Source organism: Budorcas taxicolor, chromosome 14 (assembly GCF_023091745.1).
Source record: "Budorcas taxicolor isolate Tak-1 chromosome 14, Takin1.1, whole genome shotgun sequence".
NCBI classification, from domain to species: Eukaryota; Metazoa; Chordata; class Mammalia; order Artiodactyla; family Bovidae; genus Budorcas; species Budorcas taxicolor.
This window is the reverse complement of record NC_068923.1, coordinates 69,251,106-69,323,194: the sequence shown is the minus strand read 5'-3', so window position 1 is coordinate 69,323,194 and position 72,089 is coordinate 69,251,106.

The following is a 72,089-nucleotide window of genomic DNA, read 5'->3' as shown; positions in this document are numbered from 1 at the left end:
AAATAGATGTTTTTCTGGAACTCTCTTGTTTTTTTGATGATCCAGCAGATGTTGGTAATTTGATCTCTGGTTCCTCTGACTTTTCTAAAACCAGCTTAAACATCTGGAAGTTCATGGTTCACGTATTACTGAAGCCTGGCTTGGAGAATTTTGAGCATTACTTTACTAGCGTGTGAGATGAGTGCTAAGGGCATTATGCTAAGTGAAATAAGTCAGAGAAAGACAATTGCTGTATAATCTCTGTTATGTGTGCATGTTCAGTTGCTTCAGTCATGTCTGACTCTCCTATGTCCATGGGATTCTCCAGGCAGGAATACTGGAGTGGCTTGCCATGCCCTCCTCCAGGGGATCTTCCTGACCCAGGGATCAAACCCATATCTCCTGAGTCTCCTTTAGTGATGAGCCACCAGGAAAGCTCTAGTCTCTTTAAATATGTGGAATCAAAAGGGAAAGAAGAAAAGAAAAGAGAGAAGGAATGAATGAAAAAGGAAGAGAGAGCAAGAGAGGGACAGAGAGAAAGGGAAAGGAAGGAAAGAAATGGCAATCAATCAACCCAAGCTCATAGATATAGAGAATGCATTGGTGGCTGTCAGAGGTGGGGGGTAGGGGGAAGGGGGAAGTGGGGAGGTGGGAGGAATGGGTGAACTGTTTTTGTTTAAATAAATTGAATTGTTCTTTGAAAAAAAAGTTCTTTGGAAATCTTCTTCAATAAACATGCAATACCTCTTAGAATGGCTAAATATGTATTCTAAACGAACATGCTAAGACAGTTAATACTTTGAAAGAAGAAAACAAATCAGGTGAAAAACCATTTTATTTTCTTTTACACAAGCCCCAAATGTTTCTTTCAACTATTTTAAAAATAAAGGACAGAAAACATTGCCTTACGACCAATAAATATAATAACTATGAAGGAGAGTCAGAGATTAGAGGAAATGAAAGGTGAATAAGGAAAAAAAGAAAATGAGAAAAAGATAAAGATATTCACAGATAAACAGGCAAAATCAAGAACAAAGAGACAAAATTAGAAAGACTTTCCCAGAAGTTCAGTGGAAAAGCAAAGAGACAGACACTCAACAGTGAAACATGAGTCATTCCAAGAGAGTGTTTTCATGGAGAAAGAGCTAAATCAATAGCATTTAATGAGACATATTTCATAAACATATTAGTATCAAGCAGGATGGGTATATGGGGAATGAAAACCTCTTGGTTTTTACTTCTGGGCCAACTGAAGGGAAATTGAGGACTAAATCAGAGATACTCCAATATTATTTCAATTGATGAAAATTAAATTCTTCAATAGGTATTCCCTACACTATTGTAAAATGATAGGAAATAACTACATACTGATATCTCCTCTAGAAAAAGAAAAGGAAACTTGTAGGACAAAGTAAAAAGTGATTTTTAAAATGTATTTTGTTTTCCATGGGTATAATAAATCACATACACTTTTATGGAAGTGATTTATTTACAAGCCTTTTACATAAAGTATAACAATTGTTAACATCGATCACTTTCCATATTAAGTTAAAATAGAATATTTTGATATTAATGACTTAACTGTTCATTTTAATTGTTATAGATAACAGCGTAATTGTTACATGTCAAAATCCTTATCAATTAAATATGTACTAGATGTATACGGGGCTTCCCTGGTAGTTCAGCTGGTAAAGAATCTGCCTGCAATGCAGGAGACTCCAGTTTGATTCCTGAGTCAGGAAGATCCCCTGGAGAAGGGCATAGCAACCCACTCCAGTATTCTTGCCTTGAGAATTCCATGGACAAAGAAGCCGGGCAGACTACAGTCAATGGGGTCACAAAGAGTTGGACATGACTGAGTGACTAAGCCCAACACAGCACAGATATATATGAATGAAAGGAAATAATTTAATATAATTTGTTCAAAGAAGAGTATGAGAGTTTATAGATAAAACACAAGTATTAACGATAGCAACCTGAGAGGTAGGTACATAAAAGTTCATTGCATTCTGCTGCTGCTGCTGCTGTCGCTTCAGTGGTGTCCGACTCTGTGCGACCCCAGAAACGGCAGCCCACCAGGCTTCCCCGTCCCTGGGATTCTCCAGGCAAGAATCCTGGAGTGGGTTGCCATTTCCTTCTCCAATGCACGAAAGTGAAAAGTGAAAGTGAAGCCGCTCAGTCATTTCAGACTCTTAGCGACCCCATGCACTGCAGCCTACCAGGCTCCTCCGTCCATGGGATTTTCCAGGCAAGAGTACTGGAGTGGGGTGCCATTGCCTTCTCCGAAGTACTAGCCTCAGGGCATTAGTACTGAGAAAAACGACTCAACCAGGTGGATTGTGTGGTGTGTTTTAAATTTCTAGTTGTGTGGAACATTTTAAATTTTCTATAATAGAAAAGTGAAAAATTTTTTTCTTTAATTGAGTCAATTATCTATAAGACATTCACTTGCTCAGAAGAAGTAGCTCAAATTAATGCACAATCTCAGTTTCAGAACATCGTGAAAGACTTTTAAGGAATTTCTGTTACAGAGATTTCTTTGGTTCCTATTTTTTTTTTTTTGTAATGACTTCTATTACTTTATTTTCATCATCATCTAAATTTTATTTCAGAACATCTGAACTGTGCTTTTATAAATTTCCACTTCAGAAACACAGGAAGTCTTCAGAAATGGATGAGAACCAGGTACTTACTATACAGTTTTCCACTGTGTCCCAAATTCTAAAAGCAGCAGTGGAAGTATCTTTATGCCTTGAGTAAAGACGTCTCAGTTGTTCCATGTGAAACCTGGAGAACGGGTTGTGTTTGGAAGCATTTTTTTGGCTATCGCCTAAGCCTGGTATCTTGGAAGTGTAGTGTACTCAGTCTCCTGGAGGAGAAAAATGCTTGCCTCTTTCACACACTGCTTTATTTGCAAGTGTAAGTCTCAGAGGAGACTGCTTGTCTACCCAGCTGCAGAATGTGTATGCAATGATTGCATTTGTTGCCATAGAAACTGAAATATAACCAATAAACTACACACATAATTACAAAATGTGTATAAAACATTACTATGCTTTTCTTTTAAAAATGTTAGCTTATTAAGTTTAATTTTCATAGAAATTATTCCTCCTAACAGAGTTTGCAGTGATACCAAGATTATTGCTGAATAGTCGCTAGTGGTAAAGAACCCTCCTGCCAATGCAGGAGACGTAAGAGACATGGGTTCAGTCCCTGGATTAAGATTCCCTGGAGGAGGAAATGGCAACACACTCTAGTACTTTTGCCTGGAGAATCCCATGCACAGAGGAGCCTGGCAGGCTACAATCCATAGGCTCACAGAGTCAGACAGGACTGAAGCGACTTAGCACACACAATCTTTAAGGTAGTTAAAAAAAAACAAAACATGACAGCAGGTGACTGAATGATTTAATTATGTTTACGCTAAGCATACATGCATGGGGTAATGATTTAGTTATGAAAAACCATTAGAGTCTTAGAAATTCAGGCCCAAACGTGTTTGAGCATGATAAGAATATAATTGATTTCTATTTTAACTTTAAAAAATGTGCATCCATTGTCATGTTGAACTTATAACAACTTAATAAGAGTCACAGGGGCTTCCCTGGTAGCTCAGCTGGTAAAGAATGTGCCTGCAATGCGGGAGACCTGGGTTCAATCCCTGGATTGGGAAGATTCCCCTGGAAGAGGACCAGGCAACCCACTCTAGTATTCTTGCCTAGAGAATCCCATGGACAGAGGAGCCTGGTGGGCTATACAGTCCATGGGGTCTCAAAGAATCGACATGACTGAATGACTAAGCACAAGCATAATAATAGCCACCACTTACTCAGCATTTATTCATAATGATAAAAATCATAGATGTGGAAAATAATCAGCACTCTTGTAGAGCATTGGTTGGTTGAAATAGATATAGTTTTTTTTTTTTTCCTTAAATGTGAATATCATACCTAGAAAGCTAAAATTAGTCATTTTGGGAAACAAAAATTTTGATAGGATAATTATTTAGGAGGCATACATTTAGCAAAACCTTATTTTGGGGGGGTCAAAGGTCAGAATTAAAGTAATTTGACAGCAACAATAATTTCAAAAAAATTCCTAGCAAAAATAATGATAGTGAATAGTAAGGGAGAGGAACAAAGACTGGGATTGCACTTAAACACTTTTGGATTTTCACCATTTAATTAATTTATTCTACATTAGAGATTTTAAAAAAACAACCTTCTCAGTTACACAAAGCAAGAGGACAACTTATGGAGGACATGTCCCACGGAAATTTTGGACAGTTTATTTTGCCATGTTTTACATCAAAGGAAGACTGAAAGGTCTGTTTTCCTATTTGCTGCTCTGATGATTTATAGGAAGGGGAAGGTTCTTTGGGAGATGGCTAAAACAAAGTTCCAGCAATCTAAATTCTGTCTTTGGAAATGACTCATAGCTTCTAAAGTAGGACCTTCTAATAGTCTGTGTGCAGATGTATGTAATGTTCAGTGGCTTAAGAATGGTAATAGCTGGATCTTACTCTAGTCTCTGTTCTGCCATTAGCTGGCTATGGATCTCAGACATTTCTGGCCCATGATTTTCTTGGCTGTCAGATCATGGTAGGGGGTGCCAAACAATCTGCAATAATCATTTCAAGTCTAATTAGAATAAAACCTCATGGTACAATGTTTCTGGCTGGCTCAACCCCAATGCATAATTCCTTTCTCCCTAACCATCTTTCAGTATTAGTCCAGGAGTAACCATGTGTCCAATTCTATCCAACAAACAGTTGCTGGATAACATTTCAGGAAAGCTTTAAAAAAGGATAGACTGGGGGCTTTGCCTGGTGATCCAGTGATTAAGCGTCAGCCTGCCATGCAGGGGAGACTGGTGCCTATGCAGGGGACACTGGTTCAGTCCCTGGTCTAGGAAGATTCCACAGGCTGTGGGGGCAACTAAGCCCCTGCACCACAATTACCGAGCCTGTGTGCCCTAGAGCCTGTGCTCTGCAATGATAAACCACCACAGTGAGAAACCCACACACCACACCTAGAGAGCAGCCCCGGCTCCCGCGACTAGAGAAAGCCTGAGTGCAGCGACAAAGACTCAACACAGCCGTAAACAAATAAATAAAAAGGATAGATTGCGTTGGAGTGTTCCTTTGGACATTTTGAGCCTGTCCCTTCTTGCTTAAAAAAAAAAAAAAAAAAAGGCAATGCCTAAAGGTGTAGCAGCCATCTTATGACCATGAGGTGACATGCTAAAGAGTAAGGACAAGAAAAGCAGAGAGATGGAAATAATGTGTCCCTAACTGCTTTCTTGGGAAACTGTTTCAACCTTGGACTGCCTATATCTCAATTTCTTGCTACATGAGAAAAATAAACCTATGGTTTAAGCCATCATAGTATGTTTTACCTTATTTGCAGTAGAATTTATGCCTAATTTATAAAGCCTAACACAACAAATAAAACTAACATGCTCTAATAGAAGAAGGTTCTGTGGGAGGAATACAAAAATGAATACTATGATCACTTCTCTCAAGGAGCTTCTTGTTAAGTAAAAGGCAAAAGACAAGCAGTAAAGTAGCCACAATATCAGACAGAATGTATTAAGAAGTACAGGGACTTCCCTGCTGGTCAAGTGGTTAAGAATCTGCTTTGCAATGCAGGGGCCATGGGTTTGATCCCTGGTCTGGGAAACTAAGATCCCACATGCCTTGGGGCAACTAAGCCTGCATGTTGCAACTACTGAGCCCAAAACTACCAAGCCTATGGGCACAGCTAGAGAGTCCAAGTGGTTCAATAAAAGACCCTCACAATGCAACAAAGATCCTGCATGCCTCAACTAAGACCTGACACAGCCAAATAAATAAATATTAAAAAGAGAAAGAAAGAAACACAGTACCAACAAAGGCTTTAGTGGAATGAAGTCATACTTGAGCTCAGGGAGCAGTGTGGAGAAACCAGGAATACAGCCTTTAAAAAGTATATTTTAATATTCTTAGTTTATGCTACCTCTTAATACTTACATTATTAATAACTAAATTATTAATACAGAACTAATAATTAGACATTAAGCTATAATCACTTGCTTAATTATGCTGATCTAGAGATTATGTTACATTGTTTTAGCTTGATTTTTAAACTAAAATTTCATCAGAATATTGTTTTAAAGATATCCTCTCAGAAGAATTCCATATTTTTGGAATGAAAATGACTACTGTTACCCATTTCCTCCTGGCTCAATCAGTTAATGGCTTATATAACTACTCCCAGTGCCCGCCCCAATAATTTGCTCTGTTTTTTAAAAAATATGAACTAAACTCAAAGCCTGTCCTTCATTTTTTTATACATTTTTCTTTACTGCTTCTGATGCTACCTTGACCCTAATCTTGGGTGTAAATCTTTTCCTAAACTGTACAATCTGTTAAATAATTCAACACAGATGAGCTAACAAATAAAAATGGCTTAATGTGCTACCAGCTCTTCCTCAGTATTTGTATTTATTTTCATAACATCTAATGCAGTGATAATTCATGACTACATTTTAGAATCATCAGGAAAGGTCTAAATAAAAAATAATGCCATCCCATCCAAGACAGTTTGAATTTAATTAGTCTGCAGTGAGATGCGGGCATTGGTAGGTTTAAAAGCATCTCAGGTGTTTCTAATGTACAGCCAACATTAAGAACCAGAAGCGTAACCCACATTCAACATATATTTACCAGGTGACTGACGAGAATCCCACGGACAGAGGAGCCTGGCACGCTACATTCCACATGGTGACAGAATTGGGCCTGACTGAAGAGACCAAGTGTCGGACACGACTGAGTGACTAAACTGAACTGAAGCGACTTAGCATGTGGGCTTCCCAGGTGGCGCTACTGGTAGAGAACCTGCCTGCCAATGCAGGAGACGTAAGAGATGTGGGTTCAGTCCCTGGGTCAGGAAGATCCCCTGGAGGAGGGCATGGCAACCTACTCCAGTATTCTTGCCTGGAGAAGCCCACGAACAGAGGAGCCTCTTGGGCTACAATTCAAAGGGTTGCAATGAGTTGGACACGACTGAAGCAACTTAGCATGCATAGGGTGAGACTGTAAGTTACTCTGAAAAGCTACTCTCAGCCTTGTGGGATCAGGTGGCTAATGCACAACTCATTTTACCCTTGAGTGAAAAAGGAATTTTTGGAAAGAATACTGGATTTTCTCAGGCATAGGCAATGGTATCTCAATTGGGACTATACCCAGTGTCTGGAAACCTGACAGCAACCAGGCAGTGACACTTTCATTTAGGGTTCATTTTCCTCTTTCTGAAACCCAACTCTTTCTACCTCCCCTACCATGAAGAAAAATACTATGGCCCCCCAAGGTCATCACATATATTTGTGCCCTGCATCTGAAGCTGCATCTACCTAGAGGGATGCTCTTTTCTTATGTGAAAAATGGTCCCCATTGGAGGGACACAGCCTTACAGGTGCACTGGTGATGCTTCACAGTTTAGTTTCCAGCTCCTCCATTTAGGAGACAGATCTAGGCTAAAAGGTCGTTTGTTTTATTTATCTGATAAAAGTACATGGTCTCCAAGGGGAGAACCTAGTTGGCCAAGCATGGTTAGGTCCCATCCCTAATTTACTCAGAAGCAGACTAATATGGCAGAAGCACAGATGTGGGGGACTCACCCTCACATAGGGAAGGGGGCACATTTTAAAAGGGAATTGTCTATGAGGTGGGCAGTTAACTGAAAAAGTTACCTGACCCTTCTCAAGGAGCTAGCTCTTTTTTATTTTTTTTTTGGCCAAACCCTGCAGTATGTGGATCTTAATTCCCTAGTGAAATGAAGTGAAGTGAAGTGAAGTCGCTCAGTTGTGTTTGACTCTTTGCGACCCCATAGGCTGTAGCCCACCAGGCTTCTCGGTCCATGGGATTTTCCAAGCATGACTCCTGGAGTGGGTTGCCATTTCCTTCTCCAGGGGATCTTCCCGATCCAGGGATCAAACCCAAGTCTCCCACATTGTAGGCAGATGCTTTACCATCTGAGCTACCAGGGAAGCCCCTTAACTCCCTAACCAGGGGTCAAACCCATACCTTCTGCAGTGGATGCATGAAATCTTAAACACTGGACCTCCAGGGAAGTTCCAGAGCTAACTTTTTAATACAGGTGAAAAGTCTGAAATGTGAATGTCTTTTATAAGCCTATTAGTGGATAAGCATTTAAGAAAAATAAGAGGTCATTTCTGACTGGTGTATTCTAGCATCATGGAGAGGATTAAATTTTCATAGACAATGCAGGGAAAGAAGCCAGCCCAGAGAGTCAGAGGAATTACAGTGAACAAAGGCATGGAAGTGAGAATGACAACTATTTCAGATTGATTGAACCATAGGATTTAAAGTGTAATAAGAAATAGTTGAGAACAGATTGTGGAGGATTTTGAAAGTCAAGCTAGGGAGAGAGGATTCCTTTTTAAAAAATTTAAGGTTTTTGAGCAGGGAAAATATATAATCAGATTAGTATTTTAGGAAAATTGATCTTTTCCAAGGTGTCTAGTAATAATTAAGGAGAAGATCTGAAAGTAGATGAGTAGATCAACTAAGAAGCAAGACAGGGTCTAGTCTGGGCTATTGGCAATAAGAATAAAAATTAAAGGCAGGACATTCTTGAGAACCATGGGGATTTCAGGCATCAGGCCAGGAGCAAGGAGAGCGATATTTGGATTAGGAAGCACACTTCCAGTGCTCTGGCCATGTACGATATGGTAAAGCCAGTCCTTTCTAAAAGGATATTTTTAAAAGCACCCTATTGTTAATTTATTTCACTTTGTTCATTCCATTGTTCACTCACTTGACAAACATTTATCGAACACCAGATGTGATCAGATACCACAGGAGAAGGTGGTTCAGATAAGATGAACAAGACCAATCTCTTCTACTGAGGACATGGACATGAAAACAATGAATAAGAAGACAGTGAGAAAAGTGCCACATGACCTCATAGGGCTGCTGGGAAGATTAAATGAGATCACGTCTGTAAAATGCTTAGTTAGGCACAGTGCCTGGTACCTAGTAAGCGCTCAATAAATAGTAACTATTCTTCCATGTAAAATCCCATGAGAGAAAAAAGGAGGAGTGATGAGCTGTCCCAAGATATTGAGGACAGCTTCAGGGAGAAAGTGAGATCATTAACCGGGCAAAGACTAAGATGGGCACTCTAGATTAAAAATTAAAGGACCCATACGACAAAAAGTGTGGTGTGTTCTCAGACGATGAAGTGGCCCATACAGACTGTGGGATGTGTACTTAGGAGTAGCAGGTATTGGGCCTAGATTTTGGGTAGCTTTGAATGGCCAGCAAAATTTAGACTCTATATTTTAGACAAGCAGAAGCAATGACTGGATTTCAAATAGGGAGTTGGTGAGCAAGCTTATTAGAAAGGTCACTCTGGGGACAGTTTGGAAGATGGACTTATGGGTAGGAGGTGAGAAACAGGTCAGAGCAAAGAAATCACTACAGATCTTCCTTGACGTTCCAATAAAGCCACTCTGAGTTAAAAATACTGTAAGCAGAAAATGCATTTAATACACCTAAACCTATTGAACATCATAGTTTATCCTAACTTAATTTATACATGCTCAGAATACTTACATTAGCCTACAGTTGGGCAAAATAATCTAACACAAAACCTGTTATGTATTAAAGTGTTGACCAGCTCATGTAATTTGCTGACTACTGTACTGAAAGTGAAAAACACAATGGCGGTATGGGTACTGATGGTTTTAAGTGTAGCTGTGGTTTATCCTGTGATTGTCCAGCTGACTGGGAGCGTGGCTCACTGCCACTGCCCAGCATCACCAAAGAGTATTTCACTGCATAGAACTAGCCCAGGAAAAGATCAAAATTCAAAGTATGGCTTCTACTGATTGTGTATCCCTTTCATACCCTTGTAAGGTTAAAAAAAAAAAAATCATTTAAAGTCTAACCATCATAAGTTGGGGACCATCTGTAGGCTACTTAAATTGTTCAGGCAAGTTAAGTAAGTATGAATCAGGTGATTCCAGCAGGATGAAAGGGCAGAAACAAATGATGATGTGTTGGGGAAATTCAGTTTTTTCCTTTCAGCATAGGGAATAATCCAGTTCTTCTCTAAGGTGTGTTTCTTTTCCATATCTCTTCTCATACTCAAAGAGAACACTTCACTTCTGGTCACCATATGGAGGCTTTCCTCCACTCCAAGCAATTCTCTATGACAAAAATGTAAGTATTGTAGTATCCTGATGAAGAGCATCCTTTCCTTATTGCATTACGTAAGAAACAGTCAGATGACCGAGACATAGGTAACGTGTGGAGGCACCAACAGCTATCAAGGTTGTCAAATTGCTAAGTCTCACCTTTCTGAACCCTGGAAAGGGTTACTGGGTTATTTCCAGAACTATCTGAGGTCTTGTTACTGCAATCTTATGTACAGTCCAGGCTTATTCATTGACAATTCACTTAACTAGAAACTTCAAATAATGAGTTATTTCTTATATGTGATAACTCATCTTTATAATAAAAGCCACCAAGAACTGTGAAATACTGTATTTAATTTAGTATTGTAAAGTAAAATAAAGTAAAAATAAAAATTAATAATAAAAAAGAAAACGAAAAAATAAATAAAAGCAAACCAGAAAAATTCGATTTCATTTGCTACTATTTTAGTGTATTTTTTAAAGTACAATTTTATTTGAGATAACTGTAGATTCAGATGCATGTGTAAGAATTAGTACAGAGAAATCTCTTGTACTCTTTCCCAGTTCCTCTCAGTGGTAACGTCTTGCAAAACCACAGTTAAATTTAACAACCAGGACACGGACACTGATGGAGTGTAGGTCTATTTCTGTGTTCTCTCTTCTGTTCCATTGACTCATCCATCTTTTCCTCCATCAGTATCATATAGTTTTGACCATGGTAGTTATATAGTGGGCCCCAGTATGGGGAAGAGTGATTCTTCACACTTTATTCTTCTATTTCAAGATTGTTTTAGGTATTCTAAGGCCTCTTTTTAATGTCCTTAATAATACTTTTACTTTGAAAAGTTAGAAATCTGGGCATACTATCTTTGGCATCCCTATTAACAAGAATATGAATTATTAACATCTCATTCATCAAAGTCCTGAATAAGAATTTACTTTTAATCCTTACTTTAAGGTAAATTACCATAAAGTAGATTATAGAAGCAAGTTATGGACATTTCTCTGTAGGTATTTAAAACCATCTATTCTTATCTATATGTCCTAAACACTTCAGGTCTAATAATTCTGAAGATATTCACTATTTAAAATGATTTTAAATGCCAGAAGTTTTACCATGTTAAACCAGTGAGGTGTTCTATATAAACTGTTCTATTTTATCAACATTTAGTCATATTTACCTACCTATATAACCTTTAAAAAAGCAATAAGTAACTGTAAGCACAGAACATGAATAAATCCTAGAACCAGCTTGTTAAAATGCAACTTTGTCTTTTAAGAATCTGCTGTGCTATTTACCTTTGGAGAAAGGCAAAAAAGACAAACAAAAGCTTCTGCAAATTGATGCTTAGAGAGTAAATGTACTTAAGTGTGTGGGTATATTTTTAGCCTTGAGAATGTATATTCTCACCAGCAGTGCTCTCTGGTAATTGCCTGTTTTAACAGATGGGTCAGAATACATGAGATAAATCCGTAGATTGCTGCATAAATTTGCCAATTGTTGAATTTTAAAACATACAGCATTATAAAAGTTTATGCAACCTTCTAATCTGTGGGACTCCTAATTTATTTTTGAGGGAGATGGAGTTTTTGTTTTCTCCCAGACAACTGATTAAAATATTTGTGCTGTCTTTAAGTGATAAAACAGGCTTTTAACAAGGTATTCTAAAAATGAAAAGTCTAGCCATATTAGAAATCACTGCAGCATATAATCAAAGTAAATACAAAATAAAAATGACACCACCATAGATAATGCTAACAAAATCTTTAAATAAAAGCTTTAAAATTTGTTTTCAACAACTTTGTTGAGATGTAGTTGACTTAAACTAAACTGCACATATTTGAATTGTACTAAAAAATACATAAATTTTGACACTTGCATACTCCTGTGAAGCCACCACCACAAGCAAGATAATAAACATACCTATCACCCTCAAAAGTATTTTTGTGCCTTTTTTATAACCCTTCCTACTTCTATTCCAGCTGAGATGACCACTCGAGATATTAGGTTGCATTTTCTAGAATTTTATATAAATGGAATTACACAGCATATATATTGGCTTCTTTCTCAGCATAATTATTCCCAGATTCATCCATGTTTCTGCATGTATAATCGTTCATTATTTTTTATTCTGGTAGTATGGATACAGTGGGGTTCCCAGGTGGCACTTGTGGTAAAAAACCCACCTGCCAATGCAGATAGATGTAAGAGACACAGGTTCGATCCCTGGGTCAGGAAGATTCCCTGGAGGAGGGCAGGGCAACCCACTCCAGTACTCTTGCCTGGAGAATCTCATGGACAGGAGCCTAGCGGGCTACAGTCCATGGGGTTGCAAAGAGTCAGACATAGATGAAGCAAGTTAGCACACATGGACACAGTAACCCAATTTGTTTATCCATTTACTGATTGAAGGGCATTTGGATTGTTTCCAGATTTTGGCTAGTAAAACTGCTATAAATATTTGTATGCAAATCTCTGTATGGACCTGTGTTTTCATTTCTCTTGGATAAACATGTAGAAGTGGAATGGCTGGATCACACAGTAGATGTGTGCTTAACTCTTTAAGAAGCTGTCCAACTTTGTTCCAGAGTGGTTGAACCACTTAAATTTCTACTAGCAATGAATGAGAATTTCAGTTGTTTCACATCTTCACCAATACTCGGTATGATCAGTTATTTTAATTTTAACCATTGTGTTAGGTGTGTAATGGTATCCCCTGGCAGCTTTAATTTGCACTTACCTAATGATGGAGAAGGCAATGGCATCCCACTCCAGTACTCTTGCTTGGAAAATCCCATGGACGGAGGAGCCTGGTAGGCTGCAGTCCATGGGGTCGGCTGAGAGTCGGACACGACTGAGCAACTTCACTTTCACTTTTAACTTTCATGCATTGGAGAAGGAAATGGCAATCCACTCCAGTGTTCTTGCCTGGAGAATCCTAGGGTCGGGGGAGCCTGGTGGGCTGCCGTCTATGGGGTCGCACAGAGTCGGACATGACTAAAGCGACGCAGCAGCAGCAGCAGCAGCATCAATGACTAATGATAATGAGAATCTTTTCATTTTCTTGTTTGTTATTCCTATAGCTCTTTGTTGAAGTGTGTTCAAACACTTTGGTCCTTTTATAAAAAGTGGTATTGTTTTCCCATTACTGAGTTTAAAGAGTTCATTGAATATTCTGGATATAAGCACCGCATTCTATATGTGATTTGCAAATATTTTCTCTTAGTCCTTGGATTACCTTTCTATTCTTAACAGTATCTTTTGAAGAACAGAACTTTAAAATTTTGATTTTTGTCCAATTTATTGTTTTTTTTTCTCTTATGGATTACCCTTTTGGTGTTGTATTTAAGAAATATTTGTCTAAACCCAAGGTCTCAAAGATTTCCTCCCATGTTGTTTGTTAAGAAGTTCTACAGTTTTAGATCTTTACATTATAGCTAAGATTCATTTTAAGTTAGTTTTTGTGAATTGTAAGGGGTATGGTTAGAAGTTCTTGTTTTTTGTATGTATTTTCAAATGCTTCAGGACCCTTTATTGAAAAGATTTTCTCCACTGAATTGCCTTATACACCTTTGTTAAAAAGCAGTTTCTATTCATGTTTGGCTGTATTTCTGGTCTCTTTATTCTTTTCCATTGATCTATTTGCTTGTCTATGACAATGCTGCACTGTCTTAATTATTATAGTTTTATGTTGAATTTTGAAGTCAGACAGTATTTGTCTTCTAACTTTGATCCTCTTCTTCAGTTGTTACGCAGACAACCAATGAGTTACGACGGAGAGTAGTTGTGTTTAAAGATGCTTTTTAGGGACTTCCCTTGTGGTTCAGGGGTTAAGACTCTGTGCTCCCAATACAGGGGGTGTGGGTTCAGTTCCTGATTGGGGAATTAAGATCTCACATGTCATGTGGTTTGGCAAAAAATAACAATTTTTAAAAAAAAGGTGCTTTGAACTAATTCTGGTCTGAGAAGATGGAGCAAAATCTCCAGTTGTAAGTTTTTCCATGAAGGATATGTTCACAGTTAATACATTGGTGTTTTATCACTTCAGTTATATCTCAGCTTTGTTGAACACAGACTGTTTCAATTATTGTGGCTGAAAGCTACATTTGTTCAGTTCTTTACAAATATTAACTATTGTTGTATAGGTAAGTGAAAATTAAGTGCTGAGTATAACTTCCAGAAGACATCTTTGTATTTTGATATGCTGATGAATTCAGAAGGCACTTGGAGTGACTTTTCATGCAAATTTTTATTAAAAATTCTGCAGAACTAAAAACTACTATCTAACCTGGAAGGATGAGAAACACGTCTAATCTTACAGTCCAGTTTCCTGCAACAATTTTCAGTGGTCTTTACCATCCTTTCAGCCTGACCATTTGCTTGAGACCATTGCAAGATATGATAAAACAGTGGTTTCTATGATTTATTTGGAACTTACTAACACAACTTTGAGGGGGATTTTTGTTTTTGTTTTTTTTTCTCTTCTTCCCCCTCTCCCCAAAACTGAGACTGTCAATATGCTACACCTCACTTGTGTTGGGAAATTTATGAATAGGAAACTTGCTTGGGGCTAGGCTGTGTTATAACTGACAGCTTAGACGTCGAACTTAGGCAAACAGGGTTTATATACTGATTTTGTTTTGTAGCAATCTGGCCTTATGTTATCAAACATTACTCCCAGGTGGCTCACTGGTAAAAGAATCCAGTTGCCAATGCAAGAGATGAAGTTTTCCCTGGATAAAGAAATGGCAACCCACCCCAGTATCCTTACATGGAAAATTCCATGGACAGAGGAGCCTGGCAGGCTACAGCCCATGGGGTCATAAGAGTCAGACACGACTTAGCAACTAAACCACCACCACCATATACATCAACCAGCTCAATAAGCAAGCCTCAACCCCTTCTTCTGGGTTTGCAAAGAATCAGACACAACTGAGCATGCATGCATGGAATGTTTATAAAACACTTAGGCCATCTGCACCTTATGTAGGCATTGTTATGCTCTAAGTCAGTGGTTTGCTAATTTGTCTGCATATTAGCATCACCTAGAAACCTTTAAAAAATTTCGAAGTTCAGGCCACACCCCTGACCAATTAAATCTCAATCTCTTGGGATTGGACATAGGGACCATCCAGACAGTAGGATCTTTCTGATCCAGGGATTGAACTCACGTCTCATTTCTCTCCTGTGTTCTTTACTGCTAGCAACCCCTGGGAAGCACAAGCAAGGTCCTTAGATAATCCTAAATGTGTTAGTCCTTCAGTAGTGTTTGATTCTTGGCGACCCCATGGACTGTAGCCTGCCAGATTCCTCTGTCCATGGAATTCTCTAGGCAAGAATACTGGAGTGGGTTGCCATTTCCTCTTCCAGGGGACCTTCCCGACCCAGGGATTGAACCTGAGTCTCCTGCATTGCGGGTGGATTTTCTACCTTCTGAAAAAATTGCACACACACAGCAGAAAATTTAATGCAATTATTTGACCCAAAGTTATGAACCAAGCAGTAGGGAAATTGGAACATTTTATTGTCATTTGTGAAAAAGCCTACTATAACCTATTGAAGTAAACTGTTAGTCACTCAGTTGTGTCCAACTCTTTGCGACCCCATGGACTGTAGCCGACCAGGCTCCTCCATCCATAGCATTCTTCAGGCAAGAATACTGGAGTGGGTTGCCATTCCCTTCTCCAGGGGATCTTTCTGACCAGGGATCAAACCCAGGTCTCCTGCATTGTAGGCAGATTCCCTGCTGTATGAACCAGCAGGGAAGCTTATTTAAGTTATTAATATAACCTTAAATCAATAAGGGATTCTTGATTAACGTTTTACCATTACATATCATGGAATCAACTCTGGTAAATAATACGCTGGATCTTGACATGTGCTTCATTTTTTTTTCAGTCTTTGCAGTAGTTAGATAAAGTCCAAGCCATTAGAAAGAGAGCGTCCACCCAATGCTTTCCTGAGAATAATTCCCAGATGTGCTTCATGTACAATGGCCAACATAACTTGATGACTAGTTTCTGGAACAATATCCTGTTTGCTATAAAACACATTCCTATGGCATATAATTTTTCTTTCTCTACACACACTTAATTTAGGACATCGATGAACCAGCATCACAGCTCTAGTGGGAGCACTACAACAGGTTTTAGTATCTTAAGTGACTGATGGTTCTGGACATCACCATTTGCTATTGCTCTTCCAGGCCTATAAACAAATTGCAAAAACTGAGCAAAAATGACACTTCTGCATACATGATGACATAATTGTGGGTGTAGACTTAATCTTATGGAAGAATCCCCAAAGAGCTTATGTCAGTACAAATTGTAAAGACATTGCCATAGGGATATTTTTAGGATTTATTTGCTCCCACAGTAACTGCAAAGAACTCAGTGTCATTTGACAGTAATTCTATTATTTTGAGAACTTTCTGCTTGACTAGTAGGCAACTATTCTTCAGTCTACCTGGCACTTTGAGGCTAAGGACTCTCCAGACTGCATCAACTGAAACAATAACGGTTTGTATTCAGTGTAATATCGTGATGCCAATCAAGAAGTTAATAACACTTTCACATTCTGAAAAGTGTTTTCCCACTAGATAGTTCCAACACTACCAGTAGTGTTGGAATAAAGTACTTTTATTTTACAGTAGGCATTAAAGTACCTCAACAAGGTTGATTTCTTTTTTTTTAATTTGAGATTTTCTGTTTTTCAAAGGGCAAATGACTTTATTTTTGTTTTACAGTTATAAAAATATTGTTAGCCATACTGGTTGGTGTAGTGAAGAAAGAAGTCATCTGAAATCTCACTATGCAATGATAACCTCTAGGTATGTAGGTTTCCCTCCTTCCCTCCTTTTCTATTATCTTTCAACTTATTTCTCTCTCTAAAAATGCAATAAATACATTTGTATGGAAAAATCAAATATTAGAGAACAGACATAAAATGAAAAGCAGAATTCTCTCCTCCATTTTTTTCTCATCATTAAATCAGTTTTACAGAGGTTAAATGTTTCTGTTTTACTGCAATTTTGATTTATCAACTTATTTGCTACTTGTCTTTTCTTCCTACCAGTTTTAATAATCATATTATTACTTTGATTTCTAATGACTACTGACTTTTTAAAATTTTCTATTTGTTTTTTTTTCAGCTTTGAGGTGTAATTGACAAATACCTAATTGTAATATATTTAAAGTGTACATCATGATGATTTGACATATATATATATTGTGAAAAGATTTTCCCCATCTAGTTAATTATGACATTCATCACCTTAAAACTGTTGACAAAGTACTTTGTTCCTGTGTGTGAAGGCTAAGTTGCTTCAGTTCAGTTCAGTTCAGTTCAGTTCAGTCACTCAGTTGTGTCCGACTCTTTGTGACCCCATGAATCACAGTACACCAGGCCTCCCTGTCCGTCACCAACTCCTGGAGTTCACTCAAACTCATGTCCATCGAGTCGGTGATGCCATCCAGCCATCTCATCCTGTCATCCCCTTCTCCTTCTGCCCCCAATCCCTCCCAGCATCACAGTCTTCCAATGAGTCAACTCTTCACATGAGGTGGCCAAAGTATTGGAGTTTCAGCTTTAGCATCATTCCTTCCAAAGAAATCCCAGGGCTTATCTCCTTCAGAATGGACTGGTTGGATCTCGTTGCAGTCCAAGGGACTCTCAAGAGTCTTCTCCAACACCAGTTCAAAAGCATCAATTCTTCAGTGCTCAGCTTTCTTCACAGTTGCTTCAGTAGTGTCTAACTCTTTGCGATCCTAGAGACTGTAGCCCACCAGGCTCCTCTGTCAGTGGAATTCTCCACACAAGAATACTGGAGTGGGTTGCCATGCCCTCCTTCAGGGGATTTTCCCGACCCAGAGATTGAACCTCCATCTCCTCCATCTCCAATATTTCAGGTGGATTCTTTACCCACTGAGCCACTTGGGAAGCCACTTTGCTCCTAGTTGAAAAAAATGCATAGCCATCACATTCATGATAAATATCAACTATTTCAAATTGGTGAAAAAATTCATAAACTACAAACAGTGTTCTTCTTTATGAAATATATCTTAATAGAGCTATAATACTGTGGTACTATTGCAGGAGGATGAGGCTGTCAGCCTATTCTGTGGACAATACAAGCAAAAAGAACCATCATTCTCAAGGTGGAAAAAGTATGTGCTATCTTTTTTGTGGGGGCAGAATTTTATTGGCATATAGTTGATTTACAATGTTGTGTTAGTTTCAGGTATATATCAAAGTGAATCAGTTATATATATATATATATTATATATATATATATATATATATACACACTCTTTTTAAGATTATTTTTCCATATAAGCCATTACAAAGTTTCTGTAGAGTTCCCTGTGCTATAGAGTAGGTTCTTATTATTTATATTATAGATGGTATTTTGCATACGTCAATCCCAATCTCCCAAGTTATCCCTCCCCCTACTGACCTTAAATGTTATACTGAAATATCTATTGTCTATTCCATTGACTGCCACTCTCTTTCACTTTTTGTGTGAAAGACACCAATTTATTATTCAAACTTCTACCTGTCCTGCCCATTTTTAAAGTTTCAACTGCTGTATTTCTGCAATGTCAAGATTTATCATATTTATATTTTGTTCTGCAAGGATTCAAAATCAAGAGATCTGGGTTAAAATCACATTTTCAATATATATAAGGTATATAATATAATTCTACTAGGCCTCAGCAGCAAGTTTGTGACTTTTTCATTTTGCTTAAAGGTGTCTTTTGATGAACATGTTTCTAATTTTGATAAATTCCAATATATCATATTTTTCTTTAATGATTACTGATTTTTATACACCAAAAAAATCTTTGCCTACTGCATGATTGCAAAGATATTCTTTATGCTTCCTTCTAGGGATTTTATAGTTTTGGCTTTAATTTTTAGGTTTTCAATGCAATTTAGGTTAATTTTTAAATATGTTGTGATGTACATGTCAGGATACATAGCTATCCGGTTATTCTAGCACCATTTGTTGAGAATATTTTCTTTTTCCCATTCAATTTCTGGCATTTCTGTCAATTAGCTGAGGATATGTGGTGTGTATTTCAGATTTTCTATTTTGTTCAATCTGTCTATTTGTCTTTTCTTATGCCAATAATGCACTGTCTTAAATACTGTAGCTTTATACTAAGGTATTTTAAGGACTTCCCTGGTGGCTCAGATGGTAAAACATCTGCGTACAATGTGGGACCCGGGTTCAGTTCCTGGGTTGGGAAGATTTCTTGGAGAAGGAAATGGCAACCCACTCCAATATTCCTGCCTGAAAAATCCCATGGACAGAGAAGCTTGGTAGGCTACAGCCCATGGGGTCGCAAAGAGTCGGACATGACTGAGCGACTTCACTTTCACTATACTAAGTCTTAAAATCAGTTAATCTAAGTCTTCTGAATCATTTTCTTTTTTGAGATTTTTCGACCATTCTAGTCCTTTGTATATTCACAAAACACTTCATGTGACACTATCAATTTCCAACAACAAAAATAACAAAAAAGCATTCTGAGTTGTGAGCACGCTGATTCTATAGATCAATTTGGGCTGAAATGACATTTTGATAATATTGTCTTGCAATAATGTTTATGATGTATCTTACTCATTAAGCAACTCTAAATGAGCTGCTTAATTTCTTTCTGCAGTTTTGTGATTTTCAAAGTAGAGATATTTTATACCTTTCCTTAAATTTATTCTTAGGGATTTAACGTTTTTTTTGACACTGTTATAAAAATATTTCTTTTTAATTGTTATTTTCCAATTTTCTGTTGAAACATTATAGAAATACTGACTTTATATCCTCCAACTTTGCTGAATTCACTTATTGGCCCTAATAGTTTTTTTGGACAATAATCTAGAATCACATTGTCTGTGAATAAAGGCAGTTTCATTTTTGCTTTTCCATTATTTATTCACAATTACTCATTTCTTTATATGTTATATCCATCTTTTCTTATAGACTTTTAAATACATGTATCAAAGTTATTTTAAAGTCTTTTTCTGCCAAATCTAACACCTATGTCCTCTGTTGGTCTCTTTCTATCGTATTAAGTCACATTTTCCCATTTCTAGTAATTTTTTATTGCTATGCTGTGGATAATACATTGCAAAATCTCTGGATCTTCCTCTGAAAAGTGCTGAGTTTTGTTCCAGAAAGTAGCTAAAATTACAGACAGTTCACCTTCAGTCTGGAGAGGCTGGGTTTTTATTTTGTTAGGGCAGCTCTATGATTTAGTTTTGGTGATGTAGCTTTTATTCCTTACTTTATGAAAAGTCCAAGGTGTTTGCCAAACCCTTCTACTGGGTTGGCCAAAAAATTTGAGTCTTTTCGTAACAGCTTACAGAAAAACCTGAACGAACTTTTTGGTCAATCCAATAACTTAGTTGGAGTTCAACTCCAAAGTGTGTCTTACCTGTGGCAGGTAAAATCTTAGTTCTTGGAGTCTTCCTCAGATGTTACTTTCAGCTAGGCTTCTAAGATTCTCAATGGCACATTCACAGCTGAGGCATAACCCAACATTTTGAGGGGAGCTTACATACCCAGAAGCTCCTTCCTTTTGGATATTTACCCCTAGATTTTCAGTTGTTCGGGCAATCCCAAACTTGGGTCTCTAAATTCTTTGACCACTAGGATTGTGGCTTTCTTTTAGAGTTCTGTCCTTCCATGCAACACAGACTGAAGAGTGAGGAGGGCTATTTTTATAGCTCTATTTAGAACTCTAATCACTCTATTTAGAATCAAATATATACATAAGAAATCTGATCCAAACTTTACCAAGTTTTACTAAACTTTTCCCATTTCCTCGATGAAGATTTTCTCTCCTAACTCTGACTGAATAATTTGTAAGTCTTATTTTTCCTTTCCACTTTCATCATAACTCCATCATACTCCTTAAAAATTTTCAGTTATATTCATAATTGTCAAAACTGGATTTCTATTACCACTGGTGTCATAGAAGTAGAATGAGATTGAGGATCAGGACACCAGTGCTTTATCACTGCTCTTTTTCACCAATCAGCTGTGTCATATTAGAATTAGGGAACCACCAAACCATTCTGTTCTTCAATTTCCTATTTGGACAAAAGCTAATAACGAACTAACTAATGTCAAAAGATAATTCTAATCAGAGTCTATACACACACATATATATAATATAGACAAATTACTTTGAAATTCTCTAAATTTCAAATAAACTCTATTCAAATTTTGATTAAAAAATTTTAATATCTTATTAATAAATAAATCATGTCACCAAAATAACAGCTATGATAAAAAAATTGCCAAAATATAAAAATACTTTTTGTATTTTGCTCTTGGATCTTTTTAGGCTAGAGTATGCAGAATATCAGCTGATGCAAAATAATCATGCTTTTTAAATGGCAAAGATGAATGGTGTTTGATAACTTCTTAAAATAATTATATATATGAAATCATATAGTAAAATGATTATATGCATAAAGTCATATATATAGTTTCTAAAATGAAATATTTTCTACTTTCTTATTGAGAATTGAGTATATCATATATATATTCTTCATTTTAAGATATATGTAATCATTAAAGTTTTGAAAGATATGCCATAAAAGCCAAGAACTGTCTTTAGTATGAAGCTCTTATAAATATCTATAAATCACTCTTTACAAATTACTTGATTTTAAAGGAAAATCATAATAATATCACAAAACTTGTAAACAAAGTTTTGCTTCTTAAATATTGTCTTTTATGTGTGACCAAACAAAATAATGGACTCACAAGTTTGTTTGACATTTCACTGGATTCAACACAATTTGATCTAAATATCAAAGAAATATGTGGCAGTGTACATTCGAAAATTAATATTGAACAATGTTTCTAGGAACTCTGCTATGACTAAAAGTTACCTCACTTTTTGTCTACCTTTTAAATCTATTTCATCAGGAACTATTTAGAGGGCTATTATATGTGTAGTTAGACGTCTGTGTCCCTAGGGCTATTGCCCTCCTTCTCCACACACAGATGCAGACAATTTCAAGGCATCTACACTTCCATTCTTCACTTCATTTAAGAGTACCATTGACATCATTTATTCAAAATGATCTCCTATTTGTAAAAGCCAACTGCCTTTCTCTTGCTTTTCATCAGAGAAGAGGATAACATCAAAACTATTCCTATGAGAGATCTTAAGCTAGCAAGCTAGATGTTTTCTTTTCCATTCTTAATTTCTTTATACTTAAAATTTTTATCCAAGATATGCACGCAAAATAGTTAAGAGTTAAGAAATCTTTAAAGCAACATTTCCCTCTCCCTTACAGCTCCTGTTTTCTAACTCCCAGAAGCAACCATTTATTTTCATTATTTAAAATTTACCTATGCTGTGTGCTAGATCATGCGTGCTAAATTGCTTCAGTCGTGTGTGACTCTTTGTGACCCTTTGGATTGTAGCTCTCTAGGCTCCTCTGTCCATGTGATTCTCCAGGCAAGAATATTGGAGTGGCTTGCCATGCCTTCTTCCAGGACATCTTTCCCAACCAGGGATTGAATCTGCCTCTCTTATGTCTCTTGAATTTGCAAGCGAGTTCTTTACCACTAGCACCAGCTGGGAAGCCCAAAATTTACCTGAATAGTTCTAAATAACATAGTTTTATTGCTATATCATGTAGATTTTATTTCATGTCATCTCCCTCCAGATGAACAGTTAGACGATGTTTTTGTTTAAAACCATTCACATACTGCCTGCATCTCTATTCCCCTACCAATATATTTGTTCCCTGTACTCTCTCACCCAAGATAGTTACATGATGTTCAGTTAGATCAACATTCAAGATTTGCAGTCATAACTAGGCAAACAACATTTCCTGTTGAGCCACATAATATATAGTATTAATTTTACTTTCCTTCCATTAGATTTCATAGTCTTATTTTTTTCCTTTGGTCAGTGATTTTGTATATTTAATTCTTCAGTTAATATATTAATTTGGTGCAAAAGTAATTGAGGTGTTGCATTGTTGAACTTTGCTGTTTTGATATTGAAATACATTTTAAAATAAATGTGATTATGTTATATATCATTTTAATGCACATTTCTTGCTTCATTTTTTTTTTGCTAATGATATTACTTGCTGTTTATTTTATATTTATCTTAGACTAGGGAAATGATGTTAGACAAAAAGCAAATTCAAGGGATTTTCTTATTTGAGTTGAAAATGGGTCGTAAAGCAGCAGAGACAACTCACAACACAACAACGCATTTGGTCTAGGAATTGCTAATGAACATATAGTATAGTGGTGGTTCAAGAAGTTTTGCAAAGGAGATGAGAGCTTTGAAACTGAGGAGTGTAGTGGCCAGCCGTCGGAAGTTGACAATGACCAACTGAGAGCCATCACTGAGCTGATCCTCTTCAAACTATATAAGAAGTTGCCAAAGAACTCAGTGTCGATCATTCTATAGTTACTTGGCATTTAAAGCCAAGTTGGAAAGGTGAAAAAGCTCAATAAGTGGGTGCTTCATGAGCTGGCTGCAAAAAAAAAAAAAAGTCACTTTGAAGTGTCGTCTTATTCTATGCAACAACGATGAACCATTTCTCGATCAGGTTGTGATGTGTGATGAAAAGTGGATTTATATGACAACCGGAGACAACCAGCTCAGTGGCTGGACTGAGAAGCTCCAAAGCACTTCCCAAAGCCAAACTTGCACTAAAAAAAGGTCATGGTCACTGTTTGGTAGTCTGCTGAGCCACTACAGCTTTCTGAATCATGGGGAAACTTTACATCCAAGAGGTGTGCTTAGCAAATTAATGGGATACACTGAAAACTGCAATGCCTCAAGCCAGCATTGGTCAACAGAAAGGGCCCACTTCACCCAACCACATGTCGCATGACCAGTGCTTCAAAAGTTGAAAAAATTGGGCTACAGAATTTTGCCTTATCTGCTATATTCATGACCTCTCACCAACCACTTTCTTCAAGGATCTCGACAACTTTTTGCAGGGAAAATGCTTCCACAATCAGCAAGAGGCAGAAAATGCTTTCCACATGTTCATAAAATCCCAAGGCATGGATTTTTATGCTACGGGAATAAACAAACTTATTTCTTGTTAGCAAAAATGTGTTGATTGTAATGGTTCCTATTTTGATTAATAAAGATGTCCTTGAGCCTAGTTATAATGATTCAAAATTCACTGTCTGAAATCACAATTATGTTCACACCAACCTAATATATGCATAATCATATAACTCAATTTCAAAAGCTTAGTTTCCCTCAGAGTTGATTAGTAGTTTGGCAGGGTATAGAATTTTAGATTAGAAATTTCAGGATTTTAAAGTCATTTCTTCAGTGTGTTCTACATTCCACAGCTGTTGTTAAGAACTCCGAAGCCTTTCTGATACTTGACCCTTCTATGTACTTCCTCTTTGAAAATGAGTGGAACTTTTTCTTTGCTCCCAGTGTTCAGAAAAATACATAATAATAGACATTAGTATGGATCTATTTTTTTCCTAGCATGTTAAGGCATTATGCATTAAGCAGGTCCTCTGCAAGTTATTTTGGATTATTGTTTGTTGATGTCTTTGATTGCATTTTCTTTGGAATTTTTAAATTTGGGTATTGGACTTCTTATATGGCTTATCTTTTCTTTCCTATTTTTGTCTTTTTACTCTGATATCTGAAAAGTTTCTGTATTTTTATTTTCCAGCCTTTCTAGTGAATTTTTAAAATTTCTGCTAGCATCTTTTCTAAATTCTAAAATCTTTTTAAGAAAAATTATGAATGCTCCCCTTACCTTTTTAAACAGCATACTGACCTTACCTCATGCTTATAATATTCCTTATCTTATGATGATTTTCCATACCATCTTGTCCTTCTGAAACCCACTTAAAGGTTGGTGTCTGTGATCTTCTCTGGCAGTGAATTTCCATGATCATCTTCCATTTGTCAGACAATCCCTTCTACAGAATTTGTCATAGTTTAGCTCTTAACACCTTGACCTTTGCTCTCAATCCTCTTTTCCACTTTTCACTGACTCTGACTTTAGCTATTAAGTTTATACTCGATGAGTCTCATCTTGCATGTTCCAAGTGTATCATGATATAAAGTATGACAAAGGTTGACCATAATTTGAAATGCTTTGTTTTAGCAAAATTATATAGACTTCTATACAGAAGGATCATTTTGAATGTTCATTATTATACTGTGCATTATGAATATTCAAGAAAGAGCAAGCATGTTCCAAATTTATTTGGTCTCAGATTCTTTGAATGGGGCATCTCATACCAGTATTGCTTGAGAGACACATTTTGGGAAATACTGCTTAATATTGTGATTGATAATGTCTCACCTTAATTTAGCTTTGTGCCAGAAATTGGGCATGGGATATTTTTACTTGGACATTCTACTAACTCAGTAGGTCTAGAACCACATCTTCATCATCTTTCAAGCCACTATCTCTTCTCAATCTTTTTTAATCAGCACCTACCAGAGTTTTCTCATTCATTCCAGCTCAAAACCTCAGCATCATATTTGAATTTTCCTTCTTCATTTCCTTTACCCATTCAGCTATCTCTTATTTATTTATTAAATTGCTTCTTGAATTTGTATGTACTTGTTATCTATCTAGTTTAAATTCTCATAACCATATCTGGAAATCATCCTAACTGGCTAGGCTGTGTCAAGTTTTTTCTTAAACTAATCCCTTCTACAGCAACTACTTTTGTTGAAATACAAATTAAATCATGTTACTGTCCTGTTTAGGCTCTTCAGCCAACTTCCTGTTGCCTCTTGAATAAAGTTTGCAGTGTTAACTGGTACGTTTAAGGTTAATGTCTCTATTAGCCTTCCCTCATTTAGTTCCTTGCTACTTCTCTAATTTTGCTATTTATTTGAGCTAAGTAGACCTCATTGGTCTAAAAATGTAAAGATATTTCCAGCTCTGAGCCACTTATTGACCATCTGCCTTGCATTAGTTCAGGCAGTATTTTTTTAATTTCATGGATCATGAAATCAATTATTTTGGTGTTTAAATTAAATTCATCTTTACTTTTAGTTGTTTGCTTAAAGATCATATCTGTATTATAGTTCTATATTTTCTTCTCATTAGGAAGTAATGATCTCTGTAAGATGTTCTTACATTTTAAAATCAGTTATTCAATACTATGTAACATAGTACCTCAAGCTCAATTATTTAAAACAAAAAAAGTAGTTTATTTGTTCATGTTTCTATGGGTCAGGGGGCATCCCTGATAGCTCAGTTGTAAAGAATCTGCCTGTAGTGCAGGAGACCTGGGTTTGATCCCTGGGTTGGGAAGATCCCCTGGAGAAGGGAAAGGCTATCCCCTCCAGTATTCTGCCCTGGACAATTCCATGGACTGTATAGTCCATGGGGTCACAGAGTCGGACATGACTGAGGGACTTTCACTCCACTTCACTTCACTATGGGTCAGTGACTGGCCAGTTTTTCTCCTTTGTCAGGGGTCATAGTGTCAGTGTGAGTGCTGAGACAGCTAGAGGTCTAAAATGGTCTCATTCCCATGGCTAGCAAGTTATTTTTGGTTCCTGATTGGGCATTCAGCTGGGGTTGTTATCAGGGACTTTGGTTTTTCTCTACATAGGTCTTTCCATGCAGCTGCTTGGGCCTGCTCACAGCATAATGGTTGAATCCCCAGAAGGTGCATTATAAGAAGCAAAGATAGAAGATATATACCTTTTAAGGCCCAGGCTCAGAAGTCAAAGCTTCACATCTCCCAGTGGTCATAACAGGTACCAAAGCTGGGCAAATTCAGTGGTAGGGGAAATAGACTCCACCTTGTGATAGGAGAGTAGCAAGGCCACATTGTTATTTTTTTTAAAATATACTATAATATTTTATTGAAATATTAAAATTGTTATATAAGGATAATTAATAATTTGCCATCAATGTTACTATGACTGCTGCTGCAGCAAATTCACTATTTTGCTTCAGGTAAATGATTCTACCTGTTTGGGTGTCTGTTAGAATATATGAGGTGAAGTGGAGTGAAAGTCCCTCAGTCATGTCCAACTCTGTACAGTCCATGGAATTCTCCAGGGCAGAATACCGGAGGGAGTAGCCTTTCCCTTCTCCAGGGGATCTCTGGATCTCTCATCTCTGTTTTTTCTTTTTTTTTTTTAATTTAAATTTATTTAATTGGAGGCTAATTACTTTACAATATTGTATTGGTTTTGCCATCAACATAAATCCGCCACGGATGTACACGTGTTCCCAATCCTGAACCCCCCTCCCACCTCCCTCCCCATACCATCCCTCTGGGTCATCCCAGTGCACCAGCCCCAAGCATCCTGTACCCTGCATCGAACCTAGACATTGTTAAACAATATGTGAAAGGGGCGATGTTATTCCAGCTTTCTTTGGAAAAACAGCTTGTTGACACTGTCTAATGTTCTTTCTAGTTTTTTTTTTAAAACTTCAAATTTTTAAAGACAAATTTAAACATATTATACATACACATATATACCATATAATGTTGTTCAGTCCCTCAGTCATGTCCGACTCTTTGTGACCCCATGAACTGTAGCACGTCAGGCTCCCCTGTCCTTCACTATCTCCCAGAGTTTGCTCAAACTCATGTCCATTGAGTCGATGATGTCATCCAACCATCTCCTCCTCTGTCACCCCCTTTTTCTCCTGTCCTCAATCTTTCCCAGCATCAGGGTCTTTTCCAATGAGTCAGCTCTTCGAATCAGGTGGCCAAAGTATTGGAGCCTCAGCTTCAGTGTCAGTCCTTCCAATGAATATTCAGGGTTGATTTTCTTTAGGATTGACTAGTTTGATCTCCTTGTTGTCCAAGGGACTCTCAAGAGTATTCTCCAGCAGCACAGGTTGAAAGCATCAATTCCTTGGCACTATAATAAAATACCAGAGACTGGGTGGCTTATAAATGAGAGAAATTTATTTTTCAGTTTTGGAGGCTGGAAGTCCAAGATTGGGTGGCAGCATGGTTGTGCTCTGATGAAGACCCTCTTGCAGATTGTTAACTTCTCAATGTAATCTCACATGGTGGAAGGAGCAAGGGAGTTTTCTCAGGCCTCTTTTGTAAGGCACTGATTCCATTCACGATGACTTTTCCCTTATAACCTAATCACTCCCCAAAGGCTCTACTGCCTAATATGATCAGCTTGGTGGGTAGGTTTCAACACATAAATTGAGGGAAGACACATTCAAACCATTGTATTTGCTGCAAGACATCTTGGTTACTTCTAAGTTTTGCCAATCATGATAAAGTTGGTATAGACATTTGTGTGCAGGTTTTGGCATAGACATAAGTTTTCAACTTATTTGAGTTAATATCAAGGAGTGTAACTGTTGGATCATATGGTAAGAGTATGTTTAGTTTTGTAAGAAACTACCAAACTATCTTCCAGTGTGGCTATACCATTTTATATTCTCACCAGCAATGAATGAGAGTTCCTGCTATTTTATATCCTCTCCAACATTTGTTGTTGTTTCTTTTATTTTAGTGTGTGAAAGTGTTAGTCACTCAGTCATGTTTGACTCTTTGTGATCCCATGGACTGTAGCTCTGTCCATGGAATTCTCAGGCCAGAATCCTGGAGTGGATAGCCATTCCCCTCTCCAGGGGATCTTTCCCACCCAGAGATCAAACCCAGATCTCCTGTATTACAGGCAGATTCTTTACTGCCTGAGCCACCAGGGAAGCCCTTATTTTTAATATGAGGAAATGTTTTTCCTATTTTTATAGACAAATGACAGCATACCATAATTACTCCTTTTAAAACTGTAGAGTATATCACAGAGATCATGCCACAGTTATAAATATCACTTATTTCTTCTTTACAGGTGCAAAGTATGTCACTGTATTGATATAGCATGGTTTTATTTAACCCATCCCCTGTTAATGGACATTTGGGTTGTTTCCAGTCCTTGTTACTACAAATAGTACTTTAATGAATTCCTTGTCAACCTCTTTTTTTCTTTTTTCCCCAATGTATCTTTATAGTTGATTCATAGAAATGGATTGTTAGGTCAAAGGGTATGTACTTGCATAATTCTGATATGTGTTGAAAAATTCCTTTCTCTGTAGAAGTTAATTTTTGCACTGAAAGCCTTGTGGAATCTTAGTTCCCTAACCAGAGGTCCAACCCGTGCCCCATGCAATGGAACTGCAGAGTCCTAACCACTGGCCCACCAGGGAATTCCCACATCTTGTATTTCCATAACAATGTATTAGGGTGCCTATAATTTCACAGCCTCATCAAGAGTATGTTGTCAAACTTTTGGCCTTTTCCCAATCTGATAAAACAGAAATGACAACTCAATGAGGTTCTAAATTACATTTTCATTGTTATGAACATGGTTAAAAACTCTTTTAAAGTTCCATGTGCATTTCTTTTTCCTATGAACTTTACTCATATTTTTAGCTCATCTTATTATAGGGTTGTCTTTTTCCTTTCATTTTAGAAGCCTAAATATGAATTAGAAATATTAACCCCTTGAAACATATAATTTTCCCAGTGAATCATTTAAGATTTTAAAATCTGTCTTTTTATAATCACATCTTAAATTTTTATCTGATCAAATTCATCATTTTTAGTGTTTCTGGAGTCACAGTTTTCCTACTTTCAGGTTATGCAAGAATTCAATAGTTTCCTTTAATAAATACATAACCATAAAGGCAATCCAGTTTAGAGGGCTGAGTGAAGTAAGCCAGAAAGAAAAACACCAATACAGTATACTAACACATATATATAAGGAATTTAGAAAGATGGTAATGATAACCCTGTATGCAAGATGGCAAAAGAGACACAGATGTATAAAACAGTCTTTTTGGACTCTGTGGGAGAGGGAGATGGTAGGATGATTTGGGAGAATGGCATTGAAACATGTATAATATCATATATGAAATGAGTCACCAGCCCAGGTTAAATGTATGATACTGGATGCTTGGGGCTGGTGCACTGGGACGACCCAGAGGGATGGTACGGGGAGGGAGGTGGGAGGGGGTTTCAGGATGGGGAACACGTGTATACCTGTGGTGTATACATGTTGATGTATGGCAAAACCAATACAATATTGTAAAGTAATTAACCTCCAATTAAGATAAATAAATTTATTATAAAAAATAGATAAAATGAGAGGGAATTAAATAGAAAAAGCATAGTATTCACTGCACAAAAAAGATCTTCATGACCAAGATAATCACGATGATGTCGTCACTCACCTAGAGCCAGACATCCTGGAATGTGAAGTCAAGTGGGCCTTAGAAAGCATCACTATGAACAAAGCTAGTGGAGGTGATGGAATTCCAGTTGAGCTATTTCAAATCCTGAAAGATGATGCTGTGAAAGTGCTGCACTCAATATGCCAGCAAATTTGGAAAACTCAGCAGTGGCCACAGGTCTGGAAAAGGTCAGTTTTCATTCCAATCCCAAAGAAAGGCAATGCCAAAGAATGCTCAAACTACTGCACAATTGCACTCATCTCACACGCTAGTAAAGTAATGCTCAAAATTCTCCAAGCCAGGCTTCAGCAATATGTGAACCTAAGCTTCAGATGTTCAAGCTGGTTTTAGAAAAGGCAGAGGAACCAGAGATCAAACTGCCAACATCTGCTGGATCATTGAAAAAGCAAGAGAGTTCCAGAAAAATATCTATTTCTGCTTTACTGACTATGCCATAGCCTTTGACTGTGTGGATCACAATACACTGTGGAAAATTCTTCAAGAGATGGAAATACCAGACCACCTGACCTGCCTCTTGAGAAACCTATATGCAGGTCAGGGAGCAACAGTTAGAACCGGACATGGAACAACAGACTGGTTCCAAATAGGAAAAGGAGTACGTCAAGGCTGTATATGGTCACCCTGCTTATTTAACTTATATGCAGAGTACATCATGAGAAATGCAGGGCTGGAAGAAGCACACGCTTAAATCAAGATTGCCGGGAGAAATATCAATAACCTCAGATATGCAGATGACACCAACCTTATGGAAGAAAGCGAAGAGATACTAAAAAGCCTCTTGATGAAAGTGAAAGAGGAGAGTGAAAAAGTTGGCTTAAAACTCAACATTCAGAAAACTAAGATCATGGCATCCGGTCCCGTCACCTCATGGGAAATAGATGGGGAAACAGTGGAAACAGTGTCAGACTTTATTTTTTTGAGCTCCAAAATCACTGCAAATGGTGACTGCAGCCATGAAATTAAAAGACACTTACTCCTTGGAAGGAAAGTTATGACCAGCCTAGATAGTATATTCAAAAGCAGAGACATTACTTTGCCAACAAAGGTGCGTCTAGTCGAGGCTATGGTTTTTCCTGTGGTCATGTATGGATGTGAGAGTTGGACTGTGAAGAAGGCTGAGCGCCGAAGAATTGATGCTTTTGAACTGTGGTGTTGGAGAAGACTCTTGAGAGTCCCTTGGACTGCAAGGAGATCCAACCAGTCCATCCTAAAGGAGATCAGCCCTGGGTGTTCTTTGGAAGGACTAATGCTAAAGCTGAAACTCCAATTTTTTGGCCACCTCATGCGAAGAGTTGACTCGTTGGAAAAGACCCTGATGCTGGGAGGGATTGAGGGCAGGAGGAGAAGGGGACGACAGAGGATGAAATGGCTGGATGGCATCACTGACTCGATGCACGTGAGTCTGAGTGAACTCCGGGAGTTGGTGATGGACAGGGAGGCCTGGAGTGCTGCGATTCATGGAGTCACAAAGAGTCGGACACGACTGAGCAACTAAACTGAACTGAATAAAATTTTGATAGTTTGAAAGGTATCATTCTCATCTTCACAACAAGAAAAAAGCAGGATAAATTGAAAGTCTTCAATTCTTAGATTTGTCAAAGGACTGAGGCTGAAGGATAAATTGTTACTCCCAAAACTTGAGAGACAGGAAGATACAGAGAATCACAGTTTACCAGCAGCAGAAGCATGGGAGTGCTTCCAGTAGGAGGAGGGGGAAAGTAACCATTTTGAAATATGCCCAGAGCTTTCTGTTCTTAAGAAGGATTTACCCTTAAGGGAAACTACTTTACCAGAGTCTAAATGACTGGGATTTTTACATAAGTCTAACTACCTGCAGGAAGGGAAATACTCAACTCAGGCTCACTAAAAGACTCAAGACCTCATTATGGGGCCACAGGATACTTTCCCTCCCCCTAAACTTTACCCCAACATCACAGGTTTCCTGTGTCATATCAGGAGATAACTGCTAAAGAACTGCAAGCCTCAGATCCTATTTCAGAAGTCTCTGTGAAAACCCAAAAACTAAAGGGGAGACAAAAGCATGACACTAAAGGAACTTTATAGCTTCTGACAGCACAACTACAGTAAGCAGTAAACACTGTCTACTCTCATCCACATGAACATTAAGTATATAATGTCTTAAAGCAATCAATATAGACATAGTTATAAACATGTATATTCAATTGTTATTTAAAACGAGTTTCTTACTGGGGACCACAGTGAAAAAAGCTGAAACCGTTTGGCATAAGCAGTCTCTTGATTGTTCTCTACAGAACCAAATAGTACTAGTATCTATGCATTTATTCCCCATTCAAGTATAATAGTTTCTCACATTTCATGCAACAATAGCTCAGTGAAGACATGGACAAACTGGTACTTCTTACCTAGAACTAACTTTAGCTCTTCAAGTGAGGATAAGTCCATGTCCTAGCAATGCTTCTCTCTTCAGTTCAGTTCAGTTCAGTCGCTCAGTCATGTCCGACTCTTTGCAACCCCATGAATCGCAGCATGCCAGGCCTCCCTGTCCATCACCAACTCCCGGAGTTCACTCAGACTCACGTCCATCGAGTCAGTGATGCCATCCAGCCATCTCATCCTCTGTTGTCCCCTTCTCCTCCTGCCCCCAATCCCTCTCAGCATCAGAGTCTTTTCCAATGAGTCAACTCTTCGTGTGAGGTGGCCAAAGTACTGGAGTTTCAGCTTCAGCATCATTCCCTCCAAAGAAATCCCAGGGCTGATCTCCTTCAGAATGGACTGGTTGGATCTCCTTGCAGTCCAAGGGACTCTCAAGAGTCTTCTCCAACACCACAGTTCAGTGCTTCTCTCTCAGCTACCTGTAATACCCACTGTGCTTGCAAAAGATGCCAAAAAATCTGCTATCATCTTACTTGTGTTAGCCACAGTTCCCAATTGCAACACTGTTGTCTGTGAAACCAGCAGAGGTTTTCTGGTAAAATTAATGGCACACAACATCTTTCCTTCAGTACTAAACTGCTCAGTAATTTAGTCTTTTTAAGATACTATTGTGCTCTCTTTACTTCTTCCTGTATTTACACCTTTATTCTTGCTCTTAGAACTCACCTAAACAAACCTCACCCAATTGAAAGATCAAATTCCTCTTTGATCTGTAAGTCTCATTTGTCTAGGAAACTGCCTTGGCCCTCCTTTCATTTGTCTCCAAGAGTCCAAAGAATTTATTTCCTGAACCATTATTTTTAACACAAAAATCACTATCACCATCAGTTTATTACTTAACTATTTCATATATATGAATCTTGACACACTTGTTAAATTATAAGTTCCTGGAGTAGGCAGTCATTTCTTTTATATGCCATCTCAGTTGCTCAAAGATGGGTTACTCCACCTCATGCTGATGAGAATGCCCATTATTTAAAAGTTTCAAATAGGACTTCTCTGGTAGCGCAGTGGATGGGACTCTGCCTGCCAATGCAGGGGACACAGGTTTGATCCCTAGTCCAGGAAGATTTCATGTGCTGCAGAGAAACTAAACTCATGTACCACAACTACTAGGCCTGCGCTCTAGGGCCTGTGTGCCACAACTACGGAAGTCCACGTGCCCTAGAGCCCACACACCACAACTACTCCTGCATGCTGCAACTGGTGAAGCACGCTTGCCTGGAGCCTAGGTCCTGTGCTCCACAACAAGAGAAGCCACCCCAAAGAGAAGCCTGAGCACTGCAACCTGAGAGCAGCCCCCACTTGCTGCAACTAGAGAAAGCCCATGCAAAAGCAACGAAAACCCAGCACGGCCAAAAATAAATAAACACAATAAAAAGGTAAAAGTCTTCAAATAACAAATGCTGGATGGTGTGGAGAAAAGAGAATCCACTTACATTATTGTTGGGAATGTAAATTGCACGGTCAAAAATAAATAAATACAATAAAAAGGTAAAAGTCTTCAAATAACAAATGCTGGATGGTGTGGAGAAAAGAGAATCCACTTACATTATTGTTGGGAATGTAAATTGTTGCAGTCACTATGGAAAACAGTATGGAGCTTCCTTTAAAAACTAAAAAGAGAGATGCCATATGATCCAGCAACCTCACTCCTGGGCATATATCTGGAGAAAACCATAATTCAAAAGGATACATGTACCCCAACGTTTGTTGCAGCAATATTTACAACAGTCAAGACATAGAAGCAACCTAAATGTCCACTTGCTGGAGCGGTGAGCTGCGGAGAGGAGATACCCCACGTCCAAGGTCAGGAGCTGCGGCTGTGCTTCACTGGACCTGCCGTAAGAAGATACCCCACATTCAAGGTCAGAGGAACCCCAGTAAGACGGTAGGCCCTGGAGCAGCTGTGAGGAGATAACCCCTGTCCAAGGGCAAAGGAGAAGCCCCAGAGAGATGGTAGGAGGGACGAATTTGCATTTAGAATCAAACCCCATTCCCGCCAGAGATACTCAGAGGGCTCAAACAAACCTTGTGTGCACCAGGACCCAGGGACCCCACAGAGACAGAGACAGAACTGTGTTTGAGCATTTGCTGTCGGGGTACGGGTCAGCAGTGGCCTGCCACAGGGACAGGGGCTCTGGGTGCAGCAGACTTGGGTATGGCATAAGCCCTCTTAGAGGAGGTCGCCATTAACCCCACCACAGAGCTGCCAGAACTTACACAAGCCTGGGAAATAGACTCTTGGAGGGCACAAACAGAACCCTGTGCACCAGGAGAAAGGAGCAGTGACCCCCTAAGAGACTGACCCAGACTTGCCCATGACTGTCCAGGAGTCTCCAGCAGAGGCGTGGGTTGGTGGTGGCCTGCTGCAGAGTTGGGGGCACTGAGTGTAGCAGTACATGCATGGGATCTTTTGAAGGAGGTCACCATTATGTTCATTACCTTCATGATAGTTTCACCCCAAGTAAACTGCAGGGAGGGAACACAGCACCACCCATCAACAGAAAATTGGTTTAAAGATTTACTGAGCATGGCCCAATCAAAATAAGACCCAGCTTCCCCCTCAGTCAGTCTCTCCCAACAGGAAGCTTCCATAAGCCTCTTATCTTTCTCCTTCAGAGGGCAGACAGACTGAGAACACAATCACAGAAAACTAACCAATCTAGTCACAGGGACCACAGCTGTGTCTAACTCAATGAAACTATGAGCCATGCCATGTAGGGCCACTCGAGACAAATGGGTCATGGTGGAAAGTTATGACTAAATGTGGTCCACTGGAGAAGGGAATGGCAAACCACTTCAGTATTCTTGCCTTGAGAACCCCATGAACAGTATGAAAAGACAAAAAGATAGGACACTGAAAGATGAACTTACCAGGTTGGTAGGTGTCCAATATGCTACTGGAGATCAGTGGAGAAATAACTCCAGAAAGAATGAAGAAATGGAGCAAGCAAAAAGCAACAACCAGTTGTGGATGTAACTGGTGATGGAAGGACGGTCTGATGCTGTGAAGAGCAATATTGTATAGGAACCTGGAATGTTAGGTCCATGAATCAAGGCGAACTGGAAGTGGTCAAACAGGAGACGGCAAGAATGAACGTTGACATTTTAGGAATCAGCGAACTAAAATGGACTGGAATGGGTGAGTTTAAATCAGATGACCATTTTATCTACTATTGTGGGCAAGATCCCTTAGAAGAAATGGAGTAGCCATCATAGTCATCAAAAGAGTCCAAGATGCAGTACTTGGATGCAATCTCAAAAACGACAGAATGATCTCTGTTCATTTCCAAGGCAAACCATTGAATATCACGGTAATCCAAGGCTATGCCCCGACCTGAAGTTGAACAGTTCTATGAAGACCTACAAGACCTTTTAGAACTAACACCCAAAAAAGATGTCCTTTTCATTATAGGGGACTAGAATGCAAAAGTAGGAGGTCAATAAACACCTGGAGTAACAGGCAAATTTGGCCTTGGAGTACAGAATGAAGCAGGGCAAAGGCTAATAGAGTTTTGCCAAGAGAACACACCGGTCATAGCAAACACCCTCTTCCAACAACACAAGAGGAGACTCTACACATGGACATCATCAGATGATCAAAACTGAAATCAGATTGATTATATTCTTTGCAGCCAAAGATGGAGAAGCTCTATATAGTCAGGAAAAAACAAGACCAGAAGCTGGCTGTGGCTCAGATCATGAACTCCTTACTGCTAAATTCAGACTTAAATTGAAGAAAGTAGGGAAAACCACTCGACCATTAAGGTATGACCTAAATCAAATCCCTTATGATTATACAGTGGAAGTGAGAAATAGATTTAAGGGCCTAGATCTGATAGACAGAGTGCCTGATGAACTATGGACGGAGATTCATGACATTGTACAGGAGACAGGGATCAAGACCATCCCCATGGAAAAGAAATGCAAAAAGCAAAATGGCTGTCTGAGGAGGCCTTATAAATAACTGTGAAATGAAGAGAAGTGAAAAGCAAAGGACAAAAGGAAAGATATACCCATTTGAATGCAGAGTTTCAAAGAATAGCAAGGAGAGATAAGAAAGCCTTCCTCAGTGATCAGTGCAAAGAAATAGAGGAAAACAATAGAATGGGAAAGACTAGAGATCTCCTCAAGAAAATTAGAGATACCAAAGGAACATTTCATGCAAAGATGGACTCAATAAAGGACAGAAATGGTATGGACCTAACAGAAGCAGAAGATATTAAGAAGAGGTGGCAAGAATACACAGAACTATACAAAAAAGATCTTCATGACCCCGATAATCATGATGGTGTGATCACTCACCTAAAGCCAGACATCCTGGAATGCAAAGTCAAGTGGGCCTTAGACAGCATCATTATGAACAAAACTAGTGGAAGTGATGGAATTCCAGTTGAGCCTTTTCAAATCCTAACAGATGATGTTGTGAAAATGCTGCTCAATATGCCAGCAAATTCGGAAAACTCAGCAGTGCCCACAGGACTGGAATAGGTCCGTTTTCATTCCAATCCCAAAGAAAGGCATTGCCTAAGAATGTTGAAACTACCGCACAATTGCACTCATCTCACACGCTAGTAAAGTAATGCTCAAAATTCTCCAAGACAGGCTTTAACAATATGTGAACTGTGAACTACCAGATGTTCAAGCTGGGTTTAGAGAAGGCAGAGGAACAAGAGATCAAATTTCCAACATTTGCTGGAACTTTAAAAAAGCAAGAGTTCCAGAAAATTATCCATTTCTGTTTTATTGACTATGCCATAGCCTTTGACTGTGTTGATCACAATAAACTGTGGAAAATTCTGAAAGAGATGGGAATACCAGACCACCTGACCTGCCTCTTGAGAAATCTGTATGCAGGTCAGGAAGCAACAGTTAGAACTGGACATGGAACAACAGACTGGTTCCAAATAGGAAAAGGAGTATGTCACCTCCTTTTGTATATTGTCACCCTGCTTATTTAACTTCTATGCAGAGTAGATCATGAGAAACGCTGGGCTGGAAGAAGCACAAGCTGGAATCAAGATTGCCAGGAGAGATATCAATAACCTTAGATATGCAGATGACACCACCCTTATGGCAGAAAGTGAAGAAGAACTAAAGAGCCTCTTGATGAAAGTGAAAGAGGAGAGTGAAAAAGTTGGCTTAAAGTTCAACATTCAGAAAACTAAGATCTTGGCATCTGGTCCCATCACTTCATGGCAAATAGATGGGGAAACAGTGGAAACAGTGGCAGGCTTTTTTTTTTTTTTAATTTAATGGGCTCCAAAATCATTGCAGATGGTGACTTTAGCCATGAAAATAAAAGACTCTTACTCCTTGGAAGGAAAGTTATGGCCAATCTAGACAGCATATTAAAAATGTGAGACATTACTTTACCAACAACGGTCTGCATAGTCAAGGATATGGTTTTTCCAGTAGTCATGTATGGATGGGAGTTTTGGACTATAAAGAACGCTGAGTGCTGAAGAATTGATGCTTTTGAACTGTGGTGCTGGAGAAGACTCTTGAGAGTCCCTTGGACTGCAAGGAGATCCAACCAGTCAATCCTAAGGAAATCAGTCCTGAATATTAATTGAAAGGACTGATGTTGAAATTGAAACTCCAGTACTTTGTCCACCTGATGCAAAGAGCTGACTCATTTGAAAAGACCCCAGTACTGGGAAAGATTGAACGCAAGAGAAGGGGACGACAGAGGATGAGATGGTGTAAGGCATCACTGACTCAATGGACATGAGTTTGATTAAATTGAAGGAGCTGATGATGGATAGGGAGGCTTGGTGTGCTGCAATCCATGGGGCTGCAGATGTCAGACATGACTGAGTGACTGAACTGAACTGAAATGTCCACTGACAGATGAATGGATAAAGAACATGTGGTACAGATACACAATGAAATACTACTCAGCCATAAAAAAGGATGAAATAATATCATTTGCAGCAACATGGATGGACCTAGAGATTATCAGACCAAGTGATGTAAGTCAGATGCCGTATGATGTCATTTATATACTGAGTCTAAAATATGCCACAAATGGACTTATTCAGAAAACAGAAACAGACATAGAAAACACATTTATGGTTACTAAAGGGGAAACAGGGTGGGGGAGAGATACATTACGAATATGAGATACAAACTACTATATATAAAAGAGATACCTACTAGGCTTCTCCGTCCATAGGATTCTCCAGCAAGAATACTGGAGTGGATTGCCATTTCCTTCTCCAGGGGATCTTCCCGACCCAGGGATCGAAGCTGGGTCTCCTGCATTGGAGGCAGACCCTTTAACCTCTGAGCCACCAGGGAAGCCCTATATATAAAAGAGATAAAAAGCAAAATCCTACTATATAGCATAGGGAACTATATTCAATATCCTATAATAAACCATAATGGAAAAATAATATGAAAAAATACATATAACTGAATCACTTTGCTGTACACCAGAAACTAACACAACATTGTAACTCTACTTCAACTAAAAAAATACAGAGATTGGCATGCAGCAGGTACTCAAATACTTTTTCGGTGAATGGATTCATGAGTGACTCAGTAAACCAATTCTCCTTTAAGAAATATAGTTGTGGGTATGGTGGCTCAGAGGTTAAAGCGTCTGCCTGGAATGTGGGAGAACCAGATTCGATCCCTGGGTTGGGAAGATCCCCTGGAGAAGGAAATGGCAACCCACTCCAGTGCTCTTGCCTAGAGAATCCTATTCTCAGGAGGGAGGAGGCTGGTAGGCTACAGTCCATGGGGTCGCAAAGAGTCGGACACGACTCAGCAACTTCACTTCACATATATAGATATATATCTTCATTTATGTTACTTTTATGAATACAATATGTTATTTTAAAGTTCAGAAAACCAGAAATCCATGATATGAGACCTGTTATTGTAAAAATGTCTTTCTAGAATTTAAAAATTATACTGATGATGCTAACCCTCACAATTGCAAGGACATTTAAAAAGATGAATAAGGGGGTTAGTCAGCCCTCTAGTCAGATGACAGACCTTTTTAAGTAAGCCTATTTAGATACTTCCTTCTGCATGTGGAGCTTCTAATTAAGTTATGAACTCATAATTCCCTGGTGTTTTGCCACAACATTCATCAATTCAGTTTTCTCAGTGACACATAAATGCCATTCAAAACATACTTCTAAGTAAAACTCCCTTGTCATTTTTGTTTTTCCATCTCAAAAGTATTCTCTACTATAGGATGATGAAAATTCAAGGAATAAAAAATATATAATTGAGTTGTATTCCAGGTATAAAGAGCTGGGAAGATCCCTGGAGAAGGAAATGGCAACCCATTTCAGTATTCTTACCTGGGAAATCCCATGGATAGAGGAACCTGGCAAGCTACAGTCCATGGGGCCGTAAGAGTCAGACATGTCTTAGCAACTAAACCATTCTGTACCACCAGGTACAGAATCTCATTCCTCAAGCTGACATAACATTAGACAAGCAATGTTTCAAACATTCAACACAGGTATTTCCTTATTTAAATCTGCAAGCTCTTCCCTAAGTATCAACATCTTTGGAAACACTGATCTATCTTCTAATCTATACTGGAATTTCTTTTGGATTTTTCGGGTCTATAAGTACTTATTGATTAATTTTTTAAAAGGAAAATGTCTGAAAAACCTATTAAATCTCCCCTCTTGGTCTCTCAATCTAGGGTCACTACTTTTGACTTTAAAACTACTGTCCAAGTAGCAAATAACCAAGCAAATTAACTGATATCTTTTAGTTCTACCTACAAATAATTCCGATTGAGTTCATGCATCTATGTACATTTAGACTCTTATATGGTTTTCCTATATAAACCAAGCACTTTTATAGACAATATAATTCTTCCTTACTTTCAGCAACAAATCCATTCAAAATCTGTTAGCCAGTTTTTTCTACAAACAATCCCAGTAACTCTGTGGGTTATAACAACAAATGTGTATTGATTGCCTAAGTTCATGAGGGTGGAGGCTCTGCCGAGTTTGGTTGAGCTAAACCTTGGCTCCATAAAAAGTATCTTTTCAAAGGAGTAAGCTAGTTAGTATCTTGGACATGCTATTCTTATTTTGGAGGGAAACATCAGAACTGGGTACCAAACCATGCACAAGGTATGGCACATTTGCAAGCACATTTAAAACTTCTACTGAGGCAATTTATTTGCCAAAGAAAAGTAATATCACACAGGCCAAAGTCAGTGGAAAGGAAAATAGACTGTCTCACAGAGAAGCATGGCAAGGGTATGGAGGGAATAAATATTTGTGAAATAATGTAACCTACCACAGCCTGCTCTCACAAACATTCACTTCCTTCCCGTAAATAAAATGTAATCACCAGATCCTAAAGATACTCCAAGGTCTGATCTAAACCTCTAGCTTGAAATTCAGGATCTTGAGTTTATATTATGACCAAATGTAGCTCTATTGAGCCAAGTCCTATGAAATAAAACACTTGTTATTTGTACCTACTTGTGATAAAATGCATACCTTCACACCCATAATAAACTAGTGTAACCCCAACAAACACTCTCATTTAGAAAGGGGAAAAAAGGGGGGAACCCAGAAATCACTGGTTCACAGAAGTTCTGAAATCCCATGAAGGAACTGTTACAAGGTCTACTAATCTCTGTGTAAGGAACTTTCCTTAATCAATCTTTGGTTTTGTTTCCTAGGAGTAGCTTCACAGTCTATTGTACTTCATGACTCTTGACTTTACCTTCTGAGGAGTCCTTCCTTTTCCAATATCCTCTTTAGGAGAAATGCCCATCTTTGGCTGCCAAACAGCTTCTTCATCCTGTCAAAAAAGTTGAGAGCTCAAGGGTAGTTTTATTGCTCAAACAATCACAAACTCTTTTAATTCAGGCTGGTAGTAGTAATTTTGGCACACTACAATTTTTAAAAAAACATTAGTGTTTTTGGATATCTTTGTTTCCTATTAGTGTTTCCTGCCAACAGCCAGATTCATAATTAGAAGCCATTCTTTTAGGCTTAATTACAGATAATTTGTACTTTTTAGGCTTCCATTAAGCCACTCTATGGTATCTTTACCAGGAGCCATTCTGTACAAGTGAAATGACTTACTGGGGATTACTTTAAAGGAATCAGCGGTCTTAACAAATAATGTGGTGACAACAGGCTTGATTTGGTCTTTGCTCCCCAGTCTGAATCACCACAATCATCATATTATTATCATTAACTGGGCTTACTTTTACTTAATAGGGTGAAAATATTAACTTTTCATATTCATGAAGGATGACAAAAACTCTTTATAAGCACTTTATCATATTGCTTTTTGAAGACTATTCTTGTCTTCTTGTGGGGCCCTAAATGGGAAACCTTAAAAAAGATGGGTTAGCTTTGCGGTTGGAAACTAAGATGGCGCCTGGCGGAAGAGAGAGGGGCGTGGTCTATGTTAAAGTTTTTGATTGGCTCTCTTGATTTCGTGCACGTGGACAGCGCGTGATCACCATAGACTCCTGTTATAATGAAGGCACATGACGATTTGACCTTTAACGTGATTGGTGCAACTATGGCACATGACGATTTGACCTTTAATGTTATTGGTGCAACTGTGGAAAGTCCCTCGAAAAACCCCCTTGTTTGCCTATATAAACCAAGAGTTTGTGGCAATAAAGTGGAACTGCTAAGACGGAACCCCTGTCGCGTCTGATTGTCTCTCGCTCTCTGAGGGGCTAGGCTGGCGGACAGCAGGCTCACCTCTCCTCGGGACCCCTCGGCTTTGCTGAGGGAAGTTCCGCTTCCTCTCTCTTTCTGCGGAGCAACCCCCCGAATCTTCTGATCTTTATAATAGGCTTCTCCAAGATAATAGATAAGTTGTTCCTTCTCCTATTTATCCACTTAAAAATTTCTTTGATGGTATACTGAAAATCACCTATCTTGAAAATATATGTTACTATATGAAAATATGGTAATTTCATATTCAGCATTTGCTCAACTTGCCAAATTGCTGATGTACTTTAATTCACCACAAATAATTAAAATTATTCCATGTAATAGAATGTACACAGAATTAGAAAATGACTATCCATGCCCTTGATTTGGTCTTTGCGTTGAGTCTTTATCTTAATCTGCAAATGATTTATTGGCTGGAGATGAGAAACAGTAATATCTTTCAACTCTGCCTCTGGATTTCTGCATCCTTCTTTTCCCCTTCATTCTCATTTGAAAAAAATTCCAATGATTTTCTGAGTTTTATTCTTCCTTACAAAGCCTAATAATCAATTCTGGCTACCAACATTCTGTCTTGAAAATTCGTTGAAAGTTTTAAGGTATATTTTCTGACTTTCAAGTTATCTCAGGTAGCAGTATTACCAAAATTTTCATTGTTGCATAGAATAGGTCATTTTTCCAGCCTCCTTTAATATCAGGGGCTTCAATAATAGGCACAGTACAAATAACCTCATATTTGAGTTCACTCAGTTCAGTTCAGTCGCTCAGTTGTGTCCCACTCTTTGCGACTCCATGGACTGCAGCACACCAGGCCTTGCTGTCCATCACCAACTCCTGGAGTCCACCCAAACCCATGTCCATTGAGTTGGTGATGCCATCCAACTATCTCATCCTCTGTCATCCCCTTCTCTTCCTGCCCTCAATCTTTCCCAGTATCAGGGTCTTTTCTTTTTTTTTTTTTAATCAGGGTCTTTTCAAATGAGTTAGCTCTTCGCATGAGGTGGCCAAAGTATTGGAGTTTCAGCTTCAACATCAGTCCTACCAATGAACAACCAGGACTGATCTCCTTTAGGACGGACTAGTTGGATCTCCTTGCAGTCCAAGGGACTCTCAAGAGTCTTCTCCAACACCACAGTTCAAAAGCATCAATTCTTCAGTGCTCAGTTTTCTTTATAGTCCAACTCTTGCGTCCATACATGACCACTGGAAAACCCATAGCCTTGACGAGACGGACCTTTGTTGGCAAAGTAATGTCTCTGCTTTTAAATATGCTGTCTAGGTTGGTCATAACTTTCCTTCCAAGGAGTAAGAGTCTTAATTTCATGGCTGAAATCACCATCTGCAGTGATTTTGGAGCCCAGAAAAATAAAGTCTGCCACTGTTTCCATTGTTTCCCAGTCTATTTGCAATGAAGTGATGGGACCAGATGCCATGATCTTAGTTTTCTAAATGTTGAGCTTTAAGCCAACTTTTTCGCTCTCCTCTTTCACTTTCATCAAGAAGCTTTATAGTTCTTCTTCACTTTCTGCCATAAGGGTGGTGTCATCTGCATATCTGAGGTTATTGATATTTCTCCTGGCAATCTTGATTCCAGCTTGTGCTTCTTCCAGCACAGTGTTTCTCATGATGTACTCTGCATAGAAGTTAAATAAGCAGGGTGACAATATACAGCCTTGACGTACTCCTTTTCCTATTTGGAACCAGTCTGTTGTTCCAAGTCAAGTTCTGATTATTGCTTCCTGACCTGCATATAGGTTTCTCAAGAGGCAGGTCAGGTGGTCTGGTATTCCCATCTCTTTCAGAATTTTCCACAGTGTATTGTGATCCACACAGTCAAAGGCTTGGCATAATCAATAAAGCAGAAATAGATTTTTTTGGAACTCTCTTGCTTTTTTGATGATCCAGAGGATGTTGGCAATTTGATCTCTGGTACCTCTGCCTTTTCTAAAACCAGCTTGAACATCTGGAAGTTCATGGTTCATGTATTGCTGAAGCCTGGCTTGGAGAATTTTAAGCATTACTTTACTGGAATGTGAGATGAGTGCAATTGTGCAGTAGTTTGAGCATTCTTTGGCATTGCCTTTCTTTGGGATTGGAATGAAAACTGACCTTTTCCAGTCCTGTGGTCACTGCTGAGTTTTCCAAATTTGCTGGCATATTGAGTGCAGCACTTTCACAGCATGATCTTCCAGGATTTGAAATAGCTCAACTGGAATTCCACTACCTCCACCAGCTTTGAGTTTATCGTTGTTGTTGTTATAGCAATGTTATGCTTCTACATAGATATTTATTAATCAATTTTTGTTGATTATTTGTGGTGACAAATAACCCCAGTTCTGGCAACTTGCAACAACAGTCACTTATTCATATTACTGGGTTCTGCTAGGCTCTTTTGGGTTCAGATTGCATTGCTGTGTGTTCTGTCTTTGAATCAAGTCTGAGGAGGAGCCACTGTCTGAAAGATGTCTTCCAGACAATGGAAGGCAGGAATAAAAAGAGTGTCAATCACACAAGTGCAGTTAAAGCTTCTGTCCAAATGTGTTGTATCTGCTCACATCCTATTGGTTAAAGCAAACCACACAGCCCAAAGTTAACAAAGGTTAATGGGTGAGGGGAACAAATGCTGACCATAGGACAGCAAGGAAAAGAATGAAGAAAAAATAAAATCTACTTCAGGAAATATTTACTAAACAACGAACAGTGTTTCTTGCAAGTACTAAAGATATTCTATAAATAAAGTAGATCTCTGATCTCAGATAACTCAGTCTAGTGGAGAATTCTGCAAGTACAGAGGCAATCAAAATGTAATGTGAGAAGTATATAGGGACTCATGTCACTTAGCCTAGAATTAAGGCTTTAGGGAAGGCTTCCTGGAAGAAATGGTAACTGAACCAACACCTGGATGGTGAACAGGAGTTAGATGGTGAAAGAAGTTGAGGAGCAGTGGACAGGGAGAGAGTTCTCAGCAGCTCAGGATGAGCAAAGCCTGAGGCCACGAGAAAACATAGAGAACCAAAAATATGTGAGTATAGTTTGAGGACAGAGATCAGTTCTCTCAAATACACAGAACAATGGCTGAATACTTCATATTAAAAACATAAATGCTGGCTTTAAAGCTGCGGAGTCACAAGTCCCATAAACAATTTCATATTAGTATACTGTTATTCACTGGGAGAAAAAAAAAAATTCCCTGTGCCTTTCAGAGGTGGAACAACCCAGAGAGCATGGGCATTTATACATAAACCAAGCCAGGGTGAAATGCAGAAATAATAGGATTAAACTGTTTTGTGGCCTGGCACTTTTCTCCAGCATGCTTTGTGGGAGAAATCCTCAGTGCTGAAATAGAGTGAATGCTGTTAATGTGGTAATTATTTTATTATCAAGGGCAACTACTGGCAAGAAAAGAATTGCCTTGAGGTTTATAGTTTATGGCGCTGATCAGAAAATACAGTTGCTTCTGTTAATTAACTACTTTAACCAGGTTTTAGAAAAACAGAAATGAAAATGCAGTTTTAATCCATCACGTTTCAAGGGCGTGGCTTTGAGTTTGGTCTAAGCAGTGTGAAGGAATCTGAAAACGATCCCTTCACAGGGACTGCTCTGAGGAAGTATCTAGCAAGCTCACAACATGGAGAAGCTCCCCTGTCCTTTTAAAATGGGCAGCTGGGGAATGTTAACATGCTGATGACAAGCATATAAAAAAATAACACTTCTGGCTCAGTTTGTACTCAATGTGCATGTATTTTAAAAGGAGGTATCTTGTAAGTGTCAGCCATGAACTGCTTTCAAAACAAGTTCTTTTTAATATAAATTTATTTAATTGGAGGCTAATTACAATACTGTATTGGTTTTGCCATACATCAACATGAATCCACCACAGGTGTACAAGTTCTGGTAAGAGAACTTAAGCAGTCCAGGAAATGAACACTTTAAATATTCACCTTTAAGACACTCTTTGCACTTCCCTTAAGCACCTGTGTAGTTCTGCTGCCCTAAATCTGTAAGGACCAGTCATAAGAAGAAAAGTCAGAGTGAAAACAAAAATCCAGAATCATCAAATTTGAGATCAACTGATGATATGGTATCATAAAAAGACACATGATCTTTTTATCACCAAAATCCTGAACACGTGATAATGTATTTGTATCAACTCCAACCATTGATTGTCATGTTGTTGTTGAGTTTACACCTGTGATCTTGTCACAGGCAAAAGTACTGAGAAGGCAAAGTATGACTATGTTGTCTTCCATTCCCCCAGGATCTCACTTATGCTACAAAATGATCTCCTTTTCTCCACTCTAGTGTCTGTAACTGCCCTCACTGGCTGCTTAACCAAGCTCTGGATACTGTGCTAATCAAGTATGTTTGTAATATAACAATAGCGGTAACCATGTTTCTCTCATCTTAGAGATAAGAAAACTGAGATACCCCAAACATTAATAATTTTCTCAAGCTCATAAAGATAGTAAAATGGTAGAGGTAAGATTCAAACCAGATCTCTTTGACTATAAGCACATTCATAATTCCAACCACAACACTGCCATCTGCGTTTGGATGGTTTCTTCCACACTGGAAGCTGTGGCTGAGGGAAGGAAGCAAACTAATCCTAACATGTGAATGACTACAGCCCATCCTCCTTACCCACACTCCCAAATCATTTATCTTTTTTTTTTCACTTTGAAAAATGAACTTTATCATTCAAGTTGACTGAATCTTGAACTGGATTGATTTAATGAAAGGTAACAAAAGGAAAATGAAATATTTTAGGCAAACGGAGGAAGTATTTGGAAATAGGAAAGAGGAGCAGGAGCCATTCAGGTGTGATTTGAGTCATTCTGTTTAGCTGGCAGTGGAATCTCTAGGCTGATGCTTTCTTTTGAAGCAGGTCTAATATTACCGACTCATAATCAGGTCAGCTTTGCTCACCTCTTTGGATAATATATTTACCATAATTTAATGCTTCAACTAAAAAGAAAAGATTGAAGAAAATCAGTGAGGTCTATTGATGGTAGACATCTGAATGCAGATTTTTATTTCCCTGTTTGAGTGCTCAGGTACTAGTAACTGAGGCCAGTAGACTGATCCAGTTTACAAGAATTTTAAGTCTCTGGTACAAATGCAAGCTTTCCATTTGTCCTCATTTACAATTGAGACTGCCGGGAGAAATATCAATAACCTCAGATAGGCAGATGACACCACCCTTATGGCAGAAAGTGAAGAGGAACTAAAAAGCCTCTTGATGAAAGTAAAAGAGGAGAGTGAAAAAGTTGGCTTAAAGCTCAACATTCAGAAAACTAAGATCATGGCATCTGGTCCCATCACTTCATGGGAAATAGATGGGGAAACAGTAGAAACAGTGGCAGACTTTATTTTTTTGAGCTCCAAAATCACTGCAGATGGTGACTGCAGCCATGAAATTAAAAGACGCTTACTCCTTGGAAGAAAAGTTATGACCAACCTAGATAGTATATTTAAAAGCAGAGACATTACTTTGCTGACTAAGGTCCGTCTAGTCAAAGCTATGGTTTTTCCAGTAGTCATGTATGGATGTTAGAGTTGGACTGTGAAGATGGCTGAGTGCCGAAGAATTGATGATTTTGAACTGTGGTGTTGGAGAAGACTCTTGAGAGTCCCTTGGACTGCAAGGAGATCCAACCAGTCCATTCTGAAGGAGATCAGCCCTGGGATTTCTTTGGAAGGAATGATGCTAAAGCTCAAATTCCAATACTTTGGCCACCTCTTGCGAAGAGTTGACTCATTGGAAAAGACTCTGTTGCTGGTAGGGATTGGGGGCAGGAGGAGAAGGGAACGACCGAGGATAAGATGGCTGGATGGCATCACGGACTCGATGGACGTGAGTCTGAGTGAACTCTGGGAGTTGGTGATGGACAGGAAGGCCTGGCGTGGTGCGATTCATGGGGTCGCAAAGAGTCGGACACGACTGAGTAACTGGACTGAACTGAACTGAACAATTTATTTATTTACCAGGCAATTTCTATTTCTCCTTTGGCTTTTCACTGCTTTCTGCGTGGCACTAGTGGTAAAGAACTTGCCTGATATTACAGAAGACATAAGAGGCATGGGTTCGTTCCCTAGGTTGGGAAGATGCCTTGGAGTAGGAAACGCCAATCCACTCCAGTATTTTTGCCTGGAAAATCCTATTTTCCAGGTCATGCAGGCTACATACGGTCCATGTGGTCACAAAGAGCTGGACACAACTGAGCATCTGAGCACACATACACATCTGTGAACTCTTTTTCCATATCTATCCCATCTTCATTTACTTACAGGTTTAATCTCCCCTTCTTTTGTGTTCCCTAAGCACTTATCTTTCTCTATATGACAGCTCCTACACAACAGATTGTAATTTTTTAAATGTTAAGCTTTTTTCACTTTAAGAATTTCTGAGGGGCTGCCCTGACGGTCTAGACGGTAAAGAATCTGCGTGTACTGTGGGAGACCCTAGTTTGATCCCTGGGATCAGGAAGATCCTCTGGAGAAGAAAATGGCAACCTGCTCTAGTATTCTTTCCTGGAGAATCCCAGGGACTGAAGTTTCAGTCCATGGCATTGGAAAGAGTTGGAACGACTGAGCGACTAGCACACACACACACACTGATTGATAGTTGTTGTTTTTGTTTTTTTCTGGAAGCACTGGGCAGCATGTAGGATCTTAGTTCTCTGATCTGGGATCCATCCCTTGCCCCACTGCAGTGGAAGCACAAAGTTTTAACCACTGTACAAACAGGGAAACCCCTAGATTTTTAGTGAGAGCATCTAAATAAACACATATTTTCTAAATCTGTATTTCATATTTGAAAAATGCCAGCCACAGGATCAATGTGACTTAAAGAGTGTTTCTGCAAAAGTTTAAACTTTATCTATATATAACTGGTTCTTCTAATTCATTCCTCTTCCTCTTTTTATTTGCTTGCTAACTCTCTTTCTCTTGCACTCATTCTCTCTTTTGCCTTCCCCTTTTTGCCTTTTTTGCTCTATTTCTCTAGCTCTATACCTGCTTTTCATCACTATTTGTCTCTGATTAGCTTCATTCCGCAACAGACTCTTCATTGTATCAGGGAAGACGGGCCACTGGTGCCAGGTTCAAAATTTCCAAGCTTAGCAACCTTAGCTGAAAGTGAATATGTTTCTTCTGGTGTTTAAAATATTATCATCCTGCTTTGGTTTATCTTACTTTTTGCTGGTAATATTCTCATATGAGGGTAAGTCAGAAGGGTATACCTCAGATATCTAGAACTTGACTACTATCTTCTTTGGTGTATAGCTAGGTTTTCACTGTGATAATGCTGTGTAAGAAACAACCTCCCAAATCTCAGCTTCAGTCTTAGGAAGATTCTCCTCAGTTGTTTCAAAACTTTCTTCAGCAATTCTCAGGCTGTATCGCTCTTCGTCAATGTAATGCATTTGTCATATTCCCTCAACCTTCGACTTAAAGTCTTAGGCTTCATTCTAGTTGCACTGAATTATTAATTAGATCATGTTACTACTCTGAACCCATTATGGACCCAGATAATGCTAATTAGTTTAGGCCTGAAGTGTTCATGGAAATGCTCCTCTGAAGCACATGAGCTGCTTTAGAGGTGATGGTGGTTATCTAAAATACAGTCAGGGTGCTAGAACCAAAATAAAGTGATAAAAATCTGCCACAATCAGCAAATGTTCAAAACAGAATATCTGCCTACATTTTAGATTTCTTATTTAAGTTCAAGTTTGTGGTTTAGTCTATTATGATCTTAGAAAGAAGGATTAGGCAACAGCCATGATCTGAACTATTAGCAGATACCACCTTAAAGACTAAACTGAGAAAATTCCCAGAATACAGAAGGAAGGATGAAGAAGAGATACTTTGTAAAAGGTGACAGTTTTCTTCCACTACCTGATCTGCTGAAAAATCAGCTTCTTAAGTTTAAACTTTTTCCTCCCTTGTAAAGAATATGAGACATTTTGAACTGGAAACATCTGCTGGTACATCAGTCATTGTTCTAGTTCTAGGGGAGAAAAATAGTAAAATGTTAGTCATGATAGTGGAGGAAGAGCTACCCAGAAAATATTTTGTTGATTAAAAATATTGAAAAATATATGTAAGAACTGAAGAAGAACAAATGTTAAATAACATATGAATTCTGAAAAAAATTCCTTACATCTGAAATTTCTGATGCATGATACATACTTTAGGATGATTAAGAAACAATTTTTGTAATGCTGAGGACAAGATTATTGCTGCTTTTGGGTCATACCTATAGACTGTCTTTGACTTAATGTTTATTCAAAGGACTGCTATGGTATATCAATGAAGGATTTCCCATATAGAATTCACTGTACTTATAAATGTCCTACCTTAACCTTGTGAAATAATTGTCTGTAAGATGGCTTTGAACTGCTCTGAAGATTTAGAGGGTTCTTCATAACTCCCCTTGAAGCCATTCCCCCTGGGGATGACCCACAATCGTAGGCTTATTTATGTTCTCAAGATGAAGTGAAGTAATGTATGAGATGTGATTGAAATAGTCCTGGATACATGAAAAATGCTCAATAAACTGCACGACAAATTACGTTTCTTATTACTGCTGTTATTATTTGAGTTATTATTGCTTATATTATTTGAATCATTTTTCTACAAGAGCACATTCTGTGTGCAAGTTGCTGCTCTAAGGATTTGATGATAGGAAAGTCTATCCCCACTTGTGCTGATCTCAAAGGATGAATGAAGGTGGCAGCTGCTTTCTAACATCTCTGCTTTGACAGCCCTCAGAGCCACCAGAGCCTCACGTGCAATTGGGCCTATTGGTAGCTGCTGGAGTAAGAGGGCTTGGACACCTTCAGAATGCCAATATTTTTTCAGGGAATAGTAACCATGTGTCTCAAAGTGAAAATTAAATCCAAACTTCCTTCATCATCAAACACTTGCTATCCTTCTTTGAAAACTTGGTGAATCTGGTGTTCATGAAAACATTGGTGAGTGAAGATCAGTGTGAAAGGGCAAGTAACACGTCCTCTTCCTTGTCTTTGGCTCTTCATTTTCATGGCCCTAATAATTTCTCAACAGAAGAAAAGCAAGCATGAAGCAAATGAGATCATAGAAATGATACTAAGTAATGAGTCATCTCATAGATAACAACTGAAAAAAAGCTAGTTTGATGCAATAAAGCTTGTACTGACAATTAAATACTGGTCACTAAAAGGTAATTTAGAGGTTTGCAACTACTACATTTTTACACCTCAACTTATTTGAAGAAAAGTTTTATGATATGTTTTAACTGCATTATTTATAAAGAGCAAAGGCTATGCCACAAAATAATTAATATTCTTGAATTCTTTGAGGTTTTTATTTTAAAATATGGGTAGATAATTTTTTGAAGATTATTTTCAAAATAGAAAACAGAAAAAGAAACAAATATTTTAATACTTATGTATATTTAGTAGCAGCAGTGAAAATTGCTCAGTCATGTCCCATTCTGTGACCCCATGGACTGTAGCCCCCCAGGCTTCTTGGTCCATGGGACTCTCTAGGCAAGAATACTGGAGTGGATAGCCATTGTTTTCTCCAGGGAATCTTCCAGACCTAGGGATCAGATCCAGGTCTCCTGCATTGCAGGCATATTCTTTACCATCTGAGTCACCAGGGAAGCCCTTATGTATATTTACAGAACTACAAATCAAGATAGGATTTAATTTTTTTATACTTCAGATTAGATCAGGGTTAAAAAGCAGAATATGCGGAGATAAGTAGTCAAGTATTTTGAAGGGAAAACCATCAGGATTCGTAGATGGATTGGATGTGGCAAGAAAAGGAAGAAGAGAAGTCAAGGATAACTCTTGATGTTTTTAGTTTAAGTATCTAGAAGGATGAATTTACCATGGACTCAAATGGGAAAAACCATGGAAGGAACTGGTATGGTGTAGAAGAAGAGGTGTTTGCTCGGGTATACGAGCTGTTTAAAGTTTGATTCTACTATCTTAAGCAGTTTGATTATTTTCTCACAAACTTATTTTGATTGTCTCTCAGTTTCCAGGGTATAATATTCCTCAACTCAAACACAAGGAAGAGATTTTGCTTTTAATTAATAATTTGGCTTTTATAAGTTCCAGTTGGCTTCCCGGGTGGTTCAGTGGTAAAGAATCCTCCAATGCAAGAGATGTGAGTTCGATTCCTGGGTCAGGAAGATCCACTGGAGAAGGAAATGGGAATCCACTCCAGTATTCTTGCCTTGGAAATCCCATGGACAGAGGAGCCTGGTGGAATGGTCCACGGGGGGTCACAAAAGAATCAGACACAACTTAGCGATTAAGCAATAACCTCCAATAGTACACGAAATACTTTGAGATTATCTACTATTTTGAAAAATAAAAATGTAAGTATCAACATACTGTTTAGTAGTTACTTATTGTTATCATTATATGTTGAACACTGTGCTAACTGTTTTACAAATGTTATCCAGTCCCCACAAACACTATTATTTCCTCCTATTTTCCAGATAAGAACAATTGAGAATTTAAAAGGCCCTGGGGACACAGTCTGTACTCATACAGTTAATGGGATTGTGTGTGTATGCTCGGTCACTTCAATCATCTCCAAATCTTTGCAACCCAATGGTGTCCATGGGATTCTCCAGGAAAGAATTCTGGAGTGGTTTGCCTCCCCTCTTCCAGGGGATCTTCCTGACTCTGGGATAGAACCTGTGTCTCTTATGTCTCCTGCATTGGTAGGCAGGTTCTTTACCACTAGTGCCACCTGGGAAGCCCAGCTAGTGAGACTGGTTTGATGCTATGCTAAAGGCATTATATTTTATGTATTTGTTTCTTTTGGAAAAATGGTAATGTTGACTTTTATGCATATATTCATAAAAATTTCTGGTTTTTCTTTATCTTTTACCTTTTATTAGCATATTTTAATTCAGGTTCATACTAAATAGAAGTAAATATTTAATTAAGCATACCATGAGAGTTGGACTGTGAAGAAAGCTGAGCACCGAAGAATTGATGCTTTTGAACTGTGGTGTTGGAGAAGACTCTTGAGAATCCCTTGGACTGCAAGGAGATCCAACCAGTCCATTATAAACGAGACAGGTGTTTTTTGGAAGGACTGATGTTGAAGCTGAAACTCCTGTACTTTGGCCACCTCATGTGAAGAGTTGACTCATTGGAAAAGACTCTGATGCTGGGAGGGATTGGGGGCAGGAGAAGAAGGGGACAAGAGAGGATGAGATGGCTGGATGGCATCACCAACTCAATGGACGTGGGTTTGAGTGAACTCCGGGAGTTGATGATGGATAGGGAGGACTGGTGTGCTGCAATTCATGAGGTCACAAAGAGTCAGACATGACTAGGCGACTGAACTGAACTGACTGAATGGAATATTTAATATGATTTATTATGACTGGTTCCAATTTAGGAATTCATATAGTATCAGGGCACCCATTTTGAGTCATTATCAGATGAATAGTCATAAAAATAATTGCTTAAAATATTAAGGAAGCTGGACTACCTTGGTGGTCCAGTGATTAAGAATCTGCCTGCCAGTGCAGAGGGCATGGGTTCAATCCTTGGTCCAAGAAGATTCCAAATGTAGTGCGGCAACTAAGTGCACTGAAATTACTGAAGCCCATGAGCCCTAGAGCGAGCTTGTGCTCTATGACAAGAGAAGCTACCACAACTAGAGAAAGCCCCCACGTAGAAGCAAAGACCCAGTACAGCCAAAAATAAATAAAACGGTCTCTCCCTATCTTGCCCCAACTTTAAAAAAAAATATTAAGTTGAAAAAAATGTCAATCATATTATCCTAGTTAACTCCATTTTTGAAAATCAGATATTAGATCAGTGACATCTTTTAAAAAGTTGAAAGTGTGGGTCACTGTCACTCCACAAGATGGGTTTAATCAATCACAGACTTGTCAGTTTTGTTCAAGATTCATAAATGATAATTTACTGTGTTAAGATTATAAAATATAATTTTCAAAATGGTAAACCTAGTGAACAGGTACTGATTCTACATATTAAAAAGTAGGCACATCAATTCAACAGGAAACTTCTTAGTGATGAAGAACAAATGCCTGAATGAAGGAAAGGAAATTAATCAATTACCAATTAGTCTTGAGGAAAATGTGATCACTAGATTTTCCACAGAAAATATCAGGCTTCTCTGGGTTGTGCTACATACAAAACAAGACCAGAGAGGAATCTTGTGGTGCCAAGAGCAAATCTGGATTAATCATTAGTGGCTAGTCCCTTGACAAGTGTGGCTTCCTGCCTGGGACGTCGTACCCCTGTGTTGAGTTTTGACTTCTGCCAGTAGGGCAGAGACCATCATCGCCACATCCTCAGGTCTTATGGAAGATCCCATGATGCCCCACTTTCTTCTTAATTTTTTTGGCCATGCCACACAGCTTGTGGGATCTTAGTTCCACAACCAGGGACTGAATCTGAGCCCTGGAATTGAAAGTGCAGAGTCCTAACCACTGTACCTCCAGGGAATTCCTGAGTATTTCCTTAATGATGAATTTAGTTCAGAAACTTAGAATATATTGAGATTCTGGCAATAGAAGACTTTTAAAAAAATGATAGGTCTTATTTAAAACCAGGCTTAAGGTGAAACTGAGAAAAATGAAGATCAGATCATCTTCCTTTGAAAAAAATGCTTTAGAAGTTCTTGATAACCTCAGTAAGTTAATAAGGTCCCTTTTGTAAATTAACGTTCTTTACTTTTGGTGTCTCATTGAATGCTAATGTGATATATCTTCATTTTATTCATAAAAAAACCCTGCTAATTTAATGCACAGAATGATGATTTCTCTTTGGATGTCTTAGACTCTGGTTTTATTTCCTTGTTTCCAGTCTTTATAATTTTCTATATAGATGAATGACTATATTTTTCTATTCTCTATTTAAAAATAGGTCATGAGAAAAAAGCTATGCCAATGCAACTAATCTTCAGCTAGCTAGTGCCAGGAAAGCAACATTCATAATATTGTCCTCATTGCCTTTCCTTTTGGAATTGTGGTGCCAGGTGAAATGATTTACTGCCAGCCTGGACTGAGACTTGAGCTTTGTAGAAAAGATTTATTGGCATCAACTTTGCATAAAGCCATAATCATCCCTGAAAAGACATTTGTCACTATAAACCCTTATTTTCAGGTGCCTGACACTTTCCATAAAAAGCTTTTCAAGTGGAAAAGTCATTTGAGTTTTCATGTCCTTTATTCCAGTATTTCTTAATCATTTAAAAGTCTCATTCCTTGAGTTTTCTGGACACATTAGGACAATGTTTCTGGGATCTATCCCTAGGATTCCACGAGGCAGGGTGGAGTGGGAACCATAAATGTGCATTTAAACAAGTGCCTGAGTAGATTCTGCTGCAAATAAACTTTGAGAAACACTCTTCAGAAAAGGGTATAGAGCCCTAAGTATAAATTCTGACTCCATAATTTTTATTTGTATAACTTTAATATATGTGGCCTCTGTCTCATTTGTTTCCTTATGTATATTTCTTAAGTATACTTCAACTGTTCATAAATCGTGAAGTTTAAAGAAAATAAAGTAAGGAAGCACCTTATAGGAAGTATGTATAGGAAGCAGACAATGCATTTTATTATTTTCTCTACTATTTGTGACAACAAGCACACAAAATTATATATGTATATACACACATTTTACAGTAAGTCTAAAGTGGAACAGCTCTAGGGTAAGCAAATTGATCTCTTGATCAGAATGGGAAGCAACATTCACTTACAGGTAGCAGCAATTAAGACAAGGCCACAGCCTTGCAAACAGTCAAGGTTAGGGGACATAAACAAGAGGCAAAGTTTTTATCAAGATTGACAACCAAAAAGGCCCTGACTAGGGATGCCAGTTCAAGGAAGATGAGGAAGCTGAAAACATTCCTCAAGTACCAGTGACAGGCCTTCATATCCATTTACGATAGCCTGAAATTGTCAGCTATTTACTTTATTGTATTCATTAACTTGCCAAGAAGTTGCACAAATTAATCAGTCCATCATTTACTCTTATCTGTGTCACAAATCAGAGGAATTCAAAAGTCAGCCTAAAGGCACTTGTGCATTTCAATTGATTCCAAATGTAGGGTCATTACAGTATTTGCTTCCTTATAAAATAATTTATAGTGTGCATCTTTTATAAGTGGGTCTGTGAACTCTGAGGTCAATTATTCAAAATGTTTAAGTTCTGAATTTTCTGATCATCGCATAATGCTTTTTTATTAATTATGTGTTGATACACCTAGATCATTTGTGTTCTTTTAAGTATATATACATATTATTTATTTAATTTTATTTGGTTATTGTTTTGGTCACACCTCATACCATGCTGGATCTTTGCTTCCTGACCAGGAATTGAACCTGTGCCCCCTGCAGTGGAAAGGAAGAGTCTTAACCACTGGACCACCAGGGAAGTCACTCTGTTTCCTCTTTAAAACTCAGAGAAAAATCTCCATTTGTTCAGTTTTGGAGAAAATATAGTAAATCATGAAATTAATCAGAAAAGAGAAACCACCAAGCAGTAGTACATTTTATCCTGCTGTGGTTATGTCCAGAATTATCCACTTTGGTGTTGGTCCAAAATATACTCGTCAAATTGTTTTTAAATGAGATATATATTGAGAGAAGGGTTTTGTCTTCATTATTGTTTTATAAATACCCAAAGAATATTTCATGAGGTATTACAAGTAAAAATAAAAATCTGGTAATTTTGTGTTCTTAATATCCAAATCTTACTTAATCTAATGGATTTATTACTGAGACAGACACAAATACACTTATTAATTAAAAATAGAAATTTTACAGTGACATAAATATCTACGTCCTTACTAAGAGATTTGTTTAAATGTTTTAGTACTGGGCTAACATTTATTCTGGTTGTTTAAAATGGATCATAGATTATTAGAAAGCTATTTAAAATACTGGAGATGAAAAGCTCATTGAAAATTTAAAATGCTTACTGATTATAGAAATGTAACACGTGACCTTGTAACTTTAAACAATCAATAATCATTTATATTTTTAATCTATATTTATTGATCGACTACCTTGGAAACACTGGGAAAATACAGAAGAACTCTTGCATGGAGTTTCAGGGCTGCCACATTGCTCAGTTCCAGGGGGATGTTGAGATCTGCTTTGTGAGGATGGGACCCTGGAATTAAGAGGGCACATTCAGCCTTCAGGGTTGGGTGTAGCAGCAGTTCATGGTTCCTTTCCTCAACTAGTTCACAATCTATCTGAGTAATGGTAACAATATGATGAGAAAGAAGGGAGACAAAAATTAAGATGGCATATGCGAAAGACCTGGGATGCAGTTTGTTTCTTTTCCCCTCATAAGGTAATAATCAACAGATTCTAAAACAACTTGGGTAACTGAGCAAACAGTCAAAAGAAATGCTCTGTATAACAGAATGGGCTTATGGGGATAGAGAAGCCTGGAGATTAGTGACTCTACTAATTAAGGCCCTGGTGAAAATTTAAAAATAAGCCAAGAAAAAAAAATGATCTTCAGTCATTTGATGAGATTGGGTTTCAGCCATCAGGAAAATTTCAGTTTCAATGTGAAATTACTAACTTGAAATTACACTTGATTCCTGTTTTAAAAATCAAATAGCTAATTCATAATTTCATGGTGAAATCATCTATCTTATGTTTAAATTTCCCCAAGAATGCCAGGTGTGGATGGGAGATGTGGGCTCTGTTTTGCAGAAAGAACTGTCTGTATAGCATTATGAATAAAGAATGGGTTCACTAGGACCAATTCCATGAGAAACATTCCTTGGAAACTTACGAAGGAAGGCTGTTACATATAAAGCTGAGCATGCAGTTGATGAGTGGTACAGACAATTGAGTGCTGTAGGTGTTTTTACTGATGCTTCAGATCTGAGTTTAGGAATCAATTCCTCCAGAATACTTGCTGATCTCTAAGATTAGGCTACACACCCCTCCTGTGGTTTCAGAGAACCTTGTGATCAACTCTATCAGTGCACTCATTACTCTCAATTGCAATTGCTTATTTACTATTATTCTATCTCTGGTAAAAAACAACAACAACAAGCATCATTAAACATTTTGCTGAATCATAAAAATTCAAATCCAGACAGACCGACTGCAAAAGTGGGCAGTGTCTTTTATACCTGATGCTGGCACAATGTTGGGCACTTAGCGTCCAAACAGTCATTGAAAAAATAACTCAGTGATGTCAGAGAAGAGGGAGACAGATGAAAACTAGAACTATAGCTGAAAACTTGCTAGGGGGAGGATGAGAATTAAGCTGGGCTTTGAAGAGTGACAAGATTTGGGTAAGTTTATAGGAAAGCAAAAAGCATTAGGCCTGGAGGACTTGAACCAAGCCACAAGAATGGGTATGTGATGTGTTTTAGGTACAGTGAGGAAACTATCTTAATTATAAAGGAAGAAGCAAATTAGTGGACATGGAGATAGGGTATGCAGGTTGAAGTCAAATATAGACATATATTTGTCTTAAATAATATAGACCTAATATAGACTTATAGAATGCCTTAGAATTCATGCATATAATTGGGTAGAGAGCAGAAAGCCACTGAAAGATTGTGTGTATGAGAGTGACATAATAAGAGCAGTTTTAAAATGAAAGCATAAAGCAAAAAAAAAAAAAAATGCAACCATATAGGTACTTTATAAAGAATGCCTATTTTACTAACAAGCTAATTTTTAGGAAGGTAGCCTTCGTTTTATTATTTTTACTCAGTCAACCAATGTCTATTGAGTACCTCTTCTTGTTATTTATACAATGTAAAAGATGAGATAATCTGCAATGATGATTTAATGTAATTTTTTTAGATGCATTAAAATTCAACTTTGAAGTTTTGTTTTCTTTCAAAATGCTAGACTTTCATCTCACATAACAACATATCTTAATGCTTTCAACTGGCTCTCAGTTCAGTTTCAGTTCAGTCGCTCAGTTGTGTCCGACTCTTTGCGACCCCATGAATCACAGCACACCAGGCCTCCCTGTCCATCACGAACTCCCGGAGTTCACTCAGATTCACGTCCATCGAGTCAGTGATGCCATCCAGCCATCTCATCCTCTGTCGTCCCCTTCTCCTCCGGCCCCCAATCCCTCCCAGCATCAGACTCATTTTCCAATGAGTCAGCTCTTCGCATGAGGTGGCCAAACTGGCTCTAATATGTCCTTTATTAACCACCTGCTGCTGCTGCATCGCTTCTGTCGTGTCTGACTCTGTGCGACCCCATAGATGGCAGCCCACCGGGCTCCACCATCCCTGGGATTCTCCAGGCAAGAACACTGGAGTGGGTTATTAACCAGCTAGCTAGCATTAAAAATAATGACCATATTTAAGATGATTAGGTCAGTCTAAAAATTAGTTGTTTAGCTTATCAATTTCTTGATAAACTGTAGCTTTTTCTTGTTATTGCTAATGAACTTTAGGATTCTGCCTGTAACTCTCTCTTTCTTATTTGATGTATGTCTTTATAACTTAGAAAAGGCAAAATTGTCAGATTTATAGATGATACAAAGCTGAAAAGAAAACAATCTATCTGATGTCATAATCAGGAAAGTCTGGGGCAAGTGTCATATCTAACAAGATGGAACCAATGGGGATGAATTATCTTTCTAGGGCCTAAGAAAATAACCACACCAGCAGAAGACTAAGATGATTTTAGCAGCAATACCTGGGTTAAAAATCTCCGGATGTTCACCCTAGCAGGTTTACAGTTTGTGGTGACTAAATTGAAACTTATGTCTAACTTGTTTTCCTCTATTTCTTTGCATTGATCGCTGAGGAAGGCTTTCTTATCTCCTTGATATTCTTTGGAACTCTGCATTCATATGGGTATATCTTTCCTTTTCTTCTTTGCTTTTTGCTTCTCTTCTTTTCACAGATATTTATAAGGTCTCCTCAGACAGCCATTTTGCTTTTTTGGATTCTTTTTCTTGGGGATGGTCTTGATTCCTGTCTCCTGTACAATGTCACGAACCTCCATCCATAGTTCATCAGGCACTCTGTCTATAAGATCTAGTCCCTTAAATCTATTTCTCACTGCAAAGATGGGCTCAATAAAGGACAGAAATGGTAGGGACCTAACAGAAGCAGAAGATATTAAGAGGAGGTGGCAAGAATACAAGGAAGAACTGGACAAAAAAGATCTTCATGAACCAGATAATCACGTTGGTGTGATCACTCACCTATAGCCAGACATCCTGGAATGCGAAATCAAGCAGGCCTTAGGAAGCATCACTATGAACAAAGCTAGTGGAGGTGATGGAATTCCAGTTGAGTTATTTCAAATCCTGAAAGATGATGCTGTGAAAGTGCTGCACTCAATGTCAGCAAATTTGGAAAACTCAGCAGTGACCACAGGATTGGAAAAGGTCAGTTTTCAGTCCAATCCCAAAGAAACGAAATGTCAAAGAATGTCGAAACTACTGCACAACTGCACTCATCTCACATGATAGTAAAGTAATGCTCAAAATTCTCCAAGCCAGGCTTCAATAGTATGTGAACTGTGAACTTCCAGATGTTCAAGCTGGTTTTAGAAAAGGCAGAGAAACCAGAGTTCAAACTGCCAACATCCACTGGATCATCGAAAAAGCAAGAGAGTTCCAGAGAAACATCTATTTCTGCTTTACTGATTATGCCAAAGCCTTTGACTGTGTGGATCACAATAAACTGTGGAAAATTCTGAAAGAGATGGGAATACCAGACCACCTGACCTGCCTCTTGAGAAACCTGTATGCAGGTCAGGAAGCAACAGTTAGAAATGGACATGGAACAACAGATTGGTTCCAAATAGGAAAAGGAGTATGTTAAGGCTGTATATTGTCACCCTGTTTATTTAACTTATATGCAGAGTACATCATGAGAAATGCAGGATGGAAGAAGCACAAGCTGGAATCAAGACTGCCCGGAGAAATATCAATAACCTCAGATATGCAGATGACACCACCCTTATGGCAGAAAATAGTGACGAACTAAAGTGCCTCTTGATCAAAGTGAAAGAGGAGAGCGAAAAAGTTGGCTTAAAGCTCAATAGTCAGAAAACTAAGATCATGGTATCTGGTCCCATCACTTCATGGGAAATAGATGCGGAAACAGTGGAAACAGTGGCTGACTTTACTTTTGGGGGCTCCAAATTCACTGCAGATGGTGATTGCAGCCATGAAATTAAAAGAGACTTACTCCTTGGAAGGCAAGTTATGACCAACCTAGAGAGCATATTAAAAAATAGAGACATTACTTTGTCAACAAAGATCCATCTTTTCAAGGCTATGGTTTTTCCAGTAGTCATGTATGGATGTGAGAGTTGGACTATAAGGAAACCTGAGCACCAAAGAATTGATGCTTTTGAACTGTGGTGTTGGAGAAGACTCTTGAGAGTCCCTTGGACTGCAAGGAGATCCAACCAGTCCATTCTAAAGGAGATCAGTCCTGGGTGTTCTTTGGAAGGACTGATGTTGAAGCTGAAACTCCACTACTTTGGCCACCTGATGCGAAGAGCTGACAGAGAGCAAAAGAGACACAGATGTATAGAATAGTCTTTTGGACTCTGTGGGAGAGGGAGAGGGTGGGATGATTTGGGAGAATGGCATTGAAACATGTATAATATCATATAAGAAATGAATCGCCAGTCTAGGTTCGATGCAGGATACAGGATGCTTGGGGCTGGTGCACTGGGATGACCCAGAGAGATGATATGGGGAGGGAAGAGGGAGGGGGGTTCAGGATTGGGAACACGTGTACACCCGTGGCAGATTCACGTTGATGTATGGCAAAATCAATACAGTATTGTAAAGTAAAGTAAATTTAAAAAAAAAAGAAAGAAAAAAAATTAAAAATAAAAAAATAAAAATTAAAAAAAACAAAACAATAAGCAAAACAACAATAACAAAAAGACCCTGATGCTGGGCAAGATTGAGGGCAAGAGGAGAAGGGGACAACAGAGGATGAGATGGTTGGATGGCATCACCGACTCAATGGACATGAGTTTGGGTAAATTCCGGGAGTTGGTGATGGACAGGGAGGCCTGGTGTGCTGCAGTTCATGGGGTTGCAGAGAGTCAGACACAACTGGGTGACTGAACTGAACTAAACTGAATGTCTAACTTGTGCTGCCCTGCAAGGATACAATGACATTCTACAATGATAATGTAGATAATGGGTTTTAAGGAAACACATACATCATATATTTTTTAAAAAATCTACTGCTTTCTCAACTTGGAAAGCACTATTAGTTAGAAACAAAAGAGCCCAATTGATTTCTCAGCTTTTCAAAATATAAAATCCATCAGTTAAAAAAAATTTGTATATTTGCTTATTTATCTATTTATTTTTTTTTTGGCTGCACTGGGTCTTCATTTCTTTGTGAAGGCTTTCTCTAGTGGCAGTGAGTGAGGGCTACTCTTTATTGTTATGAGCAGGCCATCTTGTGCAGAGATTGCCATGGGTTCTCTTATTGCGAAGTACAGGCTCTAGGCGTGTGGGCTTCATTAACTGCAGCACTCGAGCTCAGTAGTTGCAGTGTACAGGCTCTAGTGTGAGCAGGCTTCTGTGATTGTAGCATACAGGCTCAGGAGTGTGGCTTGGGGGCCCTAGAGTAAGCAAGCTTCAGTAGTTGTGGCCCCCTGGTTCTAAAGCACATGCTCAATAGTTGCAGCACACAAGCTTAGTTGCTCCATAGCATGTGGAATCTTCCCAGACCAGGGATTGAACCCATGGCCCCTGCATTGACAGGCAAATTCCTATCCACTGCACCACCAGGGAAGTCCTGAAATCCATCACTTTTATTTTTCAAAGACACTTTATTGGTGGTGCAGTGGATAGGAAATTGCCTGTCAATGCAGGGGGCATGGGTTCAATCCCTGGTCTGGGAAGATTCCACATGCTACGGAGCAACTAAGCTTGTGTGCTGCAACTATTGAGCATGTGCTTTAGAACCAGGGGGCCACAACTACTGAAGCTTGCTTACTCTAGGGCCCCCAAGCCACACTCCTGAGCCTGTGTGCAGGGCCATGTACTACTAGATACCTTTGGCAAATGGGTCTATGAACTCTGATAGAGCAGCCTTATACACAAAGTCTTCTATCAAGGCATGACTTCACCAGAATCTAAGTCTTATTTCCAAAAATATTCAATCAGTTAGCAAAGTGAAATAATTTGTTTTCAATCCACACTGTCTGTTTACTTTCTGGAGGCTTGTAAATTGTTAGCCCCAATTTCCTTCTTAGTTGTTATATGATTGCTAGGCCCAATTTTAGTTCCAATTCCCCAAAAGAGTCCTGAAAAGATGCTGTTAATTGTTTCAAATTCAAATTACCTCAAAAACTCAAGTGTGTAAACCTTCCAATATAAAACAAGACCATACGCATAAATATGCACATTCACTCATGCAGGTATAGAGATTTTTTTGTGTGTTTATCTGGATCTCTAGACATTAATTTAAAGTTCACATGCACAAATGCTTCCAGTTCAACAAAACAATGTATCAAGAAACAAATCCTCCGGTGGTTCAGTGGCTAAGATTCCACCCTCCCAGTGTAGGGGTCCTGGGTTCCATCATCAGTCAGGGAACTAGATCCCTAAGAGTTTGCGTGCTGCAAGAACAAAGACTGAAGATCCCACATGATACAACTAAGACCTGGCACAGCTAAATAAATAAATAAACATTTTAAAAGAAAAAGTAACATCTAAAAAATAAACCCACTAAATTTAACCATCATTTCATTCTTTAATTCACCTGTCCATCCATCCAACAAAAGTTTACTTGAGTCTAAACTGCAGCCATGAAATTAGAAGATGTTTGCTTCTTGGAAGGAAAGCCATGACAAACCTAGGCATCATATTAAAGCAAAGACATCACTTTGCTGACAAAGGTCTATATGGTAAAATGCTATGGTCTTTCCAGTAGTCATTACAGATGTGAAACCTGGACCTTAAAGAAGACTGAGTGCCAAAAATTTGATGCTTTCAAATTGTGGTGCAGAAGACTCTTGAGACTCCCTTGGACAGCAAGGACTTGACTAACCAGTTAATCCTAAAGGAGATCAACCCTAAATACTCATTGGAAGGACTGATGCTGAAGCTGAAGCTCCAATACTTTGACCATCTTATTCGAAGAACTGACTGGAAAACACCCTGATGCTGGGAAAGATTGAAGGCAGGAGGAGAAGGGGACAACAGGGGATGAGATGGTTGGATGGCATCATCGACTCAATAGACATGAGTTTGAGCAAACTCCAGGAGATAGTGAAGAACAGAGAAACCTGGTATGCTGCAGTCCATGGGGTCACAAAGAGTTGGACATGACTAAGCAACTCAACAACGACAACGGAATAGTTTAGAACCCCAAACTGTAGAGTCAGACTCCCTTAGTATGAGTCCTGGGTATTTCAGTTAACAGGTTATGGGACCTTGAAAATGAAAGTGAAGTCGCTCAGTCGTGTCTGACTCTTTGCGACCCCATGGACTGTAACCTAGCAGGCTCCTCTGTCCATGGGATTTTCCAGGCAATAGCACTGGAGTGGATTGCCATTTCCTTCTTCAGCAGATCTTCCCGACCCAAGGATCGAACCCAGGTCTCCCGCATTGTAGACAGACGCTTTACTGGCTGAGCCACCAGGGAAGTCCACGGGACCTTGAGCATGTCATAATTTCCTCATTGCTAAATGGGGGATAGTAATAGCACTTGCCTTCCAGGATTGTTGTAAAGACTGAATTAATTAATACCTATAAAATGCTGAGAGCAGCACCTGACACAAGTAAACACTTTCTTAGTGTTTTTGTTATTATAGTCTCTATGCTTGATCATTAAGTCTTCTTCTAAGTACAGACATTACTTTTTTTTTAAACAAATATATTCATCTTAAAGTTCTCCTAAAATAAGTTTCAGTTCTAAAATGACAGAGAATACACCTGACTGTAGTTCTTGTTCCTAAGAAGAACCTTGGTGAGATAGGAGGTGAATATGATTAAAATATCGACTTAGAGAATCCTTTCCAGACAAATCACATTCTGCAGCTTAGTGGCATGACACAGATAAAATTTATGTCAGAGGCTGAGCTAAAACACTTGTGGAGAGCCTTTAAGGCAATTTGGTCATGTGAGAGGGAGGAAGGAAGGGGCAAGAGGAGCTTAAGAAGTCATTGTCCTTTAGTCACTAAGTCTTGTCCAGCTCTTTTATGACCCCATGGATTGTAACCTGCCAGGCTTCTCTGTATAATATAAATAAGCTACAGGGATATATTGGACAGCACAAGGGATATAGCCAATATTTTATAACTTTAAATGGAATACAATCTATACAATTTTTGAATTATGTTATATACCTGAAACTAATATAATTTTGTAAATCAACTATAACTCAATAAAAAAATTAAATAAGGGAATCAAATTGGTTTTAAGAGAATAAGGTAGTGGTACAAATAAGATGGAGCAAAACTGAGGTTAGCATTCAGAATGCATTTTAGAAGCAGTGCACATTTCCTGTAGGAGAGATGCATTAAAAAAAAAATTATTACTTTGGCTTTTCTTTTAAACATCAGGTACACAGACTTAGGTCACTGAGTCATACATACATCTAGTGGAGCTAACAGCACATATTGATAACCATGTGTGAAGGCAATGTTCTTATAGGTTATAGCAAACATTTTTTATTTGGGGTTATTTGTTAGAGTAGTACAGATAATTTGGGAACAAAAGATTTCTTCTGTCACTTGAACTTCCCTAGCTTTATTGGAACTCCAAATAGAATATCATTTAGGGGTGTTTAAAAGGAAAAAAAGCTTGCCTAATGCCTGAAGTATCCTATTAGCACAATTAAACAAAACAAAATAAAAACTCTACAACTGAGAGAAGTAGGTCAGAGAGGGAAAGACCAGAATCATATGATATCTCTTATACGTGCAATCTAAAAAACAATGGTAGAAATGCATATATTTACAAAAACATAAAAAGAGACACAGATTTAGAAAATAAATTTAAGGTTACCAAGGTTAGCACTCTGGATGCATTTTAGAAGTTGTGCACATTTCTGCAGAAGAAACACATCTTTTAAACATTAACTTTGCTTTCTCTTTTAGATATCAGGTATGCAGAATTGGATCACTGAGCATGCATGATCCACTTTTTAAGTATTTGGTTATTTATGCAGTTATATTTAGTTATAGAAGGAGAAGACATGAGCCCACCACTCACAAGCACTTGACAAAAACAAGGCATACAAGTCTGGATGGGAGGGGAGTTTGGAGAGGAATGGATACCTGCATATGTATGGATGAGTCCCTTTGCTGTCACCTGAAACTATCACAACACTGTTAATTAGATATATTCCAATATAATATTAAAAGTTAAAAAAATAAAAAATAGAGAAAACAATGCATATGTTTGACTCTAAGTGTCCTAATAGCCAAGGAAAAGAAAGGAACAAAATCAGTAACATGATTTGCAATATTCATAAAATAATGATAAAAGCACTATCCCTCAGTCTAGGACTAAGAAGAATTTTCTCCTAGTAGTCTCATAATGGGAGGATCAAGAAATGTGGAAACAACAAAAAAACCCTATTCAATGATATCCCTAATAGCAAATTTCATACTTTTATCCACTTTGGCTGTGTTTGTTGCATTGAATGGGGTTACATTATGTTAGCCTATGCCTAAATATAAACTACATGAAATACAGACATTATAGGACAAAACTGTCCTGAACTGATAACTTTCAAATTTTTTGAGTGAAAGATAATATGTAAGTTTCAGTGGAATTTAAATAGTACAACATTTGTCAGGCCCCAAATTGTCCCAGTTAATAACAACAACAATAACAAAACACATGATTACCCATATATCCCAACAAAGCCAACAAGTTTAGAAAAAGACTGTAATTTGGATGACTTTGCTTATATTCTTCTTGGTTTACCACTAAAATGCTGTCACTTCATATACTGAACTGATTTTAGAGTACCTATTATGAGCTAGGTACTATTCTAAGTGTTGAGGATATAGTAATGAGCAAAACAGACATAATTTCTTGCCTTGATGGTGTGAGTGAGGGAGAAATCAGTAGGTGAATTTAGAGAGGCAATTTGGGTACAGATAGTGTACAGCCTTGTAGAAGGCATGAGGAACCTTGACCCTGAGCAAGACATGTACCTACTGGAAAGTTTCGGGTAGAGTGACATGATCTTGTTTAAAAAGAAGCAATTTGGGACAAGGACAGAAACTAGGAGATCAGTTTAGTGAAATATTCAAAGACATATTAAAAATCAGAAAGAATAATTTCAAGTCTGTTTCTCCCAGATCACTATTCCATCCTTCACCCTCTCTACTAAAACGTCTATCACCTTTCCCACTTCTACACTCTCAGTTGATGCTTATTTCCTATTTCACTGAGAACCATCAATCTATGCACTCTCACCACCACTTCTATCCCTCAATCCATATCCATGCCCATTTATTCTGTCTTCCCTTTGGCCACAACTGATGAAATAACTATCTATACTCTTTTTACTTGTCCACTAGTTCTATCTCCTTCCACCTACTCAAGGACATCGCTCCAGAATGTCTCTTCTTGCTATTGCATCATCATTTTTTACTTCTTTTTGGGATCATTCCCACAAACACATAAATATGATAATTACCTTCCCAATATTAAAAAAGCCCCTCTTTTGGCCCCAATCCATCATTCAGGTAAAGCCCTATTTCCCTAATCCTCTTTATAGCAAAAATAATACAAAGAATAATTAATTCCTCTCCTTTGTCCTCTCATAACATATTCTAGTTGAGCTTTCACCCACACCACTCCACTGAAACTTCTGTTGAGAAGTCAGCAATGACTTTCACCTTGCTAAATTCATGACTAGATCTCAGTTCTCAACCTACTTGATCTATCCACAACAGGGGACGCATTTTACTAGATTTCTGGCACAGCCCTTCTCTTGGCTTTCCTCCTCTGTTTCCTACTTTTTTTGTTGATTTCTCCTTATCTTCCATTAAAATGGGGCTCAGTCCATGGAACTTTTTTTCCTTTCTGATTAATTACTCTTTTGGTGACCTCTTTGAGCCTCAGGACTTTAAATACTATTTGTATGATAAAGGCTCCAAAATTTATACTCTAGTTTTGAACTACTGTATTAATTCTAGACTTCCCTATCTTCAACTGGACATCTAATAGTCTTCTCAAATATACAAAGCCCAAAGCTGATTTCTGATCTTTCCTCTAAACCTGTTCTTCCAGCATTTCTCCCCATCTTAGTAAACAGCAACTAGATCCTTTCAGTCTAAAACCTTAGAGTTTCTCATAGACTAACAGTAAATCCATTGTCTTTACTTTCAAAACCAAAAATCTTAGAGTCTCTCATAGACTAACAGTAAATCCACTGTCTTTACTTTCAAAATGTTGCCACTTTCTAAACACATCTAGACTTTAAATATGCTTTCTGTTCTCACTGTTCCACTGCCAGTACCTTAGTTTAATCCTCCATCATATTTTGAATAGATTATTGCAACAGCCACTTAACCAGTCTGCTGATAGGTTCCATCCCTTTACCTCCTTATAATCACTTCTCAACCCAGTGGCCAGAATGATCCAACTTAGTCAGATCATTTCATCCTTCCACTCAAAATCCTCCAGTGGCTTCCCATCTCACTTACAGCAAAAGTTAAAGAATCTTCAGTGGCTTAAATGGCCTGACACAATCTGGCAACAATTTGAAAGTCTGACAATACTGAATATTGGTGAAGTTGTGAAACACTAAGAGGTTTTTTTTGTTTTTGTTTTTTTAATGTTAAAATTTGCTGGTAAGAGTACAAGGGGTATAGTCACTTTGGAGAACGAAGTGTTAATACCCAATGAATTTGAAAAGGCACACTAACAGGAATTATGCTCCTGAGTTCATACCTAGAAAACCTCACACATGTATAGAAGGTGACAAAACAATAATTTTTATAGCAGCATTGCATGTAACAGCAAAAACTGGAAATATTCTTGAGGTCTATTGACAAGAGATGAATGAATAAATCTTGGTAGGTTTATACAGTAAAGCACCACTAAGCAATAAAAATCAAAGAACTAAAGCTACATGTGTCAACATGGAGAGCCACTCAGAAGTCTTCACCAGCTTTAATGCTTTATTTCCTAAATAGGGTAGTGGTTTCACAGGTGTTTGTTACATTAGTCCTTATAGCCTGTGTATGCCTGTAAATACATCATAATTTTTTAAAGGATTTAAATGGTAAATTTGTAGAATATGGGAACAGTTCAGAGGAAAACTTGCTGAGGGAGGGGCATTGATGGACACAGGGATGAACATATAAAAGTCATGTCTCGGGTTTGAGGAATTTAATCTCCATCCCCTTCTTCATCCCCATGTGGTTTTCTTGGTTCAGGTTTTCATCTTTTCTATAGGCTCCTGTTTGTTTTCCTTGTTAAGAGTCTTGTTCCCCAGAATTTATTGTTTACACTTCTGAGTGGCTTGTACAAATCCAAATCTGGTCTTGTCAGTCCCTCTACTTGTAAATCTTAAAAGACTTCATTTTAGAGTGAATGTAAGTAAATTTCTTAACATAATATTAAGAACATTCTGCAATATGAACCCAAGCCTCCTTATCAATATCTATCCCCACATATTGCAGTTCCCAGTTCTGTATTCTTGCTAACATCCTTCATTGTGAGCATCATTTTCTCACACTTGAAAACATCAAGTTTCATGAAACACAGTCATGACTTCTTTCTAGCTTCTTTAGAGATAGCAAGTGCTTCCTTCCCTGTATTTACATACAATTTTGTACATAGTTCTATTATAGCATCATATTGTATAGGGTTTTTACTAGGCAGTTTTATTTTTGTTTCCACAATATGAACTACTAAAAGTTAAGGATAGTGGGGTTTTTTTTGTTGTTGTTATTGTTATTTCATTTTCTGTATCTACTTGGTTTTAAATCTTTGAACACTCAGCTCCTACCAAGATGTTTAACACATAGCAGGTACAAATAATCATTTGCTCAATCAAAAATAGAATGAATAGAGGTTCTAACTTAGCAGTGTTGTAGGTAACAAGATTAGAACATCAGGTGACATATAAACCCAATTTTCAAGTTCTCAATTATCTGGTTGTTTCTGCTCACTAATTAAAATGCTACTTCAACTTACACATATCTTCAACACTTACTAATTTCAAGAAAGATAGAAAAAGAGGCATGCACTGTTTTGCTTATGTTAACTAAGAGGAGTTCCAAATTGAGCTGGTGTTATTGCTAGGGTAAGTAAAATTTGTTATACTGATGGAATACAAGGATATTTGAATTCATTTTTGAAACTCTGGATTAACAGAATACTAGCTTTTGTTCTGAAAAGATACACAAGCTGCTGTGGCTCCCTCCTTCATTCTCAAGATGTGTGCTGGTAAAACCTAGTGGTATATGATGTTACTGTAAGGCCACACTACAGGGAATGGGGACTGTGTCAGGACTAAAACATCTGCACAGGAAAATCTGCTTTCTTTAGTTTTTAATTTTCTAACAATTTTGAATTATTTTATAATTTAGAGGGAAAAACCCTACTGCTTTTCCATTGGTTCCCAGGACAATTGCATATGGTAATTTTCATTTTTGAAAACATATCAGTTTGGATATTTACTCAAAACTGGACAAATTCCACATTTTAGAAATAACCAGTTATTATTCAAGTTCCAACTTCCAAATAGCTTGAATATTAAGAACTGGTTTTAAAAGCAAACCCACAAAGTGCTCTAGGAATTATAAATCATTCTTCAATTGTCAACTACCAAGGCACTTCAGTTTAGAAAAGAATCAAGACTCTTTCCAGTTATTCAAGTCTAAATGTCTTAACCCAGTTTCAGACTGAGGATAAAACCCTCTAAAGACACAAAAAATGCAACAGCACTCATTTTTTCTTTTTCTTTTTTGGCAGAATCTTTCTTATGCATTCTCTAAGAAACAGGTATAAAACTGAGTTACCAGTCATTACTGATAGAAGTGAGAGGGAAGCTGATGATGTGAACAGAGCTGAAGGAAACTTGTCTAGGTAATCAAAATACCAGACTTCCATTTAGATCCCTGAATAGTTCCCAATTTTTTTGAGGTGGTTAAGTCCATCTTCTGCATTATTTCTCAAACACATTAGGATATTGCTACCATGTGTGTTTTAGTTTTTGTTACTGTTTTTATAATTTACCCTAATTGAATGAAAAATGAGGGCATGAAGTAAAGCATGGGGGTTCTTGATTCTTTTTCTCCTTTAGCCCAACAAGTTAAGCACAGATTTACCCCATGTTGATTCTTGTAACACTTTGTAGGAGGCCCTGATCTAGCCATCATTCTTTGTAACTTCCAGACAACTGCTAGCCATGCTCTTGGATGGGAGAAACAGAGGGTTTTTAGAAGTTGTAAACCAAGAGTTTCAGCTGTCTGATCTTTTAGTTCCCCCAGACAAAGGCCTAGCTCAAAACAAAAATTCACCAAATCAGTAATCATCAGGTCTCTAACATTATTTGCTTTATTTTGAAACTTTCTCTTTTATCTATGTTAAGTTTCTTTTTTT